This window comes from Scyliorhinus torazame, chromosome 8 (genome assembly GCF_047496885.1).
Source record: "Scyliorhinus torazame isolate Kashiwa2021f chromosome 8, sScyTor2.1, whole genome shotgun sequence".
NCBI classification, from domain to species: Eukaryota; Metazoa; Chordata; class Chondrichthyes; order Carcharhiniformes; family Scyliorhinidae; genus Scyliorhinus; species Scyliorhinus torazame.
This window is the reverse complement of record NC_092714.1, coordinates 168,196,173-168,268,090: the sequence shown is the minus strand read 5'-3', so window position 1 is coordinate 168,268,090 and position 71,918 is coordinate 168,196,173. Positions and strand designations below refer to the sequence as shown.

The 71,918-nt window shown below is 48.6% G+C and overlaps 1 protein-coding gene across 1 annotated transcript; it reads right to left on the bottom strand.

Moving 5' to 3' along the window:
- Positions 1-36,241: 36,241 nt before the first annotated feature.
- LOC140428794 (E3 ubiquitin-protein ligase RNF182) lies at positions 36,242-69,772 on the bottom strand. Its single transcript, XM_072515482.1, has 2 exons — positions 69,633-69,772; positions 36,242-38,029 (listed from the first exon to the last, which is right to left on the bottom strand). The coding sequence occupies exon 2, from the start codon at positions 37,905-37,907 to the stop codon at positions 37,176-37,178; it is 732 nt and encodes a 243-aa protein (XP_072371583.1). The 5' UTR covers positions 37,908-38,029; positions 69,633-69,772; the 3' UTR covers positions 36,242-37,175.
- Positions 69,773-71,918: the final 2,146 nt, after the last annotated feature.

The following is a 71,918-nucleotide window of genomic DNA, read 5'->3' as shown; positions in this document are numbered from 1 at the left end:
ACCGTTGAAATGTGGCTGGAGCGTTTTTCATGCCAAATGGCATAACTTTGAATTGGTACATACCATCTGGGGTCACAAAAGCTGAAATCTCCTTCGCCCTTTCGGATAAAGGTACCTGCCAATAACCTTTAAGTAAATCCAGTTTGGAAATAAAAGCTGATTGTCCCACTTTCTCAATGCAATCCTCCAAACGTGGGATAGGATAAGAGTCCGTTCTTGTAACTGCATTAACTTTTCTATAGTCCACACACAACCGTTCGGTACCGTCTGGTTTAGGTACCATCACTATGAGTGAGCTCCATTTGCTGCAACCCACTTCAATTATGCCATTTTTAAGCATATTCTCAATCTCTTTGTTAACCTGTGCCAATTTTAAAGGGTTAAGTCGATATGGGTGTTGTTTGATTGGAACAGCATTTCCCACATCTACATCATGTATAGCCATTTTAGTACTTCCCAATTTATCTCTACAAACTTGCCCATGTGATATCAATAACTCTTTCAGGTCAGTCCGTTTTTCCTCTGGAAGGTAATCCAACAATTTATCCCAATTTTTAAAAACATCCTCATTTTCCAATTTAATTTGAGGTATGTCAAATTCAAAGTTATCTGGATTTGGTTCATCACTTTGAGTTAGAAGCATTAAAACCTCCTGCTATTGCTCTCTTTCCCTTTCAAAGTACCTTTTAAGCATATTCACATGACACACTCGGTGAGTCTTCCTTCTATCTGGTGTTTTTGCCACATAATTCACGTCACTTAATTTCCTTTCAATCTGATAAGGTCCACAAAACCTTGCCTTTAAACGCTCACCTACCACTGGTAACAACACTAAAACTCTCTCTCCACTGGCAAAAGTACAAACTTTGGATTTGTTATCCGCTACCCGTTTTATCACATTTTGTGCAACTTTTAAATGCTGTCCAGCCAATTAACCTGCTCTATTTAATCGTTCCCTAAAATTTGACATATAATCCAATAATGTAATTTCTGATTTCTCACTCACCAATTTTTCCTTAATCAATTTAAGTGGTCCTTTTACCTCATGACCAAAAATTAGTTCAAAAGGACTGAATTTGGTTGACTCATTAGATGCATCCCTAATTGTAAACAGTATTCATGGAATTCCTTTATCCCAATCCTCTGGATAATCTTGTCAATAAGCCATCAACATTGTCTTCAATGTCTGATGCCACCTTACTAACACTTCCTGCGATTCTGGATGGTACGCAGTTGATTTAAATTGTTTTATTCCTGAGCTATCCATAACTTCTTTGAATAACCTCGAGGTAAAATTTGTTCCTTGATCCAATTGTATTTCTGTGGGTAGTCCATATCTAGGAAAGAATTGAAGTAACTCCTCCACAATCTTTTTAGCTGTAATATTACGTACTGGAATGGCCTCTGGAAACCTAGTAGACATACCCCTGAGGTGCCAGACGCGCCATGATCTGTCAGAGATGACGCACTGTCCCACTGCTCAGCCAAGTCTTCGACGGCATGCCCGGTCTGGCAGGTCCTTGAATGAAAGCCTCTGCCAGTACACACAGGCCTCATGCGTCTCCTCATTTCCACATCCTCCTCCTCGGCCAGTTGGGCAGCCGACTACCCATCTTCTTCAGCTGCCTCCTGTTCCTCTGGGGAAGGCTCCACTGCTGCAAACTCGTCCCCAGGCAGTTCCTGCGAGTACAGCCTCAGTGCATCCCCCAGGGATGCAACAACTAGGATGAAGACCACCATTCCTGGTTGTTCTCCGGAGTCCATTGCTTACAGAGGTAAAATGCAGACATGTTAACACGGTGGGTGTACCCTGTGCCTGACAAGGTCCAATGGGCTACAAGGTGGCCCCAGTCTGCACTGCAGACCTTGCCCCTAAATGTCCAACCTGGGCCATTCCCCCTGGCACTATGCCCTCCAGACACCTAGCCCTGTTGGTGCCTGGCACCTTGGGGGTCTTTGGCGCTGGTGCCCATCTCTGCTGTCAGGTGTTCCGGTGGCTGGCCCTACTGATGCCAACAGTATGTTTCGCAGACCCCGTCCGGCGCCCTCTTGTCGGGGCCACTGTGGCTGCTGCCCTTGGATGGGCCGCTTGCTGCCCTGCCGGCGGGTGGCGGCAGGTTGCAGCAGGGTATTTGTGGGTTGGTGGGTGGGGGGGTGGAATGCGAGGGTGGAGGTGTAGCCATCTGGGATGGCCACATCCAACTAAGTACAGACAAACTCGCAAAAACTGATGGGTAAAATGGACAAGCCAAGAGTCAGGCAGGCTCGGAGCCTGAAATGCATATTTGTCAGCAAAGTCCAGACGGCAACGAAACTCTGTCCCGTGAGCATGTTAATCAAGCCGATTAGCAGGTGATGGCCCATCTCCCCCAACACAAAGGACTGGTACTCCAGCAACCGGGACAGTCCCAGACATTTCTGCGCCACTCCCTGTCCAAGGGAAATGCAAACAACGGGGTCAATGACCGCTTGGGACACGCCCAGCCATCCAGATCCCCGCCCACTTATTGGCTAAGGAATCGAACGGAGTGATCAGGGATCACCCAATTAGTAAGGCCCAAATCGAAGGACCACCCAAAAGAGCGCGAAAGCCCCCCGAGTATAAAGGAAGAGTTTGCCATATGTTCGCTCTCTTTTGGCCTTGGTACCCCGGTCATGGCCGTTGCCAATTGCAGCAACACCAGAAGCAAGTTCGGGTTCAACGCCCACTACCAGAGGGACGAGCCCAGCTGAGCAGCAGTTACCACTTCGAACCCAAAAGATCCTGAAATGAACAGCGGCCACTGTTTCCTGACCTAAACCGGGTGCCCGAGGTTAAGTACAGGTTGTCTTAGTCGATAGGTGTAGTTAAGTGTAGTGTTTCTGTTGCATGACTGATTGTATGTAAATAAAGTACCCTTGACCTTGAACTAACTAACTGGTGTTTGTCTCTTTGATCGATAGCCGGTTGAAACTTGTGGTGGTATCATTCGATACCTGGCTACTCTAAGCATTCGGACATGGACAATATAGAAAGAAGGCAAATTCACTGATTGCCCTAATTGGAACAGAGCCACTGAAAGGACCAAGTAGTAGCGATAAATCGACAACAGAGGGTGGGGGTTGGTGTGCGGGGTGGTGGGGTGGAGGATGAGGGATGGGGTAGAGATGGTAGAGTGGGTGCACCCATACTGCCGGTGTCACTCTGCACAATCACGGGCCACGGTGGGCTGCCTGTGGGGTGGGCAGCAAGATGGCTGCCTTGCAGGCTGTGGCAATGGTGGTCTGTGGCTGGACACTTCGGTCCCGTGAAGGGGTCGCCCCGATCCCACAGCCTAACCCCTGTCCACCCCACGTCATCCCCATTGCCCCCCGGGCCTGGCAAACATCCCCCCCTCCCAGCCAGCCTTGCCAGTGGCAGGACCGGCAGCCCACGGAGGTGCCTCTGTGCGCCCTAACTCCTTTATTTCCCTCGTAGGCTCGATTTTTGAAACCACAAGTGAAACATGCCATCGATAATTCCATCCAGCAGTGGTGGAACATCGAGGACGCCACGGAGAAGACCAGGTCAGGCCTACTAATGAAATGCTTGCAGAGTGAAACGCATCGACATCATTGTTGAGGCATGGCACCCGGCCCCGGCCACGACTTTAGCTTCATGTCCGATTCGCCGCCAAATTGCCTTTCCCGATTTTGACATTGGCCGACAGATAATCCCGCCCATTGTGTTTGTATAACTCCATTCGCAAGAGGTATGAAATGCATGAGAATGAATGAAGCTGCAAAAACCTAGCAGGTCAGCCAGTGTCTGTGGTGGGAGATAGATTTGATGTTTCAGGTCAATGACCATCAATGGTGGAGTGATTAAATCAGGGATACTCAGGGAGGCAGAATTAGACGAGTATAGATTTCTGGGGCTGCAGAGACAGAGATGCGGAGGCAAGTGAGGCCATGGAGAAATTTACAAACAAGGATAAGAATTTTAAAGTCAATGTTTGCCAGCTGGATAATCAATCCTCTTTCCCCAGTCGCAAAGAACAGCAGTGATCCGAATTCTGACATTCTGAATGAGTGTTTACTCGATACAGGCAGTGTTTCGAGAAGTGTATACTCCCCTGCTGCCTAATCTGATTGGCAGACTAATCCTGGGCTGTTTGCCAAGCTTCTTCCTCTCAGAATGATCCCAAAGGCACTGGCTGGTATTTACAGAACGATTGCAATATCCAGCAATTCAATAAAGTGGACTGTGGAGAATACTGAGCTCCGGACTCAGGCCCAGAGGCAGCACAGGCTAGAACGAGCAATCAGGAGACTATCACTGTGTCACAGGAGCAACAGCATTTTCCATTTATAATGTAGAATGTGCAAAATAAATACAAGAAAAATAAATATCGCGACAACGTTTGAAAGATTGATTGCAGCTTAGACAGGCTATTCTGACCATTCTGGAGAGGTCTGAGAAGCCCCGTTGCAGAACGTTATTAGATTTTGAGCCACTGCTCTGTCTGTCAGTTTGCCCGATTCACTGGCACTGGGCTAGATTTTCAACTACCCCACCACTCATTATGGAAATTGCTCCATTTTCCATTCTGTTACTTTTTCGCAATGTCAGTTTTACTGATGGACAGCACAAAAAAAAACTGCCCCTCTGCGTGAAAAGGAATTTGCTGATATCAGCCCAAAGTTACCACTGACAGTATTCATAGAATCAAAGTTCCAATGGCACAGAAGGAGACCATTTGGCCCATCAAGTCCTTTACGCTCCCTCCTCCTCAGTCTCAATCCTCTGCTCCCAAGCTCTATCCCCATAGCCCTGGAAATTAATTTCATAAGAACATGTTGTGATGCCTGCGTGCTGTTGCCATGTAAAGGTGCTGAGGAGAGTTAGCGTGGGGCTAGAAAATAGCACAGCTGATGGTATGATGTATACAATTACACGGTAAGAGACTCTGCAGGGGCAGTCTAGAGAAAACATTCTGTAAGAAGCCAGACTCCATGATGGTAACCTGGGGATGTGTAAATAGATAAAGGATACCAACAAAGGGTTCACGTTTAAACATACAAATCTCAAAATCTCACAGAGACATCCAAAGAACCCAGATTGTGACATGGCTGGCAGCAGTGGCCCACATACAATCTCCCTCACCCACCAATCTCTCCAAACTACCAATCTCCCCACTCACCATATCCCCACTCACCATATCCCCACTCACCAATCTCCCCACTCACCATCTCCCCACTCACCATATCCCCACTCACCAATCTCCCCACTCACCATATCCCCACTCACCAATCTCCCCACTCACAATATCCCCACTCACCAATCTCCTCACTCACCATCTCCCACTCACCATCTCCCCACTCACCAATCTCCCCACTCACCATCTCCCCACTCACCATCTCCCCACACAATCTCCCTCACCCACCAATCTCTCCAAACTACCAATCTCCCCACTCACCATATCCCCACTCACCATCTCCCCACTCACCAATCTCCCCACTCACCATATCCCCACTCACCAATCTCCTCACTCACCATCTCCCCACTCACCATCTCCCTCACCCACCAATCTCTCCAAGCTACCAATCTCTTCACTCACCATCTCCCCACACACAATCTCCCTCACCCACCAATCTCTCCAAACTACCAATCTCCCCACTCACCATCTCCCCACTCACCGTATCCCCACTCACCAATCTCCCCACTCACCAATCTCCCCACTCACCATATCCCCACTCACCATCTCCCCACTCACCAATCTCCCCACTCACCATATCCCCACTCACCAATCTCCTCACTCACCATCTCCCCACTCACCATCTCCCTCACCCACCAATCTCTCCAAGCTACCAATCTCTTCACTCACCATCTCCCCACACACAATCTCCCTCACCCACCAATCTCTCCAAACTACCAATCTCCCCACTCACCATCTCCCCACTCACCATATCCCCACTCACCAATCTCCCCACTCACCATCTCCCCACTGTAATTGATAATATGGAAAAATGTGTCATTTGAAACATGGAAGTCTGGCAATATCTGGTCTGAGAGAAACATGATAGGATACAGGGAAAGATCCCACAAAGGGTTAACAGCAGCTGCCAGGGAAGGATTGTAAAATGCAGATATCCTTGGTCAAGCTGGCTCAGCAAACAAGACAAACAGGATTTTGAATGAAGCCAAAAACAATGGCTCACACCTTCATTGAAAGTAACTAACTTAGTAATGATTTGGAAAAGAATGGAAGACGTTCAGTTGAATTTTGTGATAATTCTAAGTGTGAAAAGTTGCTAATACCAGGTTTATCAGTCTACGAGAAACATAATTCACAGCCAAAATCAAAGTCAAAATTGAGCTGAGGACACAATTGGAAAATAAAACTATAGAAATGACAGGAAATAAAAGTAACACCTCTTGAAACCAAAGCATTTTGAACATCACAAAGGACACAATGTAATCAGATCTATGAGATGAAATCATGTCAAAATGAATACTTAGTTGGATTAGACTGTTTTAGATCAAAAGGTACTTTTTACAATCAAAGAAAATAAGAGTTACTTTACAATAACATCAAAAAACTTAATTGTTAGAAAGCAAATATAAACCTCAAGACCAGGGCAGGAACTATCAGATTCAGATCCATATCCGGAACCAGAGCTCAGAGGGAGAGAGAGAGAAGCAGAGAAGGAACAAGCAGCTAGACTCAGATTACAATCAGCTCGGCCATGGGAAATGGACAGGGCAGAGCAGCTGAGCTAAAATAGCTGATACATCTAAAGAAGACCAGACTTTAAAGAACATTGATTGATTGACTGTCAAGTTGGGCCTGAAGGTCCCTTCAACCAACCAGAAGGATCCAGAAGCAAGATCTTTTTACCTTCCTGTAAAGACAGTGATTGCATCTTTTAAAAAGAGAAAAAAAATATATATATAATAATAAAATAACTTAAAAGTTTTAACCTGAAATAGTGGTTATTCCAAAGTCTACTTTACTTACTTAGCAATGCGGGACCCAGGATCGATGCTACTAAGTGGTAAGTAGATGAAATCTTCGGTGAAGGTATGGGTTATACCGGGGGATAACTTGAAAATATAGTTTGACCTGAATAGCACCCACTGAAGCTTGTATCGGAGTCGGGGAGTGAGAATCCCTGATCACCATTTAGAATGTCGGCCCTTTTTGGTATAGGGGGACTTCTAAGAATAGTGGTGAGTTTTCAAAAACATGGCGCCCGAACAGGAACCTAGAATATTAGACTTTTCTAGGTAACGCGAGGCTAGAATATTAGAAGTTTCTAGTTGAGCAGAATGGGGGCTAGAATATTAGAAGTTTCTAGTTCCCAAGAAACGGTTGGAATATGAGAAGCTTCTATCCGGCACAAAGGCTAGAATATTAGAAGTTTCTGGCCTATGTGTGAGTCAGACTTTACCTGCCGAGTTTAGTCTGGAAAGTCATGTGTGATTGACTTTTGTAAGGATATTCTGTGGATCGAGGGGACTGAAGCTCAGGTTGGGTGTGTAAAATCAGCAGACTAGAAGATGCTGACCCTGAGATAAAGTCTGCAAGACATCTTGGTGACAGCACTAAAGATCTTGCATCCATTACTGGTAAAATTAGGCCAAAAAATAAATCATCCTTTGAGTAAGGCAGATTGTGAGGTTAAAGCCTAGAGAAATGGGGACGCCTAGCATCTTTAGAGACCAATAACCAATCGACCCTTAACTAAAACAGGAAGATAGTGCCTTAGTCAGCCTTGGATAGCCCAGAAAGGGTACTTATCCTTAATTTCAGATTGCAACTGAAAGGGATAACCAGGAACAGAACTTAGAATTCTGAAAAATGCCAATTAGAATACTCCTCTTGCTCTGAAACACGGTCAAGAGAGTTGAAGAAATGAAACAAGAGTGGAAGAAATTAACAGAGGCAAAAAACTCCTGCATAAGTGAAACTTTATCAGCACGGAGGGGTCTCAATTTTTGTTAAAGTAACTGAAACCCCACTGAATAGAGGTCCAAGATCTCAGTGGATAAATGAGTGTGTGTTTAATAAGGATTTGTGAAATCCTACAAAGTAGAGATCCAAGATCTGAGTGGATGGATGTATGTCTAATAAGGAATTGTGAATTTCCTTTGGTGTTTGTATTTTAAAAAAATGTTGTATTTTGCAAAACAGCGCGGGAGCTGAGTGAGCCGGGACAGTGAAAACAGCGCGAGAGCTGAGAGAGCCGGGACAGTGAAAACAGCGCGGGAGCTGAGTGAGCCGGGACAGTGAAAACAGCGCGGGAGCTGAGTGAGCCGGGACAGTGAAAACAGAGCGGGAGATTTAAAAAGCGCGGGAGCTGCGAGTCGGAGCGGAGATTTTAAAAGATCGCGGCCTAGTTTCGGGAGCCGTTCGGAGGAGGAGGAGCAGTCTCTGTCAGGGAGAGAACCTGAGAACATCTAAGACACTCAGAGGGTAAGAAGGTAAGTAAGTGATTTTTACTCATTTTTACTTTTATACCTTTTTCAAATTGTGTGTGTCGGGTGGAAACTGAAGTGACATCACAGAAAAGCTGTGGCCTGAGTGGCTGGTTGGGAATCTACACTAAATTAAAAAAATTAAGCATTGGTAACTAATTAAACATAATTACTTAATTATAATTTAGAGGGATATCTAAGCCAGAGATCGGAGAGTACTATATTTAGCTTTCGCATTTCTATTAGAAATCTAGTGCTAGGAAACAGATAGTTAACAGTAACTTTGAAATTAAAAAAAAAATATTAAAAAAAAATTTTAAATTTAAATTTAAATTAATTGACGCAATGTCAGTTAGAGGGGTGCAGTGCTCTGACTGTGAGATGTGGCAGGTCCGGGAGGCTTCCAGCGTCCCGGATGGCTTCATCTGCAGAAAGTGCACCCAACTGGAGCTCCTCACAGACCGCATGGTTCGGTTGGAGCAGCAATTGGATGCACTTAGGAGCATGCAGGTGGCGGAAAGCATCATAGATCGCAGTTATGTAAATGTGGTCACACCCAAGGTGCAGGCAGAGAAATGGGTGACGACCAGAAGGGGCAGGCAGTCAGTGCAGGAATCCCCTGTGGTTGTCCCCCTCTCGAACAGATATACCCCTTTGGATACTGTCGGGGGGGATAGCCTATCAGGGGAAAACAGCAGCAGCCAGAGCAGTGGCACCACGGCTGGCTCTGATGTTCAGAAGGGAGGGTCAAAGAACAGAAGAGTAATAGTAATAGGGGACTCTATAGTCAGGGGCACAGATAGGCGCTTCTGTGGATGTGAAAGAGACTCCAGGATGGTATGTTGCCTCCCTGGTGCCAGGGTCCAGGATGTCTCCGAACGGGTAGAGGGTATCCTGAAGGGGGAGGGCAAACAGGCAGAGGTCGTTGTACATATTGGTACTAGCGACAAAGGCAGGAAGGGGCATGAGGTCCTGCAGCAGGAGTTCAGGGAGCTAGGCAGAAAGTTAAAAGACAGGACCTCGAGGGTTGTAATCTCGGGATTACTCCCTGTGCCACGTGCCAGTGAGGCTAGAAATAGGAAGATAGAGCAGCTAAACACGTGGCTAAACAGCTGGTGTAGGAGGGAGGGTTTCCATTATCTGGACCACTGGGAGCTCTTCCGGGGCAGGTGTGACCTGTATAAGAAGGACGGGTTGCATCTAAACCGGAGAGGCATAAATATCCTGGCCGCGAGGTTTGCTAGTGTCACACGGGAGGGTTTAAACTAGTATGGCAGGGGGGTGGGCACGGGTGCAATAGGTCAGAAGGTGAGAGCATTGAGGGAGAACTAGGGAATAGGGACAGTGTGGCTCTGAGGCAGAGCAGACAGGGAGAAGTTGCTGAACACAGCGGGTCTGGTGGCCTGAAGTGCATATGTTTTAATGCAAGAAGTATTACAGGTAAGGCAGATGAACTTAGAACTTGGATTAGTACTTGGAACTATGATGTTGTTGCCATTACAGAGACCTGGTTGAGGGAAGGGCAGGATTGGCAGCTAAACGTTCCAGGATTTAGATGTTTCAGGCGGGATAGAGGGGGATGTAAAAGGGGAGGCGGAGTTGCGCTACTGTTTCGGGAGTATATCACAGCTGTACTGCGGGAGGACACCTCATAGGGCAGTGAGGCTATATGGGTAGAGATCAGGAATAAGAAGGGTGCAGTCACAATGTTGGGGGTTTACTACAGGCCTCCCAACAGCCAGCGGGAAATAAAGGAGCAGATAGGTAGACAGATTTTGGAAAAGAGTAAAAACAACAGGGTTGTGGTGATGGGAGACTTCAACTTCCCCAATATTGACTGGGACTCACTTAGTGCCAGGGGCTTAGACGGGGTGGAGTTTGTAAGGAGCATCCAGGAGGGCTTCTTAAAACAATATGTAGACAGTCCAACTAGGGAAGGGGCGGTACTGGACCTGGTATTGGGGAATGAGCCAGGCCAGGTGGTAGATGTTTCAGTAGGGGAGCATTTCGGTAATAGTGACCACAATTCAGTAAGGTTTAAAATACTGGTGGACAAGGATAAGAGTGGTCCTAGGATGAATGTGCTAAATTGGGGGAAGGCTAATTATAACAATATTAGGCGGGAACTGAAGAACATAGATTGAGGGCGGATGTTTGAGAACAAATCAACATCTGACATGTGGGAGGCTTTCAAGTGGCAGTTGAAAGGAATTCAGCTCCCGCGCTGTTTTCAAAGTCGTTTTCCTGTGAGGAAGAAGGATAAATACGGCAATTTTCGGGAACCTTGGATGACGAGAGATATTGTAGGCCTCGTCAAAAAGAAAAAGGAGGCATTTGTCAGGGCTAAAAGGCTGGGAACAGACGAAGCCTGCGTGGAATATAAGGAAAGTAGGAAGGAACTTAAGCAAGGAGTCAGGAGGGCTAGAAGGGGTCACGAAAAGTCATTGGCAAATAGGGTTAAAGAAAATCCCAAGGCTTTTTACACGTACATAAAAAGCAAGAGGGTAGCCAGGGAAAGGGTTGGCCCACTGAAGGATAGGCAAGGGAATCTATGTGTGGAGCCAGAGGAAATGGGCGAGGTACTAAATGAATACTTTGCATCAGTATTCACCAAAGAGAAGAAATTGGTAGCTGTTGAGTCTGGAGAAGGGTGTGTAGATAGCCTGGGTCACATTGAGATCCAAAAAGACGAGGTGTTGGGTGTCTTAAAAAATATTAAGGTCGATAAGTCCCCAGGGCCTGATGGGATCTACCCCAGAATACTGAAGGAGGCTGGAGAGGAAATTGCTGAGGCCTTGACAGAAATCTTTGGATCCTCGCTGTCTTCAGGGGATGTCCCGGAGGACTGGGGAATAGCCAATGTTGTTCCTCTGTTTAAGAAGGGTAGCAAGGATAATCCCGGGAACTACAGGCCGGTGAGCCTTACTTCAGTGGTAGGGAAATTACTGGAGAGAATTCTTCGAGACAGGATCTACTCCCATTTGGAAGCAAATGGATGTATTAATGAGAGGCAGCATGATTTTGTGAAGGGAAGGTCGTGTCTCACTAACTTGATAGAGTTTTTCGAGGAGGTCACTAAGATAATTGATGCAGGTAGGGCAGTGGATGTTGTCTATGTGGACTTCAGTAAGGCCTTTGACAAGGTCCCTCATGGTAGACTAGTACAAAATGTGAAGTCACACGGCATCAGGGGTGAGCTGGCAAGGTGGATACAGAACTGACTAGGCCATAGAAGGCAGAGAGTAGCAATGGAAGGATGCTTTTCTAATTGGAGGGCTGTGACCAGTGGTGTTCCACAGGGATCAGTGCTGGGACCTTTGCTCTTTGTAGTATATATAAATGATTTGGAGGAAAATGTAACTGGTCTGATTAGTAAGTTTGCAGATGACACAAAGGTTGGTGGAATTGCGGATAGCGATGAGGGCTGTCGGGGGATACAGCAGGATTTAGATTGTTTGGAGACTTGGGCAGAGAGATGGCAGATGGAGTTTAATCTGGCCAAATGTGAGGTAATGCATTTTGGAAGGTTTAATGCAGGTAGGGAATATACAGTGAATGGTAGAACCCTCAAGAGTATTGAAAGTCAAAGAGATCTAGGAGTACAGGTCCACAGGTCATTGAAAGGGGCAACACAGGTGGAGAAGTTAGTCAAGAAGGCATACGGCATGCTTGCCTTCATTGGCCGGGGCATTGAGTATAAGAATTGGCAAGTCATGTTGCAGCTGTATAGAACCTTAGTTAGGCCACACTTGGAGTATAGTATTCAATCATGGTCGCCACGCTACCAGAAGGATGTGGAGACTTTAGAGAGGGTGCAGAAGAGATTTACCAGAATGTTGCCTGGTATGGAGGGCATTAGCTATGAGGAGCGGTTGAATAAACTCGGTTTGTTCTCACTGGAACAAAGGAGGTTGAGGGGAGACCTGATAGAGGTATACAAAATTATGAGGGGCATAGACAGAGTGGATAGTCAGAGGCTTTTCCCCAGGGTAGAGGGGTCAATTACTAGGGGGCATAGGTTTAAGGTGAGAGGGGCAAGGTTTAGAGTAGATGTACGAGGCAAGTTTTTTACACAGAGGGTAGTGTGTGCCTGGAACTCGCTACCGGAGGAGGTGGTGGAAGCAGGGACGATAGTGACATTTAAGGGGCATCTTGACAAATACATGAATAGGATGGGAATAGAGGGATACAGACCCAGGAAGTGTAGAAGATTGTAGTTTAGTCGGGCAGCATGGTCGGCACGGGCTTGGAGGGCCGAAGGGCCTGTTCCTGTGCTGTACATTTATTTGTTCTTTATTCTTTGAGTTTCACATCAATTGGAAGTTATAAATGGCAGGTAGAAATGTGATCAGTATTATGAGGTAGTAAATCGCATTTTCAGAACTTAATTAGTCTTCGAATGAACGGATAAAGAATTTGTACTGGCTAGCAGTCAGCTGCTAGCAGGCTTTGAAACTGAGCATTGAAATTGGCACTGTATAGCTCTGCAGGGTCCTAGAGCCCAAAAATCACAAGAATGTCACCAGCAAAAATAATGATGTTTAGAATGTTAAATATATTGAAGAAGGAGCTTTAGAGAATCAAGATATTGGATCAAAAGTTAGATTAAGAGAATTACTAGCAGTATAAGGAAAAGAGAATCTGATGGCAGGAAAATATTTGACAAAAATAGATGCAGGTAGTAAAATTAAGATATTAAAACCAATTGATAACACAGAGGAAATTTGGGTGAAGCTACCAACTAAAACTGCGGGGAAAAATAATCAGTGAAGCTGTAAAATGTAAAGACAAGGTTGTTCAGAATCTGGGTAATCATACAGTTGACTTAGAGAAGCATGGTGTCTGGAGCAAAATAAATTGTATCACAATTAAAACATATGACCAACTGGTGCGAAGACAGTAAATTAAAACCCGTTCGCAGCATTGATTGGACAGATGATAAAGTTACAATGTCATGTTTGGAACTTACCTTCATAAAAATCCGGTCTAAATCAAAATCAAGTAATTAAAGTAAATGCAGTAGCAATATCAGGAATGTATCAGGGTAAGGTTTCAATGATTGGATCACCGAGTGAGCAAAAGAGGAGGAGTTTGAGATTCTTCGAATCTCACTCAGGGGTGCACCCCTGACAGAAGGAGGAGGCTTAACAGGCTTTAATTGTATGATGTATATCAAGGATAAGGAAAATAAACCAGCTCAAAAAGAAAAAAGAAAGAAATGGTAGCAAAAGAAATCTGGAAGTCCTGGAGAGGGCATTTCTGGAGTGTTCAAACGAAGATAGAAAGTACAAATTGAAGAATAGGGCCCTCTCCACTCTTGACCTGTTCATTTGATTTTTCAGATGGAAAAAATAAATAACAGACAAGCCAGTTCACAAGAAGGAAGAGAACTGCACTCCAGAGAAGAATGTTTTAGACAGGATTGGGGGGAAACTAATGATACAATTGGCTACATATTTGAGGGAATTAAATGACAGAGCCCGGAGGAAAACTTTACAGGTTAGAAACAAATCAAAATATCAAATTATTACTGAGCAATGAAACATCCGGTCAGACATCTCTAATTGGACATCAGCTGATGGATGATCTGAGGTCTCCACGGGGTATGTACTACGTGATGGAGTTATTAAGGATCTCGGCAGACAGCAGCGACTGACGAGGAACCCCAATATGATAAATGATAAAAGTTTAAGAATTTTTGTAGCTTGATGCCACGGCAGGAAAATTATTACCAATGCAGCAAACAATATTGCATTGAAGAGCTGTTATAGTTATTAAAGAAGAAATGTCATGTAAATTGGTAGAGACTGTTATGTATGATAATGGGGATATGTGTGCCATTCAAGGACCTTGATCAGCATTTCTAAACTGTGTGAATGTTTTAATAGAGGGGGAATAGTGGTAGTTTAGTGTGTTTTCTTGATTTAACTACATAGAGCATCACAAATAATATTGATGTTGTTTACACGCCATATTTAGTATGTAATGACTATTGGTCCCAAAGCCACGAAGGGATGTGTTGATATTGTACTTTATTTTTAGTATTGAAATTGTGATAATAGTTGCAAATATGTAAAGTTGTAACACACGGTCTATTTATGTGGTTAGTAATGTGTTTAAGATAAGACTTAATTTTTTTTAACTGTGTATTTAACAATAGGGAGAATTTATTTGGAAAAAATGACAGTTCAATGTGGTTTTGTGAATACTGTCAGCATATTGTATTGCAAATGTTGTAAGGGAAATGATAATAGATGAAAGGGGTTTGAAGTTTGTCAGAAAGATATTCTCTCATGTACACCAGGGGTTGGCAGACATACATGGTTCAGGACAATGTTAGACATTAATGTGGGAGAAGTCAGGGATAGAAGCAGGGTCAATTGAACCTTTAAATTAATGAAGCAAGGGGTGATACATGATATCATAATTTACCATTCCAATGAGAAACGGAAAGCAATTTGGATGACAGAAAAATGGGACACTTAACAGCCAGTGATGGACAAAAGACCTTTTTGGTTACTGATGGACTGAGTTGTGTGCTGTTTCTAAGGGACATGAGGAAGCTTCTACGGTGCTGCTACCCCAAGGAAGTAAAATGCTTTGGAGGTAGTGAAACACGGATATAGCTATTGTGTTACCTTCCTGAACGGCTGCGGCTATGGTTCACGGTAATTGGACTTGAGGAAAGAACGAAAAAAGACACTGGATTGTGATATGGATACATTTACAAATTGATTTCGGTGCACAATTTAAAATCACAAAACATGTACATACAAATGAGAAAGATCGGGGATAAATGTTAGTCAATACAATTAGATGGGGGGATAATTGACCAAATGATATAGTTATGTTTCAAATGTCAAGATGGGGTGTAATTGATAATATGGAAAAATGTGTCATTTGAAACATGGAAGTCTGGCAATATCTGGTCTGAGAGAAACATGATAGGATACAGGGAAAGATCCCACAAAGGGTTTACAGCAGCTGCCAGGGAAGGATTGTAAAATGCAGATATCCTTGGTCAAGCTGGCTCAGCAAACAAGACAAATAGGATTTTGAATGAATCCAAAAACAATGGCTCACACCTTCATTGAAAGTAACTAACTTAGTAAGGATCTGGAAAAGAATGGAAGAGGTTCAGTTGAATTTTGTGATAATTCTAAGTGTGAAAAGTTGCTAATACCAGGTTTATCAGTCTACGAGAAACATAATTCAAAGCCAAAATCAAAGTCAAAATTGAGCTGAGGACACAATTGGAAAATAAAACTATAGAAATGACAGGAAATAAAAGTAACACCTCTTGAAACCAAAGCATGTTGAACACCACAAAGGACACAATGTAATCAGATCTATGAGATGAAGTCATGTCAAAATGAATACTTAGTTGGATTAGACTGTTTTAGATCAAAAGGTACTTTTTACAATCAAAGAAAATAAGAGTTACTTTACAATAACATCAAAAAACTTAATTGTTAGAAAGCAAATATAAGCCTCAAGACCAGGGCAGGAACTATCAGATTCAGAACCAGAAGCAGAGACAGTTTCTAGTCAGCTCGGCCATGGGAAATGGACAGGGCAGAGCAGCCGAGCTAAAATAGCTGATACATCTAAAGAAGACCAGACTTTAAAGAACATTGATTGCCAAGTTGGGCCTGAAGGTCCCTTCAACCAACCAGAAGGATCCAGAAGCAACACCTTTTTACCTTCCTGTAAAGACAGTGATTGCATCTTTTAAAAAGAGAAAAAAAAAATATATATAATAATAAAATAACTTAAAAGTTTTAACCTGAAATAGTGGTTATTCCAAAGTCTACTTTACTTACTTAGCAATGCGGGACCCAGGATCGATGCTACTAAGTGGTAAGTAGATGAAATCTTCGGTGAAGGTATGGGTTATACCGGGGGATAACTTGAAAATATAGTTTGACCTGAATAGCACCCACTGAAGCTTGCATCGGAGTCGGGGAGTGAGAATCCCTGATCACCATTTAGAATGTCGGCCCTTTTTGGTATAGGGGGACTTCTAAGAATAGTGGTGAGTTTTCAAAAACACCACTCACCATATCCCCACTCACCAACCTCTCCACTCACATTCTCCCCACACACAATCTCCCTCACCCACCAATCTCTCCAAACTACCAATCTCACCACTCACCTATAACTTTAAATCCCCACTATAACTTTCAAGCAGTTATTGGATAGGCACATGGAGCACGCCAGAATGACAGGGAGTGGGATAGCTTGATCTTGGTTTCGGACAATGCTCGGCACAACATTGAGGGCCGAAGGGCCTGTTCTGTGCTGTACTGTTCTATGTTCTATGTTCTATGTTCTACGTTCTATGTTCACCATCTCCCCACTCACCATCTCCCCACTCACCAATCTCCCCACTCACCAATCTCCCCACTCACCAATCTCCCCACTCACCAATCCCCCCATTCACCATCTCCCCACTCACCAATCTCTCCACGCACCAATCTCCCCAATCACTAATCTCCCCACTCACCATCTCCCCACTCACCAATCTCCCCACTCACCATATCCCCACTCACCAATCTCTCCACTCACCATCTCCCCACTCACCAATCTCCCCAATCACCATATCCCCACTCACCAATCTCTCCAGTCACCATCTCCCCAATCACCAATCTCCCCACTCACCATCTCTCCAATCATCAATCTCCCCAATCACCAATCTCCCGAATCACCAAACGCCCCCAATCAACATTCTGACCCATTCAACCCACTAATCCTCTCCACCTAGCAATCTCACCCACCCATCAATCTACCCCATCACTACATGCCCCAATCAACATTCACCCCACTTATCAATCTCCCCACTCACCAATCTCTCACACTGACCAATCTCTCAGGCTCAGCAATCTCCCCAACCCACCAATCATAAGACATAGGAGCAGAGACAGCATGGTGGCGCAGTGGCTAGCACTGCTGCCTCAAAGCACTGAGATCCCAGGTTCGATCCTGGCTCTCAGTCACTGTCCATGTGGATCCATATTAACATAGAAGATAGGAGCAGGAGGAGGCCTTGTGGCCCTTTGAGCCTGCTCCACCATTCATCACAGTCATGGCTGATCATCCAACTCAATAGCCTAATCCTGATTTATCCCCATAGCCTTTGATCCCATTCTCCCCATGGAGTTTGCACATTCTCCCCGTGCCTGCATGGGTTTTGCCCCCACAACCCAAAGGTGTTCAGGGTAGGTGGATTGGCCATGCTAAATTGCCCCTTAATTGGGAAAAAAATAAATTGGGTACTCTAAATTTATTTAAGAAAAAAATAAGACATAGGATCAGAATTAGGCCACTCGGCCCATCGAGTCTGCTCCGCCATTCAGTCATGGCTGATACCTTTCACACCCCATTCTCCTGCCTTCTCCCCATAACCCCTGATCCACTTATTAATCAAAAACCTATCTATCTCTGTCTTAAAGACACTCAGTGATTTGGCCTCCACAGCCTCTGCGGCAAAGAGTTCCATAGATTCACCACCCTCTGGCTGAAGAAATTCCTCCTCACCTCTGTTTTGAAGTATTGTCACTTTAGTCTGAGATTGTATCCCCTGCTTCTAGTTTTTCCTACAAGGTGAAACATCCTCTCCACGTCCACTCTATCCAGGCCTCGCAGTATCCTGTAAGTTTCAAGAAGATCTCCTCTCATTCTTCTAAACCCCAACGAGTACAGACCCAGAGTCCTCAACTGTTCCTCATACGACAAGTTCTTCATTCCAGGGATCATTCTTGTGAACCTCCTCTGGACCCTGTCCAAGGCCAACATCCTTCCTTAGATGCGGGGCAGTTTTTGCTCACAATACTCCAAATGATGTCTGACCAAAGCCTTATACAGCCTCAGCAGTACATCCCTGATCTTGCATTCAACATGAATGCGAACATTGCATTTGCCTTCCCAACTGCCGACTGAACCTGCACGTTAACCTTAAGGGAATCGTGAACAAGGACTCCCAAGGCCCTTTGTGTCTCTGATTTCCTAAGCATTTCCCCATTCAGAAAATAGTCTATGCCTCCATTCCTCCTTCCAAAGTGCATAACCTCACACTTTTCCACATTGTATTCCATCTGCCACTTCATTGCCCACTCTCTTAGCCTGTCCAAATCCTTCTGCAGCCCTCGGCTTCTTCAATAGTACCTGACCCTCTACAGATCTTTGTATCATCTGCAAACTTAGCAACAGTGCCTTCAGTACCTTCTTCCAGCTCCGACCCCTGAGGCACACCACTAGTCACCGGCTGCCATCCTGAAAAAGACCCCTTTATCCCCACTCTCTGACTTCTGCCAGTCAGCCAATCCTCTATCCATGCCAGAATCTTACCCTTAACATCATGGACTCTTAACTTATTTAGCAGTCTCCTATGCGGCAACTTGTCAAAGGCCACTGGTTCTCCTTTGTTCAACTTCCTTGTTACCCCCTCAAAGAACTCTAACAGATTTGTCAGACACAACCTCCCTTTGACAATGCCGTGCTGACTCAGTCCTATTTTACCATGCACTTCCAAGTACTTCGCGATCTCATCTTTAATAAAGGACTCTAAAATATTACCAATGACAGATGTCAGGCTAACCGGCCTATAATTTCCTGTCTTTTGCCTCCCTCCCTTCTTAAACAGCGGTGTTACATTCACCACTTTCCAGTCCTCTGCAACCCTCCCTGCCTCCAGTGATTCCTGAAAGATCATCACCAATGCCTTCACAATCTCCTCAGCTATCTCTTTTAGGACCCTGGGTGTAGTCCATCTGGTCCAGGTGACTTATCCACCTTCAGACCTTTCAGTTTCCCCAGAACCTTCTCCTTAGTGATGGCCACTACACTCACTTGTGCCCCTGAATCTCCTGGAGCCCTGGTATCCCACAGGTGTCTTCCACAGTGAAGACTGATGCAAAGTAGCTGATCAGACAATTTGTCTTGCTGGAATCCAAATTGCTTTTTCAGAATTTGCTGTGGTGGCACCCTCAACCTGCCCATCTGAGGAACAGAACCACTGCTCTGACTCCCAGCCCGGTAAACTTCAGATGTCACAGAACTACTGCCCAGGCTCCAAGCCTGGTACACTACATACGTTACAGAACCACTGCCCAAACTCCAAACCTGGTACACTACAGATATTACAGAACCACTGCCCAGACTCCAAACCTGGTAAACTACAGATGTTACAGAACCACTGCCCAGACTCCAAACCCGGTACACTACAGATGTTACAGAACCACTGCCCAGACTCCAAACCCGGTACACTACAAATGTTACAGAACCACTGCCCAGACTCCAAACCCGGTACACTACAGATGTTACAGAACCACTGCCCAGACTCCAAACCCGGTACACTACAGATGTTACAGAACCACTGCCTGGACTCTGAGACTGGTACACTACACATGTTACAAGAGATGGATTTGTGTGAGAGAGAGAAGCAGCAGCTGGTTAATATGGGCGATGACACAATGAAAACTGTTCCATTGGCAGAGAAATCTTTTCATTTGCCCTGAAACCTTCTTTAATAATTCCCTAGATGTACCCATCTTCTTCCTTTTATCCTGTGAACCATCCAGAGAATGTTCTTCCTCACATCAGCTCTCTGTTGCTGTTATCAAAGTGAGGGCCCTAGTGCTTGTGAGTTTAGTGTTGCCAACTTTAGTTTAATTAATTTCTTGACCCGTCACAATACAGAATGGTCTTTTATCAAAGTCATCCCAATTTCTGCTGTGTGTGTGTGCCCTAACCCATGGCAAATCCCATTCATCAACTTTGCGTTTACTGGCCTTACATTCGCTTCCAGTCCAGCAAAGCTAACATTTTAAAATCCTCTTGCTTATTTTCAAACCTTTCCAGGGTCTTGATCTTCCCATTTTTGGAATCTCCTCCAACCTTCCAATGCTCTAAGATAAAAGCATTCCTCTCATCCTGCCATTAGAGAATCCTTGATTTTAATCACTGCACTGACACTCCATTGACACAATACCATCATCTGCCTGGGCCCCAAACAGTGGAATTCCATCCCTAAAACCTCTTCTCCTCGCACACCTGGCTGGGGCTGGTTTAGCACAGGGCTAAATCACTGGCTTTGAAAGCAGACCAAGGCAGGCCAGCAGCACGGTTCAATTCCCTTATCAGCCTCCCCGAACAGGTGCTGAAATGTGGCGACTAGGGGCTTTTCACAGAACTTAATTTGAAGCCTACTTGTGACAATTAGTGATTTTCATTTCATTTCGCCTCCTTTACAAAGCGTCTTAATAATAATAATCTTTATTGTCACAAGTAGGTTTACATTAACACTGCAACGAAGTTTCTGTGAAAAGCCCCGAGTGGCCACACTCCGACACCTGTTCGGGTACACAGACGGAGAATTCAGAATGTCCAAATGACCTAATATCACGTCTTTTGGGACTTGTGGGAGGAAACCGGAGCACCCGGAGGAAACCCACGCAGGCTCGGGGAGAACATGCAGACTCCGCACAGACAATGACGCAAGCCGGGAATCGAACCTGGGACCCTGGAGCTGTGAAGCTATAGTGCTAACCACTGTGTTGCCATGCTGCCCACCTTCTTCACCAGCATTATGGTTAAAATGTGAAGTGGGGGCAGCACAGTGGCGCAGTGGGTTAGCACTGCAGCCTCACGGCGCCGAGGTCCCAGGTTCGATCCTGGCTCTGGGTCACTGTCTGTGTGGAGTTTGCACATTCTCCCCGTGTTTGTGTGGGTTTCGCCCCCACAACCCAAAGATGTGCAGGCTAGGTGGATTGGCCACACTAAATTGCCCCTTAATAGGAAAAAATGAATTGGGTACTCTAAGTTTATTTAAAAAAAAATAAATATGTGAAGTGGTTTGGTTTTGATTTGATAACACTCTTGGTAGCGCCTTGGGACATTTTGCTAAAACAAGGTGCTGTAAAAATGCAGCTGTTGTTATTGTGCTTTCTGCAATATGAGACATGACCCATGAGATTCCACAAGATGCAACCTGCAATATATGTCTGGCTTTGATGAGCGAACATTGTGTAATTTCCTCTCACAAATTTCAGCAGATTCCCATGTCCAGACTCAAAACAACATCAGAGTCAGATTGGGAGCACATGGTTCCAATTTTGAATGGTCATTTTGAAGTAAGGAAAACTCAAGCAAAAATACAAAAATATTTTTATTGCCCTCTCCTACATAAGGATGTAGTGAAATTTTTCAGTACGTGTCAGGTAATAGGGACACCTCAAGCAGTAATCAAACCAGCATCTTTGATACCCAGTGCAGCATTTTCCTAGGGTCCTAATTGATCGTGTGGGACCCCTGCCTGAAACAAAAAGTTGGAATCAGTATTTGTGGAGCATAATGGATGTGCTTACAAGATTCCTGGAGGTCATTCCATTGAGAAATATTACAATTAAGGGAGTTGTAAAGGAGTTAACCAATTTTTTTAAAACGGATACAAACTGCCAAATAAATCTAAATCAGTTCAGGGATCCAATGTTGAAGTTATTCAGGGAAGTTATGGATAGCTCAGAAATACATCAATTTAACTCAACCGCATATCATCCAGAACCACAAGGAGCGTTAGAAAGGTCGCATCAAATTTTAAAGACCATGTTGAGGGCCTATAGTCAGGATTATCCAGAGGATTGGGATAAAAGAATTCCATTTCTACTGTTTGCAATTTGGGATGAATCTGATGAATCAACTAAATTCAGTCCATTTGAATTGATTTTTGGTCATGAGGTAAGAGGACCACTTAAATTGATCAGAGAGAAATTGGTGAGTCAATGGGCAGAGATTACATTGTTGGACTATGTGTGAAACTTTCGGGAGAGTTTAACTAGGGCTAGTGAGTTGGCTATAAGACATTTAAAATTGTCATGAGAAAGAGACGGATAAGAAATCAAAAATTTGTAGTTTTGCTCGTGGGGAGAAAGTATTAATATTGTTACCAATGGTAGGTGAACTATTAAAAACAAGATTTTGTGAGCCTTATCAAATTGAAAGGAAACTGAGTGAGGTGAGTTATTTTGATAAGAACGCTATATAGAAGGAAAACTTACAGAGTGTGTCATGTCAAGATCCTCAAAATGTATGTTGATAGAGAAGGAAAGAAGGAGGAGGTGTTGGTCATTATAACTCAGGGAGAAGTGATAAATACAGATGATTCTAAATTTGAAATTCCTAAAATTAGATTGGACAATGGGGAAGTGATAAGAAATTGGGATAAATTACTGAGTTACTTTCTGGAGGAAAATCAAAGTTACCTAAAAGAGTTATTACAGTCACAGAGTGCTGTACGTGGGACCACATTGGAAAGTACAAAAGTAATTACACATGATGTAAATGTAGGAAATGCTACTCCAATTAAACAACATCCATACAGGCTCAATATCCTAAAGTTAGTATAACTATAAAAGGAGATTGGAAGCATGCTTAAGAATGATATCATCAAAGTGAGTTGCAGAAATTGCAGCTCACCTATTGTGATGGTACCAAAACCAGATGGAAAACAATGATTGTGTGTGGACTATAGAAAAGTTAATGATGTTCAAAGTCTGAATCTTATTCCATTCCTCGTTTGGAAGACTGTTGAAAAAGTGGGACAAGCAAATTTATTACCAAACCTGACTTCCTCAAAGGATACTGGCAATTACTTTTATCAGGCAGGGCAATGGAAGTTTTGGCTTTTGTGACGCCAAGTAGTCTACATTAGGTTAAAGTTATGTCATTTGGAATGAAGAATGCGCCAGCAATATTCCAAAGACTAAGCTACAAGGTGATTTCTGGAATAAAGAACTGTGCAGTGTACATAGATGATCTGGTGGTGTTCAATGAAATGCGGAAGGAGCATTTGGAACATTTAAAGGAATTGTTTGATCAATAACAGGAGGCTGGATTGTTAGTAAACTTGGCTAAAAGTGAACTTGCTAAAGCTCAAGTCACATTCTTAGGCCATACAGTTGGACATGGTCAGATGGCCCCACGGAATGTGAAAACGAAAGCTGTTGGGGAGTTTCCAATACCATCAATGTGAGAGATGTTCTGAAATTTCCGGGCATGGTGGTTTCTACCTGAAATTCAGACAACATTTTAGCAGTCTGGGTGCTCCACTGACTGAATTTCTGAAAAAGCACAGTAAATTTCACTGAATGCCAGACTGTCAAGAGGCATTTAATAATCTGAAAGACTGTGTTAACCACTGCACCAGTGTTGGTGGCACCAAATTATGCCAAACAATTTAAGGCGGCAATTGATCGAATGATGTGGATGATGGTCCCATACTGTTGCAGGAATACAATGAAAGAATTGAAAGGCCTGTTGGTTATTTTTCTCGGAAACTAAATACTCATATTTGACCATCAGAAGGAGACATTGAGTTTGGTATTGGCATTACAACATTTTGATATTTATGTTGCTAACAATTGTATATGCAGACCATAATCCATTAAAGATTTTGGAAATGTTTAAGGATCGAAATGCAAGACTATTTAGAGTAAGTTTATTGTTACAACCATTTAATTTAAAAATTATACATGTAGCAGGAAGAGAAAACATGATTGCAGTTGCTTTGTCACAACTTTGAAATGGAGAAGACTGGAACTTTCAAAGGTGGAAAGAAAGACTACAGTCATGTTTAAATGTACATGTTTAAATGTTATATGATATGTATGTTGTAAGTTGTATTACTTGTGTTTAGTAATGAAAAATGCTTAGAGTTAAAAGCTTTGGAAAATGAAGCCATCTTTTTATAGTGCTTGTTCATTTTTATGAAGGGGAGGTGTGATGAATGTAGGGATCTCAGATATAATGTATTACATGTATTTGGTGCAGTAAGGGTTAAACGCCTGGGTTAGTGTTTGTGTGAGACTGCTGCAGTCATGTTTTTAAAAATCCAGGTTTTCAAGACAGCTAAAGCATTGTAAAAGTTTGGGTTCATGGATTTTTATTTGTATTTTATTTGTATTTTTATATCGTGAGGCATTGCGAGCCGGATAGATCCTGGGAGTGGGGTCTCCTGTCTGCCATTGGACATTCTGCGCCGTGGTGAGCTGCTTTTCGGGAGCAGCGTGGCCATTGGATCGTGCCCATTGTGCCACTGTATTGATTAATATTGTTTAAGGGGTAATTGCAAGCTAGTTTTTTGTATGATGTTAAAGATATTTTAATACTGTGTTGGTAATAAACTTTATTTTAATATACCATATCCCTATTTTTTCATATAATCAGTCCTGGAGCGAGGTATCCTTTCATCACAGTCTTATAAAATTAAAATTAAATATTGGGGTTTCAGTCCAGTACCTAGAAAGTGTTGGGGCCTGGTCTGGGATTGTAATAGTGGTCTGATGGTATGTTATTGTCTGGCTTTGTTTTTAAGTGTTCTTGGCTAGGTCCAAGTTATTGCCTGTCTCTGTGTTGATGGTGTGTTGTCTGGATTTGTGTTGATGGTACATTATTGCCTGGGTCTGTGGTGTGATGGTAGGTTATTTTCTGAGTGTATGTTGTGATAGTGCGATATTGCCAGGGTCTGAATTTTGATGGCGTATTATTGCCTGGATCTATGTTGCTGGTGCATTATTGTCTGTGTTGATGGTCCGTTATGATGCTGCGTTACTGTTTGGGTCTGTGTTGTGATTGTGTGATATTGTTTGTGTCTGTGTTGATCGCGTGTTATTGTCTGGGTCTATGTTGATGGTGTGTTATTGTCCGGGTCTGTGTTGATGCTGTGTTATTGTCTGGGTCTGTGTTGTGATGGTGCGTTATTGGTTGGGTCTGCGTTGTGAAGGTGTGATATTGTTTGTGTTTGCATAGATGTTGTGCTATAGTCTGGATCTGTGTTGATGGTGTGTTATTGCCTGGGTCTGTGGTGTGATGGTGTGTTCTTATGTTGATCTGTGCTGTGACAGGGTGTTATTATTGGGTATGTGCTGATGGCGCATTATTGTTTGGGTCTGTGTTGTGATCATGTGTTATTGTCTGATTCTGTGTTAATGGTGTTTTATTGTTTGGGTCTGTGTTGTGATGGTGTGATATTGTTTGTGCCTATGTTGATTGTGTGATATTGACTGTGACTGTGTTGATGCTGAGTTACTGTCTGGGTCTGTGTGGTGATTGTGCATTATTGTCTGCATCTGTGTTGACGGTGTGTTCTTGTGTGGTTCTGCATTGATAGTGTGTTATTATCGGGGTCTGTGTTAATGGCATGGTTTTGTCTGGGTTTGTGTTGTGATGCTGTGTTATTGTTTGTGCCTGTGTTGATCATGTGTTATTGACTGCATCTATGTTGATGCTGAGTTATTGCCTGGGTCTCTGTTGATGGTGTGTTATTGTCTGGATCTGTGTGATGCTGTATTATAGCCTGGGTCTGTGTTGTGACGGTGCATTATGGGTCTGTGTTGTGAAGATGTGGTATTATTTGTGTCTGCGTAGGTGCTGTGCTATAGTCTGGACCTGTGTTGATGGTGTGTTATTGTCTGGGTCTGTGTTGCAATGGTGTGTTATTATGTTGATCTGTGCTGTGGCAGGATGTTGTTTTGGGGTATGTGCTGATGGAGCATTATTGTTTGGGTCGGTGCTGTGATCATGTGTTATTGTCTGATTCTGTGTTAATGGTGTGTGATTGTCTGTGTTGTGATGCTGTGTTATTGTTTGGGTCACGTTGAGATGGTGTGATATTGTTTGTGCCTGTGTTGATCGTATGTTATTGCCTGGGACGGGGTTGTGATACTGTGTTTATGTCGGTGTCTGTGTTGATGTTGTATTATTGTCTGGGGCTGTGCTGTGATGGTGTGCTATTGTCTGGGTCGGGTTTGTGATATTGTGTTTATGTCTGTGTCTGTGTTGATGTTTTGTTATTGTCTCGGTCTGTGCTGTGATGGTGTGTTATTGTCTAGGTTGGTGTTGTGATTGTGTGTTACCGTCTGGGTCTGTGTTGATGTTGTGCTATTTTAAAAAAAATGCGTTTTATTACCAACATGTATCAAAACAGGTTACAACACATAAACACCCTGGGAAACATACTTCCCAGCAATCAACTGTGCAGTCTGTGTTGATGGGGTGTTATTGTCTGGGTCTGTGTTGATGGTGTGTTATTGTCTGGGTCTGTGTTGATGGTGTGTTATTGTTTGCGTCTGTGTTGATGGTGTGTTATTATCTGCGTCTGTGTTGATGGTGTGTTATTGTTTGCGTCTGTGTTGATGGTGTGTTATTATCTGTGTCTGTGTTGATGGTGTATTATTGTCTGGGTCTGTGTTGATGGTGTGTTATTGTCTGGGTCTGTGTTGATGGTGTGTTATTGTTTGCATCTGTGTTGATGGTGTATTATTGTCTGGGTCTGTGTTGATGGTGTATTATTGTCTGGGTCTGTGTTGATGGTGTGTTATTGTCTGCGTCTGTGTTGATGGTGTATTATTGTCTGGGTCTGTGTTGATGGTGTGTTATTGTTTGTGTCTGTGTTGATGGTGTATTATTGTCTGGGTCTGTGTTGATGGTGTATTATTGTCTGGGTCTGTGTTGATGGTGTGCTATTGTCTGCGTCTGTGTTGATGGTGTGTTATTGTCTGCGTCTGTGTTGATGGTGTGTTATTGTTTGCGTCTGTGTTGATGGTGTATTATTGTTTGCGTCTGTGTTGATGGTGTGTTATTGTCTGGGTCTGTGTTGATGGTGTATTATTGTCTGGGTCTGTGTTGATGGTGTGTTATTGTCTGCGTCTGTGTTGATGGTATATTATTGTCTGGGTCTGTGTTGATGGTGTGTTATTGTTTGCGTCTGTGTTGATGGTGTATTATTGTCTGGGTCTGTGTTGATGGTGTATTATTGTCTGGGTCTGTGTTGATGGTGTGTTATTGTCTGGGTCTGTGTTGATGGTGTATTATTGCCTGGGTCTGTGTTGATGGTGTATTATTGTCTGGGTCTGTGTTGATGGTGTATTATTGTCTGGGCCTGTGTTGATGGTGTGTTATTGTTTGCGTCTGTGTTGATGGTGTATTATTGTCTGGGTCTGTGTTGATGGTGTATTATTGTCTGGGTCTGTGTTGATGGTGTGTTATTGTCTGGGTCTGTGTTGATGGTGTGTTATTGTCTGCGTCTGTGTTGATGGTGTATTATTGTTTGCGTCTGTGTTGATGGTGTGTTATTGTCTGGGTCTGTGTTGATGGTGTGTTATTGTCTGCGTCTGTGTTGATGGTGTATTATTGTCTGGGTCTGTGTTGATGGTGTGTTATTGTCTGCGTCTGTGTTGATGGTGTATTATTGTCTGGCTCTGTGTTGATGGTGTGTTATTGTTTGCGTCTGTGTTGATGGTGTATTATTGTCTGGGTCTGTGATGATGGTGTATTATTGTCTGGGTCTGTGTTGATGGTGTGTTATTGTCTGGGTCTGTGTTGATGGTGTGTTATTGTCTGGGTCTGTGTTGATGGTGTGTTATTATTTGCGTCTGTGTTGATGGTGTGTTATTGTCTGGGTCTGTGTTGATGGTGTATTATTGTCTGGGTCTGTGTTGATGGTGTGTTATTGATTGCGTCTGTGTTGATGGTGTATTATTGTCTGGGTTTGTGTTGATGGTGTATTATTGTCTGGGTCTGTGTTGATGGTGTGTTATTGTCTGCGTCTGTGTTGGTGGTGTATTATTGTCTGGGCCTGTGTTGATGGTGTGTAATTGTTTGCGTCTGTGTTGATGGTGTATTATTGTCTGGGTCTGTGTTGATGGTGTATTATTGTCTGGGTCTGTGTTGATGGTGTATTATTGTCTGGGTCTGTGTTGATGGTGTATTATTGTCTGGGTCTGTGTTGATGGTGTGTTATTGTCTGCGTCTGTGTTGATGGTGTATTATTGTCTGGGTCTGTGTTGATGGTGTATTATTGTCTGGGTCTGTGTTGATGGTGTGTTATTGTCTGGGCCTGTGTTGATGGTGTGTTATTGTTTGCGTCTGTGTTGATGGTGTATTATTGTCTGGGTCTGTGTTGTGATTATGTGTTATTTCCTGGGTCTGTGTTGATGGTGTGTTATTATCTGTGTTGATTGTGTGTTATTGTTTGGATCTGTGTTGTGATGGTTTTATTGTTTGGGTCTGCATTGTGATGCTGTGTTATTATCTGAATCTGAGTTAATGGTGTGTTATTGTCTGGGTCTGTGTTGTGATTATGTGTTATTTCCTGGGCCTGTGTTGCTCATGTGTTATTGTGTTGGTATGGGTCTGGGTTAGGTGGACTGACTATGATTTTCACAGTAACTTCATTGCAGTGTTAATGTAAGTCTACTTGTGACACTAATAAAGTTTATTATTATTAGATAAATTGACATCTTTTGTCCAAAGTGTTCGGTAGGGTTACAGGGATAGATTTTGGCGGTTGGCCGGGTTAGACTGCTCTTTCTGAGGATTGGTGCAAACTCAATTGATCAAATGGCCTCTGTCTGCACAGGAGGGTTTCTATGATTCTATATCTAGGGTGGGATTCTCCGACTCCCCGCCGGGTCGGAGAATAGCCGGGGGGGGGGGGGGTGGCATGAATCCCTCCCCCGCCGGCTGCCGAATTCTCCGGCGCCGGGGATTCGGTGGTGGCGGGAATTGCGCCGCGCCGCTCGGGGACCGCTGGCAGTGGCCCCCCTGGCGATTCTCCGGCCCGTGATGAGTCGGGTGGCCGCCCGTTTTCTGCCGGTCCCGCCGGCGTATGCTACGACAGGTACTTACTGGCGGGACCTGGTTCCGCGTGCGGCATCTGGGGTCCTCGGGGGGGTGCGGGGGGAATCTGGCCCCGGGGAGTGCCCCCATGGTGGTCTGACCTGCCATCGGAGCCCACCAATCCATGGGCGGGCCTGTGCCGTGGGGGCACTCTATTCCTCCGCGTCGGCCGCTGTAACAGTCCGCGATGGCCAACGCGGAGATGAACTCCCTGTGCATGCGCTGGGATGATGCCAGCACACGCTGGCACTCCCACGCATGTGCCAACTCGCGTCGGCCGGCGGAGGCCCTTCGGCGCCGGTTGGCGTGGCACCAAGTCCATTCCGCCCCGGCTGGCGCGGCGCAAACCACTCCGCCGCCAGCCTAGCCCCTGAAGGTGCGGAGGATTCCGCACCTTCGGGGCCTCCCGACGCCGGAGTGGTTCACACCACTCCTTCGCGCTGGAGTTGCCCGTCCCGCCGGTTTTCGAAGAATCCCGCCCCTATTTTTTAAAATATTTTTTTATTTTCCTTTTTCACATTTACACCCAACAATAAACAATAATCATTCACGAATGTAATGTCAATCCCCATATCAATAACAACTATCCCATCATCCCAGCAAACCCCAAGCATTAGCCAGCATGTTAACATAAACAAATGACAAAAAGGAATCAGGAATCACCCACAGTCACCATTAACACACACAGCCCCCCTCCCCCCACCCTCCCAGCCCCCACCCCCCCTAATGTTCAATGTGATCCAATTCTCGAAAGTGCACAATGAATAACACCCATGAATTGTCGAACCCCTCCATCCTTCCCCTCAGTTCAAATTTGACCTTTTCAAGCGTCAAGAATTCCAGCAGGTTCGCCCGCCATGCCAGGGCACAGGTTGGAGAGGTTGATCTCCACCCTAACAGGATTCGCCTTTGGGCGATCAACGAGGCGAAGGCTACAACATCTGTCTCCGTGCCTGTTTCCAACCCCGGCTGGTCCAGCACCCCGAATATGGCTCCCAAGGGCCCGGGTCCAGTTTCACGTGCACCACTTTAGTGATTACCCTGAACACCTCCTCCCAGTAATCCTCCAGCTTTGGAAATGATGATTCTATGTCTTGATGGTATGTTATTGTCTGGGTCAATGTGGATGTTATATTATTTTCTGGGTCTGTATTTTTTAATTAAAGGGAAATCCAGCGTGGCCAATTCACCTACCCTGCACATCTTTGGGTTATGGGGGTGAGACCCACGTAGACACGGGGAGAATGTGCAAACTCCACACGGACAGTGATCCAGGGCCGGGATCGATCCTGGGTCCTCGGTGCGGTGAGGAACCAGGGCTAATCACTGTGCCACCGCGCCCCCCCTGTCTGGTCTGTTTTGATAGTATGTTTTAGACTGGGCTTGTGTTGTGATGGTGTGTTATTGTCTGGGTCTGTATTCTGATTGGGTGTTATTGTCTGGGTCTGTATTCTGATTGGGTGTTATATCCTGGGTCTGTGTTGATAGCGTGTTATTATCTTGGTATGGGTCTGATTTAGGTGGATTGGCTATGATAAATTGACCTCTTGTGTCCAAAGTGTTCGGTAGGGTTACAGGGATAGGTTGTGGTGGTGGGCCGGGTTAGACTGCTCTTTCTAAGAGTTGGTGCAGACTCTATTGGCCAAATGGCCTCTGTCTGCACAGGAGGGTTTTCTAAGATTCTATGTCTTGATGGTATGTTATTTTCTGGATCAATGTGGATGTTGTGTTATTGTCTGGGTCAGTGTGGATGTTATGTTATTGTCTGGGTCAGTGTTGCAATGGTGCATTAATTTTTGATTCTATGTTGATTGTATGTTATTGTCTGGGTCTGGTTTGCAGTGGTGCGTTAATGCCTGGGTCAGTCTTGTGGTGGTGTGTTATTATCTGGGTTTGTGTTGTGATGGTGCGTTATTGTCTGGGTGTGTCTTGTGATGGTGCGTTAATGCCTGGGTCAGTCTTGTGATGGTGTGTTATTGTCTGGGTTTGTGTTGTGATGGTGCGTTATTGTCTGGGTTTGTGTTGTGATGGTGCGTTAATGCCTGGGTCAGTCTTGTGATGGTGCGTTATTGTCTGAGTTTGTGTTGTGATAGTGCGTTAATGCCTGGGTCAGTCTTGTGATGGTGCGTTATTGTCTGGGTTTGTGTAGTGATGGTGTGTTATTATCTGGGTTTGTGTTGTGATGGTGTGTTATTATCTGGGTTTGTGTTGTGATGGTGTGTTATTGTCTGGGTTTGTGTTGTGATGGTGTGTTATTGTCTGGGTTTGTGTTGTGATGGTGTGTTATTGTCTGAGTTTGTGTAGTGATGGTGTGTTATTGTCTGAGTTTGTGTTGTGATGGTGTGTTATTGTCTGGGTTTGTGTTGTGATGGTGTGTTATTGTCTGAGTTTGTGTAGTGATGGTGTGTTATTGTCTGAGTTTGTGTTGTGATGGTGCGTTATTGTCTGGGTTTGTCTTGTGATGGTGCGTTATTGTCTGGGTTTGTGTTGTGATGGTGTGTTATTGTCTGGATTTGTGTTGTGATGGTGTGTTATTGTCTGGGTTTGTGTTGTGATGGTGTGTTACTGTCTGAGTTTGTGTAGTGATGGTGTGTTATTGTCTGGGTTTGTGTTGTGATGGTGTGTTATTATCTGGGTTTGTGTTGTGATGGTGTGTTATTGTCTAGGCTTGTGTTGTGATGGTGTGTTATTGTCTGGGTTTGTGTTGTGATGGTGTGTTATTGTCTGGGTTTGTGTTGTGATGGTGTGTTATTATCTGGGTTTGTGTTGTGATGGTGTGTTATTGTCTGGGTTTGTGTAGTGATGGTGTGTTATTGTCTGGGTTTGTGTTGTGATGGTGTGTTATTGTCTGAGTTTGTGTTGTGATGGTGTGTTATTGTCTGGGTTTGTGTTGTGATGGTGTGTTATTATCTGGGTTTGTGTTGTGATGGTGTGTTATTGTCTGGGTTTGTGTAGTGATGGTGTGTTATTATCTGGGTTTGTGTAGTGATGGTGTGTTATTGTCTGAGTTTGTGTTGTGATGGTGTGTTATTGTCTGGGTTTGTGTAGTGATGGTGTGTTATTGTCTGGGTTCGTGTTGTGATGGTGTGTTATTGTCTGGGTTTGTGTTGTGATGGTGTGTTATTGTCTGGGTTTGTGTAGTGATGGTGTGTTATTGTCTGGGTTTGTGTTGTGATGGTGTGTTATTATCTGGGTTTGTGTTGTGATGGTGTGTTATTGTCTGGGTTTGTGTTGTGATGGTGTGTTATTATCTGGGTTTGTGTTGTGATGGTGTGTTATTGTCTGGGTTTGTGTTGTGATGGTGTGTTATTATCTGGGTTTGTGTTGTGATGGTGTGTTATTGCCTGGGTTTGTGTTGTGATGGTGTGTTATTATCTGGGTTTGTGTTGTGATGGTGTGTTATTGTCTAGGCTTGTGTTGTGATGGTGTGTTATTGTCTGGGTTTGTGTAGTGATGGTGCGTTATTATCTGGGTTTGTGTTGTGATGGTGTGTTATTGTCTGGGTTTGTGTTGTGATGGTGTGTTATTATCTGGGTTTGTGTTGTGATGGTGTGTTATTGTCTGAGTTTGTGTTATGATGGTGTGTTATTGTCTGGGTTTGTGTTGTGATGGTGTGTTATTGTCTGAGTTTGTGTCGTGATGGTGTGTTATTGTCTGGGTTTGTGTTGTGATGGTGTGTTATTATCTGGGTTTGTGTTGTGATGGTGTGTTATTGTCTGGGTTTGTGTTGTGATGGTGTGTTATTATCTGGGTTTGTGTTGTGATGGTGTGTTATTGTCTGGGTTTGTGTTGTGATGGTGTGTTCTTATCTGGGTTTGTGTTGTGATGGTGTGTTATTATCTGGGTTTGTGTAGTGATGGTGTGTTATTGTCTGGGTTTGTGTTGTGATGGTGTGTTATTATCTGGGTTTGTGTTGTGATGGTGTGTTATTGTCTGGGTTTGTGTTGTGATGGTGTGTTATTGTCTGGGTTTCTGTTGTGATGGTGTGTTATTGTCTGAGTTTGTGTTGTGATGGTGTGTTATTATCTGGGTTTGTGTAGTGATGGTGTGTTATTGTCTGGGTTTGTGTAGTGATGGTGTGTTATTGTCTGGGTTTGTGTAGTGATGGTGTGTTATTGTCTCGGTTTGTGTTGTGATGGTGTGTTATTGTCTGGGTTTGTGTTGTGATGGTGTGTTATTATCTGGGTTTGTGTTGTGATGGTGTGTTATTGTCTGGGTTTGTGTTGTGATGGTGTGTTATTGTCTGAGTTTGTGTCGTGATGGTGTGTTATTGTCTGAGTTTGTGTAGTGATGGTGTGTTATTATCTGGGTTTGTGTTGTGATGGTGTGTTATTGTCCGAGTTTGTGTAGTGATGGTGTGTTATTATCTGGGTTTGTGTTGTGATGGTGCGTTATTGTCTGCGTTTGTGTTGTGATGGTGTGTTATTGTCTGAGTTTGTGTTGTGATGGTGTGTTATTATCTGGGTTTGTGTTGTGATGGTGTGTTATTGTCTGAGTTTGTGTTGTGATGGTGTGTTATTGTCTGGGTTTGTGTTGTGATGGTGTGTTATTGTCTAGGCTTGTGTTGTGATGGTGTGTTATTGTCTGAGTTTGTGTCGTGATGGTGTCTGGGTTTGTGTTGTGATGGTGTGTTATTGTCTGGGTTTGTGTCGTGATGGTGTGTTATTATCTGGGTTTGTGTTGTGATGGTGTGTTATTGTCTGGGTTTGTGTTGTGATGGTGTGTTATTATCTGGGTTTGTGTTGTGATGGTGTGTTATTGTCTGGGTTTGTGTTGTGATGGTGTGTTCTTATCTGGGTTTGTGTTGTGATGGTGTGTTATTATCTGGGTTTGTGTAGTGATGGTGTGTTATTGTCTGGGTTTGTGTTGTGATGGTGTGTTATTATCTGGGTTTGTGTTGTGATGGTGTGTTATTGTCTGGGTTTGTGTTGTGATGGTGTGTTATTGTCTGGGTTTCTGTTGTGATGGTGTGTTATTGTCTGAGTTTGTGTTGTGATGGTGTGTTATTATCTGGGTTTGTGTAGTGATGGTGTGTTATTGTCTGGGTTTGTGTAGTGATGGTGTGTTATTGTCTGGGTTTGTGTAGTGATGGTGTGTTATTGTCTCGGTTTGTGTTGTGATGGTGTGTTATTGTCTGGGTTTGTGTTGTGATGGTGTGTTATTATCTGGGTTTGTGTTGTGATGGTGTGTTATTGTCTGGGTTTGTGTTGTGATGGTGTGTTATTGTCTGAGTTTGTGTCGTGATGGTGTGTTATTGTCTGAGTTTGTGTAGTGATGGTGTGTTATTATCTGGGTTTGTGTTGTGATGGTGTGTTATTGTCCGAGTTTGTGTAGTGATGGTGTGTTATTATCTGGGTTTGTGTTGTGATGGTGCGTTATTGTCTGCGTTTGTGTTGTGATGGTGTGTTATTGTCTGAGTTTGTGTTGTGATGGTGTGTTATTATCTGGGTTTGTGTTGTGATGGTGTGTTATTGTCTGAGTTTGTGTTGTGATGGTGTGTTATTGTCTGGGTTTGTGTTGTGATGGTGTGTTATTGTCTAGGCTTGTGTTGTGATGGTGTGTTATTGTCTGAGTTTGTGTCGTGATGGTGTCTGGGTTTGTGTTGTGATGGTGTGTTATTGTCTGGGTTTGTGTCGTGATGGTGTGTTATTGTCTGGGTCGCTTTTGTTGGTGAGTTATGTAAGGATCCTTATGTTTAAATCTTACTTTCCTGTGTAATCCCCTTTTTGCTCTGTTCTGTTGGCTGCTACAATACTGCAGACCCATGGATTTAACTTTTGAATCTGGACGATTACTGTAACACCCCCAATCTAATGTGCTATTTGGACTGGTCTGAGGACTCACCTCAGTGCAGTGTGCTATGTGGCATAGTCCAGTGATATCACATTTTGATGGACTTGGCTAGCAGTCAATCGACTCCTCTGAAATCCCAGTGCTTGTTGGTTTTTGATTCTAATTGGTTGAAGGAGTTCCAGGACATTCTGGAAAAGAAGGCAGACTCCAATTTTGAATTCAGTTCTATTTTGACTCAGGAGAGTGGGGAACACAGGTTTGGACTCTCTCAATAACCTTATGCTTGGTGATTAAAAGGCTGCAAACCGTCTCTCCAGCCAGTTTATGAAAGTTTAATTTCAGATTAAAAGGCTTCAATCAGTCTCGCTCTGAAGGCCACCTGTGAAAGCTTAACCCCTGTTTGAAAGGCTGAGAAAAGCCAAGTCTGATATCTCTCCAGAGATCTCTAGAGGTCTTGAGGGAAAAACTTTTTTCTCTCTCTCAACTGCAGTTAGTTCTAATATGCAGAAAGAGTAGGCCAATGGTCAAGAGGCAGAGTGGATGGAAACTACTCTTTTAAAATCTGAGGCAGAGAATTCTAATTTTATTTCAGTGAGACTGAAACCAATCTGGTGGTCGTCAGTCAAGTGAAAGTGACTCCCCAGAGGCAATTCGACAGTCTGCAGGTTCTAATTGAAGGCACAAACTAGAAAGTCCGACTCAATCGGTATATTTCAACACTTCGCAGCCCGGGAAGATTGCCAACCACAAGGACTACAACCTCAGCAGCGAAGATACTCATCTCTCACACCGTTTTAATTCCCATTGTTTGGGTCTGCATTGTGACACTGTGTTATTATCTGCATCTGTGTTAATGGCATGTTATTGTTTGGGAATTGTTGTAGTGGTGTGTTATTGTTTGGGTCTTCGTTGTGACAATGTGTTATTTTCTGTGTCTGTGTTGATAGTGTTTCATAGTCTGGATTTGCATTGTCATAGTGTATTATTGTCAGGATCTGTGTTGTGGTAGTGTGTTATTTTTTGGGTTTGCATTGTGACGACGTACTTTTGTCTGGGTCTGTGTTGATGGTATGTTAGGTGTTTTATTGTTTAGGTCTATGTTGTGGTGGTGTTATTGTTTAGGTCTGCGTTTTGATGGTGTGATACACTGGGTCTGTGTTTTTTAGCACTCTGTTCCAAATGCTATGTTGAGAACCGACAAAACAAACACCCGACCGAGAGCAGCAACAGCTGCTGAAAACCCCTGGATCTAAATTCTGAACCCACTTTGCAGTCACAATTCGTGCTCTGATCTGAATTAGCTGAATTAATACTTTTTAATATTTTTAACTACAGGATTTTTAATGTATTTGCACTTTATAAAAGCAAATGTTAACATTGATTTGTTATTGATCCAGTTCCGCCTCCCGGGATTTTTATCGAAAATATTGTATTTTGATCAAATCAGTTGTTTGATTCCAGAAATGAAAGAGCTCCAGGAACCCATATGGTTTGTCGCCTTGCGCTTCTTGTGTCTTGTTCTTACCAGTTTGAAGCCATTCTGCTACCAGAGAAACTCGGGACACTTCAACAAATATTGCGGATAGATGCTGCCATTTGCAGAAACACTGGCACGGCGGTACAGTGGTTAGCACTGCTGCATGACAGTATTAGGGATCCGGGTTCAATTTTGGCCTCGGGTGACTGTCTGTGTGGAGTTTCCATGTTCTCCCCGTGTCTGCGTGGGTTTCCTCCGGGTGCTCCAGTTTTCTCCCACAGTCCAAAGATGTTCAGGTTAGGTGGATTGGGCATGATAAATTGCCCCTTAGTGTCCAAAGGTTAGGTTGGGTTACGGGGATTGGGCGAGAGAGTGGGCCTAGGTTAGGCTGGGTGCAGACGGGCCGAATGGCCTCTTTCTGCACTGTAGGGATTCTATGATTTTCTGTGTTATCTGGAGCTGATCCAAGGTGTGAATTATGATGCTATTAGTATCCCAACCATTTATACCCTGTCTTACTTAACTCCTATCAAAAATAACATTAGAACAAAGACTATAGCCCAGTCTGGCCCCATTTTTAGGCTACCCTCATGGTAAATTGCCCTTTTTCTCTGAGCTACCTTCCCAGCTGGAGACATGAATGTTAATGACATTAGACCTAATGACAATACATGCAATCAATTCAACAGCAAGGTCGCAATGCGATGTACACATTTAAACATAATTCCAAACTGCTGTAGAATTGGGAGATTACATTTCATTTCTGTACCAAATGCTGCCCAGTATTTGTTGTTATCTGGTCAAACAGTGCAAGGTTTCATGGACGACACATTGACAGAACCCGTAAACTACACATAGGACGAGACTTGAAGGGACAAGGCTGATGAAGATGATCCCAAGCGTGACATTCTGAATCACCAGCAGATAGATGCCAAGGGGAATCGAGCTGAAATACAATAGTCCCAAAGTCCAAGTGAGGAAGTGCGGAAATCCCTTCCAGAGACAGGGCCGGCACCTGTCTGTCACCTGCTGGCAAGATACGGATGTCAGGGAGTCCAAGCTGGAGGGCTTGTAGCTGATGATCGGTAATATGTTGCCGTTGTCTGTTTCAGATGATTCTCTCTGGGGGTCCGTTAAGGCAATAATCAGGTAGTTTGAGGAGTTGCTGAGGTTTGCGAGATTGGCCGGTGTCAACATCAGCTCAGACGATGACCAATTCTTGGCCTTGTCTGGCTGGCTGAGCACTGCCATAATGTGGGGGTCATCCTGCAGGCGGCAGACCCTCTCTTTCGCCAAACTTGTCTCCTGTCTGCAGAATGGACAGCTGATGGTGTGGGCCGAGGAAGATTTCAGGTTGGCAACCTTCTGAAGACACTTTGTACAAACGCGGTGTTGACAGTTTAGCACCTTGGGCTTTCTGGTGTGTACATCATAACAATTGTAGCAGATCCTGCACTCCAACTCACTCAACGTCTCGAGGTGAGGGTGGTTGCTTTCTGTCCCACATATCTGCTGCTGGCTCATAGTCACCAGCTCGACCACACTAACTGCAAATTGTCAGCATGTCTCCTCACACTGGGGGTTACTCAAACCTCAGGACATGGGGTCTCAGGGTCATTACAGGACAGTCACCATTCAGCCCCTCCCTGTAAAAGAGAAGAGAAACTGGGTAATGTCATAGTTTCCATGGTTACAACCCTATTCTCAATGACACCAGGCTACGTATTGGCCAGGTCAGGCTTGGATAGTTCTGGTTAATAAATGGGTACAGGATAAAATCGACCTTTCCACACCAAACCCCATCCATCTTCTAATCATCGTCAAGCCGTTAAAATCCATCAGCAATTCAAGATATGCCAAACGTTAAGCGTTAATGAAGGTGATTGAGTTCATCCTTCCAAAAACATTTATGAATTCCTATCACCGAAAGTGCTGAATGAGTGACACCAGACCATATCTGTATTATAGAGGGGGCTTTTCTTTGTATCTAACCCCATGATGTACCTGTCCTGGGAATGTTAGTTGCGGACAGTGAAGAGGGAGCTTTACTCTGCATCTAACTCCGTGCTTTACCTGCCCTTGGAGTATTTGATGGGGACAGCATAGAGGGAGCCATAAACTGTATCTAGCCCCGTGGTGTACCTGACCTGGGAGTGTTTGATTGGGTCAGTGTAGAGGGAGTTTCCACCGCTCCCTGACCCAGCCGCCACCTCTGGGAGGGGGACCGAGAACCATCCCAGCGTGCGTTCAGGCTCGGGGATGGGGGGGGGTCAGGGGTTGCTTAGTCCGGGTCTCAGATTTCCAATGAGCGGAGCTCCCCAGTGTACAATACGGGGCTGTGTGTTCCTCGGCTGTGCGTTCCCCGTTGAGTCTCCTTATACAACGCGAATTGCACAGCCATGTGTTCATCGCCGTTGTGAGCGCCGGGAAACATGCAACTAAACGTGCTCGCTTTTGGACTTTGTTCCCTACATCTACTGTTTCCCCTTTACCCACCCTGTTTGTTATATCCTCAGAAAACTTCCCCAGAAAAATCTTGCGCCGAAGCGCGCAAACCGGCCGGACTGACCCCCCCCCCTGTACGGCAGGAGAAAGCGGGGCAAGAAGAGCGGCGGCCCGGACTAAAGTCGGGACTGAGCAGAGAGGAGCCAGCCCCCCTTCCCCCGCTCGGCGGTGACCGCGAGGCGGGCGGAGGAACAAAGGAGGACTCCCGGCCTGACCGGAGGCCTCGCTCTCTCTCGACCCACCTGACCTGGTGTGTGGGTGAGTGAGGGGGAAAAAAAAGAAATTCCCCCCCTTTTTTTTAATGTTAAAAAAAAGTGTTAAAGGGGAGAAGAGGGGAAAGGAAAAGGGGAAAAAAGGGGAAAAAAAAGCCAGAAGGGAGCCAAAGCAGAGGAAGGAAGGGCACCAGAAGCAGAAGGGGCCATGGGCGAGCCCGTTCAGATGAGCTAACCGGCGTACAAAGTGGCGGAACGGAAGGTTTGCCGCAACAAAAAGAACTGGGCAGACAGGAGCAATTTCCCCCTGCGTCAGGGGGGAACTGGAACTGGAAGGCAGCCTTTGCCGAGGCGCTGAGGGAACATCAGCAGGAAAACAAGGCAGAGGCTAGGGCAGACATGGAGGCCGCGGTGAAGGCAGCAGTGGCCAAGGCCCTGGCAGAGGTGCAGCTCACCCTGGGCAGAGCAGACAGGCAACAGGAAGCCCAAGGGGTGACCATTAAGGAGCTGGAAAAGGCCGTGACCGACAAGAGCGACCGGATCATGGCACTGGAGAAGGAGGTGGCGAGACTGGTCACAACGCAGGGGAGCCTGAAGGCAGAGTGGACGATCAGGAAAACCACTCGAGAAGGCAAATGTAAGGATAGTGGGCCTACCAGAGGGGATCGAGGGTAGAAACCCCACGGCATACGTGGCTGAGATGCTGGTTAACTTAGTGGGGAGGAAAACTTTCCCCAACCCACCAGAAATGGACAGAGCACACCGGTCGCTGCGCCCAAAGCCCAAGGCAGGGGAGCATCCGAGGGCAGTTATAGCCAAACTGCACCGGTACCAAGACAGGGAAACAATCCTCTGCTGGGCCAGGAAAAACAGAGCCTGCAAATGGGAAGGACACTTCATTAGAGTCTACGAGGACATTGGGGCAGACCTAGCCAGGAGACGGGCTGAATTCAATCGAGCGAAAGCAGCTCTTCACAAGGGCAACGTGCGTTTTGGTATGCAGTACCCAGCAAAACTCTGGGTCACATACCAAGAAAGAGAATACTTCTTCACAGCCCCCGCCGAAGCAAACACGTTTGTCGAGGAACACAGGCTGGAAAACCGACAGCAAGGGTAGAAATAAGGGACCCCTGGCAATGGGGCAACAGCACGCTGATGGGGGGGAGGGGTGAGGTAACACCAGGCCCCCCCCCCCCCGTTCCTACCCCCCCCCCCCCCATGGCAAGCGCACCCTAAACAAAAAGCAAACCACTACCCAAGAGACTGCTTCAGGTGGGAGACCAGGGCCCAGCACGAGGGAACGAGAGTAGCGGAGAAGAGAGATCAAGCGAGAGAAGTGCAGGGTAGAACAGGGGAAGAGCGGGCAGAAAACCGCAGAGGTCAGGTGAGGGAGAAGCGAGACAGTAACTTCCGAGAGGGGGGCCACCGCACTGGCAGGAAAGCTAGCGCCGGGGGCATGAAACAAAGCAGGGCCGCAGCGTGCCCCCAACAGGGGGGACGGCGCCAGGCAGGGTGGGGGGGAGAGGGGAACCACACAACAGGGGTAGGGGAGCAAACAGAGATAGGAATGGGGGAAAGAGGGACAAAAGAGGGATAAATGGGAGAGGGGGTAAAAAGGGGGGATAGGGGGGAAAGGGAGGTGAAGGAAATCAACTATTTTCTGATAGGTCAAAGACTATTTTTATGTAAATATTAAAGCCTAGTTTTTAATTCCCATTTTAAAATAAGGATTTCAGTATTCATAACCTTAGGTCATGGCAAAACACATAACTTAAACAGAGGTACAAAGCCTGACACATCCACAAACTAATTGGAGATTAAAACAACATTTTTACTGACAATATGAACGAACTATTGTTCTAATAAACAGATTTCAAAGTTAGTTTCATATTAAGAAATGAACGGTACCAGTAATCAAGATCAAGGTCGAAATAAGCACCATAGCAATATTGAAGACACCATTGTTCAGAATATGGATAAAGTAAAGTCAGCAGAAAACCAGTAAAAACTTGTCTTGATTACAGCACAAAATCGCATTCCATAGCATACACAAATATTCAAACATGAAACATTTAAAACTTATCTTGCACATTGAGGACTGACAGTTAACCATTGAATCAAATGTATTTGAAACTCACCCAAACCAATTCAGACGACATAGAGGTATAGACAGATGGCATCAGAGTGATAACATTCTCCTTAAACATAAGGGTTGCCACAGCCATTTTCTATCCAGGATTACTCTATACTTTGATCTAACTATTTGCGAGCCTTATTTTCGTATTTTTACTTTTCCAGTCTAACTCTTGAAGTTCATGCAAACTGTAAGCAAGAAACCATTTCTGTTTTATTTTGAAAGGTAAATTGTTTTATAAATTACTTCTCTTTAAGTCGTTTGCCAGCAGGGCTTTATTGAGAATAGATTTAAGTTTCTCTCAATTGTAATCAAGTAAAGGCAATAAAAGATTCTTATTTGCATCCGAGAAGTTCAACTCATATTTCTACTGAGTGTTAGTGTTGCGAAATTTCACTTGAACCGCATGGTAGATCTCCACAGGAAGGACCGGGGGTGGGGGTGGGGGGTGGGGGGGGGGGGGGGGGGGGGGGCGGGGGGGGCAGGGAATTAGAGACAAACAAGGCTAGAAAGAGAACAACAATAAGGCTACAAAGTCCCACAACCAAGGGATCGGAACAAGGAATCACTGCAAGCAGCCACCCAGCACAGTCTCTGGGCGAAGGGAGACCCCAGAGTGCAGGGGACTACTGATATACGATCAATTACTGCAAATGCGAGGTTAAAGCATAACTGAAGGCTTTAATAGACTAGAACTGTTCCCCAGCAGCTCAGGTACAGAATGAGGGCTGCTGCGACAGCACCAACTCTTATATCCCGTCTATCTGGGCGGAGCTACATACTATATAGCCAATGGTAAACCCCCAGGTTTGACCAATGGAACTTCAGCCTCTCGGGTGCTGCAATAACTAATAATACCACCTTCACCCCCTGTTAGAAAAGAGTCCGGCGGGGGTGATGGCCAGCGGCTACAGCTGTATTCACATGGTATGATCAGATATGGAGGTACCGTGATACCTCCTTACAGGGTTTAGAGGATATTTACAAACATGGCAGATATATACAGTCAGTGTTTATTATTTACAGATCAGTTAAGATGAAGCAATCAGTTGGTCGGGTGCCCTGGTCATCCTCTGGGATCGTCTGGGCCTCCGGTGGTGATTCCGGTGGGGGTCCAGGCGTCTGCGACCCTGGGAGCATGGCTTCGGCCTCCATGGCAGCTTCGTCACCCCTAGACGGCGCTGGTGGGGAGAGCGGTTGATCTGAGAGGGGGGGCGAGCCCAGGCAGGAGCGGCGGGAAGACTGACCCTCCTGTGAGATGCTGCGGAGGGGGTGGGGGGGTGGTGGTTGGGGTGCGCGTGGGGTTCCGGCAGGCGCCAGGTCCCGAAGGGAGACCGTATCTTGTCGGCCGTCAGGGAACGCCACGTAGGCGTACTGGGGGTTAGCGTGCAGCAGATGGACCCTCTCGCCCAACGGTTCCGACTTGTGCGCCCGCACGTGTTTTCGGAGCAGGATGGGTCCGGGTGTCGCTAGCCAGGTCGGGAGCGCGGTCCCGGAGGAGGACTTCCTGGGGAAGACAAGGAGACGTTCATGAGGTGTCTGATTGGTGGTCGTACAGAGCAATGACCGGATGGAGTGGAGGGCCTCCTGGAGGACATCTTGCCAGCGGGAGACTGGGTGGCTCCTGGACCGTAGGGCCAGTAGGACAGTCTTCCAGACCGTTCCGTTCTCCCTCTCTACCTGTCCGTTTCCCCGGGGGTTGTAACTGGTCGTCCTGCTTGAGGCGATGCCCTTGTTGAGCAGGAATTGACGCAGTTCGTCGCTCACATAGGAGGACTCCCTATCACTGCGTATGTAAGCGGGGAAACCAAACAGTGCAAAGATACCATGAGGGCCTTGATGACAGTGGAGGCGGTCATGACGGGGCAGGGGATGGTGAAGGGGAACCGGGAGTACTCGTCAATCACGTTCAGGAAATACGTGTTGCGGTCGGTGGAGGGGAGGGGCCTTTGAAGTCCATGCTGAGGCGTTCAAAGGGACAGGAAGCCTTTATCAGGTGCGCTCTCTCTGGCCGGTAGAAGTGCGGTTTGCATGGCGTCAGGAGGCTCGTTTAGCTTCCCGGGACGGTACAAATTCTCGTAGTTGTAGGTGGAGAGTTCTATCCTCCACCGCAAGACCTTGTCGTTTTTTATCTTGCCCCGCTGTGCATTATCGAACATGAACGCCACCGACCGTTGGTCAGTGAGGAGAGTGAATCTCCTGCCGGCCAGGTAATGCCTCCAGTGTCGCACAGCTTCTACTATGGCTTGGGCCTCCTTTTCGACTGAGGAGTGGCGGATCTCGGAAGCATGGAGGGTACGGGAGAAAAAGGCCACGGGTCTGCCTGCTTGGTTGAGGTTGGCCGCCAGAGCTACGTCGGACGCATCGCTCTTGACCTGGAAGGGGAGGGACTCGTCGATGGCGTGCATCGTGGCCTTTGCAATGTCTGCTTTGATGCGGCTGAAGGCCTGGCGGGCCTCCATCGACAGGGGAAATGTTGTAGACTGGATCAGGGGACTGGCTGTGTCTGCGTAGTTAGGGACCCACTGGGCGTAGTAACTAAAAAACCCGAGGCAGCGCTTCAGGGCCTTGGGGCAGTGAGGGAGGGGGAACTCCATGCGTTCAGGGTCGGGGCCGATAACTCCATTTTGCACAACGTAGCCGAGAATGGCTAGACGGTCGGTGCTAAATACGCATTTATCCTTATTGTACGTTAAGTTAAGGATTTTAGCGGTCTGGAGGAATTTCCGGAGGTTGGTGTCGTGGTCCTGCTGGGCATGGCCGCAGATGGTGACGTTATCAAGATACGGGAACGTTGCGTGCAAGCCGTACCGGTCAACCATTCGGTCCATCTCGCGTTGGAAGACCGAGACCCCGTTAGTGACACCGAAGGGAACCCTTAAAAAATGATAGAGCCGTCCATCTGCCTCGAAGGCAGTGTATTTGCGGTCGCTCATGCGGAGGGGTAGCTGGTGGTAGGCGGACCTGAGATCCACCGTGGAGAAGACCTTGTATTGCGTGATCCTGTTTACCAGGTCGGCTATATGGGGGAGAGGGTACGCGTCCAGCTGCGTAAACTGTTGATGGTCTGACTGCAGTCAATGACCATCCTATGTTTCTCCCCGGTCTTTACCACCACTACTTGGGCTCTCCAGGGACTGTTGCTGGCTTCAATGACCCCTTCCCTTAGTCGCCGTTGGACCTCCGACCTAATGAAGGTCCGGTCCTGGGCGCTGTACCGTCTGCTCCTGGTGGCGGCGGGTTTGCAATCCGGGGTGAGGTTCGCAAACAGGGAAGGCGGGTCGACCTTAAGGGTCGCGAGGCCGCAGACAGTAAGGGGGGTATAGGGCCGCCGAATTTGAAGGTCAGACTTTATAGGTTACATTGGAAGTTCTACCCCAGGAGTGTAGCCGCGCAGAGGTGCGGCAGGACATAAAGGCGGAAATTGTTGAATTTCCTTCCTTGGACTGTGAGGTTTGTTAGGCAGAACCCCTTTATCTCCACGGAGTGGGAACCGGAGGCCAGGGAGATTATTTGATTTACAGGGTGGGTAAAAAGTGAACAGCGCCTTACCTTGTCAGGGTGTATAAAGCTCTCCGTGCTCCCAGAGCCGATCAGGCAGGACGTCTCGTGGCCGTTGATGAAGACCGTCGTCGTTGCTGTTGAGAGTGTTCGATGTCAGGTTTGGTCCAGAGTCACCGAGGCCAGACGCAGTGAATTTTGACGCAGTATATAGTTGGCCGGGCTGGGGTCCTGGGGACCCATCCAAGATGGCGTCTCCCATGGGTCGCACATGGTGGTCGGAGATGGACAAAATGGCAGCGCCTATCCGTCCAGCGCGGTGTCCGGGGAACAAGATGGCGGCGCCCGTGGGCCGCAAGTGGCCCTAGGATACGGGGGTGGCGGTGACTGCTGGCCGCCTGGGGCCCGAGGGGAAGTTCGCTGTGGCAGCCCGGAGTCGCCGCTGGAAACCGCTCGTGCCTGGCAGTCCCCCACAAAATGGCCCTTCGTGCCGCACCCTTTGCAGGTGGATGTGCGGGCCGGGCAACGCTGGCGGGGGTGCTTTTCTTGCCCGCAGAAGAAACAGCGGGGCCCAACGGAGTTGGCAGGCCGCCTTACAGCGCAGGCCTGCGGGGACAGGGGGAAGGTCTATGGGGCTGCCGCTGCAGGATTCCACACTGCCCAGGGGGCCGCCACGCGGTCGGGCATGCGTTCCTGGGGGCAACGTCCATGGACCCTGCCAGGGCCTGTGCCTCCCTAAGTCCCAGGGTATCTTTCTCTAAAAGGCGCTGGCGGATCTCTGAGGTGCTCAGACCTGCTACGAAGGCATCCCGGATTAGGAGTTCCGTGGGTGTGGTAGTACCAGGTATTGCAGTACCTGAGAGGCTGATGACCATTGGTTCGACCCAGGAGTCTACCATTGGCTGTATTGCGTAGCTCCGCCCTGAAGGCGGGGTATAAGAGATGGTGCCGTCCCAGCAGCCTTCACTTTCTGTATCGAAGCTGCTGGGGAAAGGTTCTAGCAGATTAAAGCCTTCAGTTATGGAATCACTTCGTCTTGAGTGTAATTGATTGCGCATCAATTTAATCTGCTACAACTTAAGTTGGAAGGATGGATCTCCGAATCAAACCAGAGTGACTCCAGCTCAGCTCCCACGCGGATAACTCCGCTGCTATTTTTAAACACTGGCTGGCGTGCTTTAAGGGCTACCTCGACACGGCCGTAGGCACCCCCACGGAAGGACAGAAGATGCATCTCCTGCGCTCCCGGGTCAGCCCTAGGATCTACCCCCTTATCGAGGAGGCGGAGAACTATGCTGCCGCTATCGACTGCTAGAAGGACATTACATCCGCCCTGTAAACCAGGTCTACACTCGTCACTTGCTTGCAACTAGGCGGCAAAGCCCCGAGGAAACATTGGAAGATTTCTACCGGGCGCTACTGGTGTTGGGCCGAAACTGTGGCTGCCCGCAAGTTTCGGGGAGCGAGCACACGGAACTTTTAATCAGGGATGCTTTCGTTGCAGGTATGAGCTCCCACGATATCCGCCGAAGACTCCTAGAAAGGGATACTCTGGGACATACAGAGGCACGGGCCCTGGCAGGGTCCATGGACGTTGCCTACAAAAGCGTGCTGTCTTTTGTACACGATCGCGCGGCGGCCTCTTGGGCTGCGTGGCACCCCGCTGCGGCAGCCCCTCAGACCTTCCCCCTGACCCCGCAAGCCTGCGCGGCAAGACGGCCCGCTGATTCTTCTGCGGGCAGGCGAACCATCCCCGCCCGCGCTGTCCGGCCCGCACCACCGTCTGCAAAGGGTGTGGCAAGAAGGGCCACTTTGTGGGGATCTGCCAGGCCCGCGCAGTGACCGCGTCTCCAGCGACTATGGACCGCCGCGGCAACCCCCCCTTCAGGCCCCGACCACCCAGCGCTCACCGCCACCCCCCTATTCTAGCGCCACGTGCGACCCACGGGCGTGGCCATCTTGGCCCCGGACTCCACGCTGGACGGGTGGGCGCCGCCATTTTGTCCATCGCCGCTGCCATCTTCTTCATCCCCGGACATCATGTGCGACCCATGGGTGACGCCATCTTGGATGGGCCCCCAGGCCCCCAGCACGGCCGGCTACATGCTCCCCGACCAGAACTTGCAATTGCTTCATCTGGCTTCGGTGACACTGGACCAAAGTCGACCTCGGACACTCGCAATGGCTACAACGACGGTCCTCATCAACGGCCAGGAGACGTCGTGCCTGATTGACTCCGGGAGCACGGAAAGCTTTGTTCACCCCGACACGGTAAGGCGCTGTTCACTTGTAACCCACCCTGTAAATCAAAGGATCTCCCTGGCCTCCGGGTCACACTCGGTGGAGATACAGGGGTTCTGGCCAGCGAACCTCACTGTCCAAGGCAGGAAATTCAACAATTTCCGCCTGTACGTCCTGCCGCACCTCTGCGCGGCTACCCTCCTGGGGCTGGACTTCCAATGCCATTTGCAAAGCCTGACTTTTAAATTTGGCGGCCCTATACCTCCCCTTACTGTCTGCGGCCTCGCGACCCTTAAGGTCGACCCGCCTTCCCTGTTTGCGAACCTCACCCCGGATTGCAAACCCATCGCCACCAGGAGCAGACGGTACAGTGCCCTGGACCGGACCTTCATCAGGTCAGAGGTCCAAAGGCTGCTGGGGGAAGGGGTCATCGAAGCAAGCAACAGTCCCTGGAGAGCTCAAGTAGTGGTGGTAAAGACCGGGGAGAAGCATAGGATGGTCATAGACTACAGCCAGACCATCAACAGGTTTACGCAGCTGGACGCGTACCCTCTCCCCCGTACAGCCAACCTGGTAAACATGATCGCACAATACAAGGTCTTCTCCACGGTGGACCTCAAGTCCGCCGACCACCAGCTACTCCTCCGCACTAGTGACCGCATTTACACTGTCTTCGAAGCAGATGGGCGGCTCTATCAATATTTAAGAGTTCCTTTTGGTGTCACAAATGGGGTCTCGGTCTTCCAGCGAGCGATGGACCAAATGGTTGACCGGTACGGCTTACGTGCAACGTTCCCGTATCTGGATAATGTCACCATCTGCGGCCATGACCAGCAGGACCACGACACCAACCTCCGCAAATTCCTCCAGACCGCGAAAATCCTTAATCTGACATACAATAAGGGTAAATGCGTGTTTAGCACCGACCGTCTGGCCATTCTAGGCTATGTAGTGCCCCGACCCTGAGCGCATGCGCCCCCTTATGGAGTTCCCTCTCCCTCACTGCCCCAAGGCACTGAAGCGCTGCCTCGGGTTCTTCAGCTATTATGCTCAGTGGGTCCCCAATTATGCAGACAAAGCCCGACCCCTAATCCAGTCCACAACCTTCCCCCTGTCGACGGAGGCCTGCCAGGCCTTCAGCCGCATCAAAGCAGACATTGCAAAGGCCACGATGCGCGCTATCGACGAGTCCCTCCCCTTCCAGGTCGAGAGCGATGCGTCCGACGTAGCTCTGGCTGCCACCTTCAACCAAGCGGGCAGGCCCGTGGCCTTCTTTTCCCGTACCCTCCATGCTTCAGAAATTCGCCACTCCTCGGTCGAAAAAGAAGCACAAGCCATAGTTGAAGCTGTGAGACATTGGAGGCATTACCTGGCCGGCAGGAGATTCACTCTCCTCACGGACCAACGGTCGGTTGCTTTCATGTTCGATAATGCGCAGCGGGGCAAGATTAAAAACGACAAGATCCTGCGGTGGAGGATAGAACTCTCCACCTTCAACTACGAGATCTTGTACCTTCCGGGAAAACTGAACGAGCCTCCTGATGCCCTGTCCCGCGGCACTTGTGCCACTGCACAAGTGGACCCCCTCTGAGCCCTCCACGAGGACCTCTGCCACCCAGGGGTCACTCGTTTTTTCCATTTCGTCAAGACCCTCAACCTGCCCTACTCCATCGAGGAGGTCAGGACAGTCACCAGGGACTGCCAAATCTGCAAACCGCACTTCTTCCGGCCAGAGAGGGCGCACCTGATAAAGGCTTCCCGTCCCTTTGAACGCCTCAGCATGGATTTGGTCCCCTCCACCGATCGCAGCAGGTATTTCCAGAACGTGATTGATGAGCACTCCCGATTCCCATTCGCCATCCCCTGCCGAGACATGACCACAACCACCGTCATCAAGGCCCTCCAGGGTATCTTTACACTGTTCGGGCAGGTAGAGAGGAAAATGGAACGGTCTGGAAGACCGTTCTACTGGCCCTACGGTCCAGGAATCTCCCGGTCTCCCGCTGGCAAGAGGTGCTCCCGATGGCCCTCCACGCCATCCGGTCACTGCTCTGTACAACCACAAATCAGACGCCTCATGAACGTCTCCTTGTTTTCCCCAAGAAGTCCACCTCCGGGACCTCGCTCCCAACCTGGCTAGCGACACCCGGACCCATCCTGCTTCGGAAGCACGTGCGGGCGCACAAGTCGGACCCGTTGGTCGAGAGGGTCCACCTGCTGCATGCTAACCCCCAGTACGCCTACGTGGCGTTCCCTGACGGCCGGCAAGATAGTCTCTCTTCGGGACCTGGTGTCCGCCGGAACCCCACGCGCACCCAAACCATTGCCCCCACCCCCACCTCCCCCACAGCACCTCACTGGAGGGTCAGTACTCCCGCCGCTCCTGCCTAGGCACGACCACCCACCGACGCCCCCTACAGGCGCCCTACCTCCCTGTCAATCATTTGCCCCTACAGCGCCGCCTAGGGGTGACGAAGCTGCCAGGGAGGACGACACCACGCTCCCGGAGTCGCAACCGCCGGGACCCTCGTCAGAATCACCGCCGAAGCCCAGACGCTCCAGAAGGACGACCAGGCCGCCCGATCGACTGATTGCTGCACCATGAACACTTTGTACATAACTTCGACATCACGGTACCTCCATACCTGGTCATACCATGCTAAAAGCGACTATTAACGCTGGCCATCCTGAAGGCGGGGTATAAGAGATGGTGCCGTCCCAGCAGCCTTCACTTTCTGTATCGAAGCTGCTGGGGAAAAGGTTCTAGCAGATTAAAGCCTTCAGTTATGGAATCACTTTGTCTTAAGTGTAATTGATTGCGCATCAGTGTGGTCACTCGCCGAAACTTGCGGGCAGCCACAGCTTCTGCCCAGCACCAGTAGCGCGCGGTAGAACTCCTCCAACGATTCCCCGGGGCTTTGTCGTCTCGTTGCAGGCAGGCGACGTGCGTAGACCTGATTTACTGGGCGGATATAATGTCCTTTTAAAGTTCGATTGCTGCATCAAAGTCTTCCGCCTCCTCGATGAGGGTGTAGATCCCAGGGCTTACCCTTGAGTGCAGGAGATGCAGTTTCTGCTCCCCCGAGGGTTTGCCTCCAGCTGTCTCGAGGTAGCCTTTGAAACACGCCAGCCAGTGCTTGAAAATCGCCGCTGAGTTCGCCGCGTGGGGACTGAGTTGCAGACACTCCGGCTTGATTCGGAGATCCATCTTCTCTGCTTAAGTGTAGTCTATTAAATTGATACACGATCAATTCCTGCAAAGACGAGGTTAAAGCATAACTGGAGGCTTTAATTGACTAGAACTGTTCCCCAGCAGCTCAGGTACAGAATGAGGGCTGCTGGGACGGCACTGACTCTTATATCCTGCCTATCTGGGTGGAGCTACATACTATACAGCCAATGGTAAACCCCCAGGTTTGACCAATGGAACTTCAGCCTCTCGGGTGCTGCAATACCTGATAATACCACAACTACCCACGTGGTGGACGTACTGTGGGCGGCCATGATGGGTGCCCCTGGGACAAAGGGAGACCCCGGAATGCAGGGGCAGACCCACGTGGCGGATGCAACATTGGGGCGGCCAGGTTGGGTGCCCCCTGGACAAAGGGAAACCCCGGAGCGCAGGGACCCGACTGTAAGGAGAGAGCAATGACAGCGGCCATCTTGGACGGACCGCTAACAAAGGGAAACCGAATCCGGTTGTGGCTATGCCTAGGTCGGTCGCACATACGGCAACTCCCATCAGGAATGGACTTTTGGGCTCTTCAGAGGGGCCCCAACGGCAATTGTTCAACGGCTCCCAGTGTGGGAAGGTGACAGCACAGTTCCCCCGACATTATATGGATTGGACCAGGAGTGGAGCGGTCAAAAAAGTGATCCTGGTGCAGCAGAAAGTGCAAGGGAGGAAAAGCAAGATGGCGGCGGTTGGAGTCCAAGCAGCATGGGCGCAGTGGTCGCAGGAGTTTCTTAAACGCTGCTTTGCGGAGCTGAAGACAGAAATGCTGGCGCCAATGAAGGCGGCGATTGAGAAGCTAATGGAGACCCAGAGGGCCCAAGGGGCGGCGATCCAGGAGGTGTGGCAAAAAGCTTCGGAGAACGAGGACGAGATCTTGGGCCTGGTGGTGAAGGTGGAGGCGCACGAGGCGCTGCACAAGAGGTGGGCGGAAAGATTTGAGGACCTGGAGAATAGGTCGAGGAGGAAGAATCTTCGGATTCTGGGTCTCCCTGAAGGAGTGGAGGGGCCCGATGCCGGGGCATATATGAGCACGATGCTTAATTCGCTGATATGCGCGGGAGCTTTCCCGAGGCCCCTGGAGCTAGATGGGGCTCATCGGGTCCTGGCAAGGAGACCCAAAGCCAACGAGCCACCAAGGGCTGTAGTGGTGAGGTTCCACCACTTTATGGACAGAGAGTGTGTCCTGAGAATGACCAAAAAAGAGCGGAGCAGCAGGTGGGAGAACACGGAGATCCGTATTTACCAGGATGTGGAGTGCGGAGGTGGCTAAGAAGAGAGCTGGTTTTAACCGGGCTAAGGCGGTTCTCCAAAGGAAGGGGGTGAAGTTCGGGATGCTGCAGCCAGCGCGATTGTGGGTCACGTTCCAAGATCGGCACCACTATTTTGAAACGCCTGATGGGGCATGGAACTTTATCCAGGCTGAAAAGTTGGACTCAAACTCGTGGGGGCATGTTCACTGTGTTTACTGCGTTTGGGGAATGTTCTTTTGTTTCGGTGCTGGGTGGGGGTGGGTGAATGGATTTGATGTGGGGTCTGTGGGAGAGTGTGGACGTCGGTGTTGGAGGGCAGGGCCCAGCGGAGGAAGAGGGGGGGAGGAGGCCCGGGGATGGGGAGTTGGGGTAAGGCCGCGAAAAGGAACTGCGCCAGAGGGGGCGGGGCCGGCTCAGGAAAGCACGGGCTTTTTCGCGCTAGAGAAATATGGGGGCGGGGCCGGGGGGGGAAGGGCAGTGCTGGAGAGGAGCACACACTGACGGCCAAGGGGTGGGGGGCTCTCACACTGGGGGGTCGATGGAATGGCGGGAGAGGCCGGGGTCAGCAGGAGTCAGCTGACTTACGGGAGTGTCATGGGGTAGCAAAATGGCTAGATGAGGATCCAGCGGGGGGAGGGTGGGGCGGGGGAGGGGGGGAACTGGGTTGCTGCTGCATTGGCCAAAGGGGTGCTGGAAGTAGGAGAGGTGGTCGGGGCGGGAGACCGCCGCCTGGGGTACTGGAGGGTGCGGGAGGCGCGGGCACGTGGCTGGCCTAGCAAAGGAGATGGCTAGCCGGCATGGGGGGTGTGGGGGGAGTGTGTGTGTGTGGGGGGGGAGGGGGGGGGGCGGGGGGGGGGAGTAGCCCCTCGATCCGGCTGATAACTTGGAATGTGAGGGGCCTGAACGGGCCGGTCAAGAGGGCCCGGGTGTTTGTGCACTTAAAGGGACTGAAGGCAGACGTGGTTATGCTCCAGGAGACACATCTGAAGGTGGCAGATCAGGTTAGGCTGAGAAAGGGATGGGAAGAGCAGGTCTTTCATTCAGGGTTGCATGCGAAGAACAGAGGGGTTGCAATACTGGTGGGGAAGCGGGTGTCGTTCGAGGCACTGAATATTGTAGCGGATAATGGAGGTCGCTATGTGATGGTGACCTCCATTATCCGCTACAATATTCAGTGCCTCGAACGACACCCGCTTCCCCACCAGTATTGCAAGCCCTCTGTTCTTCGCATCCAGCCCTGAATGAAAGACCTGCCCTACCCATCCCTTTCTCAGCCTAATGCAGGTTGCAGGGGATGCGGGTGGACTGGTGAACGTATATGCCCTGAATTGGGATGATGCCTGAAAGATACTTGGAGGCCAATGACAACGGGGAGGTGCAGGTGGGGGTAGTCTGGGAAGCGCTGAAGGCGGTGGTCAGAGGAGAGCTAATCTCCATGAGGGCCCACAGGGAGAAGAGAGAGAGGAGGGAGAGGGAGAGGTTGGTGGGGGAGATTTTAAGGGTGGACAGGAGTTATGCAGAGGCCCCTGAGGAGGGGCTACTTAGGGAACAACGGAACCTCCAGATGGAATTCGACCTGATGACTACGGGGAAAGCAGAGGCACAGTGGAGGAAAGCGCAGGGGGCGGTTTATGAGTATGGGGAGAAGGTGAGTCGGATTCTGGCACACCAGCTCCGTAAGAGGGAGGCAGCGAGGGAGATTGGTGGAGTTAGGGATAGAGGGGGGAATACGGTGCGGAGTGCGGTGAGAAGAAACAAGGTATTTAGGGACTTCTATGGGGATCTGTACAGGTCTGAGCCCCTAGCTGGGAGGAGGGGATGCGACAATTCCTAGATCAGCTGAGGTTCCCGAGGGTGGAGGAGGAGCAGGTGGCTGGTTTGGGGGTGCCAATTGGGCTGGAGGAGCTGGTTAAAGGATTGGGGAACATGCAGGCGGGGAAGACCCCGGGGCCAGATGGGTTCCCGGTTGAATTTTATAGGAAATACGTGGACCTGCTGGGCCCGTTGCTAGTGAGGACTTTTAATAAGGCGAGGCAGGAGGGGATCTTGCCCCCGACAATGTCCAGGGCGCTGATTTCTTTGATCTTGAAGTGGGGCAAGGATCCATTGCAATGTGGGTCGTATAGACCGATCTCGCTCCTCAATGTTGACGCGAAGTTGCTGGCGAAGGTGCTGGCTATGAGAATTGAGGACTGTGTCCCAGGGGTGATTCAGGAGGACAAGACGGGATTCGTGAAGGGTAGGCAGCTAAACACAAATGTGCGGAGGCTCCTCAATGTGATTATGATGCCCTTGGTGGAGGGGGAAGCGGAGGTAGTGGCAGCTATGGACGCGGAGAAGGCCTTTGATTGGGTGGAGTGGGAGTATATTTGGGAAGTGTTGCGGAGGTTTGGGTTCGGGGAGGGGTTCATCAGTTAGGTCAGACTGCTATATAGAGCCCCGGTGGCGAGTGTGGCTACGAACCAGCGGAGGTCGGAGTACTTTCGGCTGTACCGGGGGAACTTATCCCCCTTGTTGTTTGCACTGGCAATTGAGCCGCTGGCCATGGCACTGAGGGAGTCTAGGAAATGGAGGGGACTGTCCGGGGGGGAGAAGAACACCGGGTGTCGTTGTATGCCGATGACCTGTTGTTGTATGTGGCGGATCCAGTGGAGGGGATGGCGGAGGTTATGCGGATCCTTAGGGAGTCTGGGGACTTTTCGGGGTATAAACTCAACGTAGGGAAGAGTGAGCTCTTTGTGGTGCACTTAGGGGACCAGGGAAGGGGGATAGACGAGTTACCGCTGAAGAGGGAGGAAAGGAGCTTTCGGTACCTGGGGATCCAAGTAGCTAGGAGTTGGGGGGCCCTGCACAAGCTTAATTTGACGCGGTTGGTGGAGCAGATGGAGGAGGATTTTAAAAGGTGGGATATGCTGCCACTCTCACTGGCGGGTACGGTGCAGTCGGTAAAAATGACGGTCCTTCTGAGGTTTCTCTTTGTGTCCCAGTGCCTTCCCATTTTGATCCCCAAGGCCTTTTTCAAACAGGTAAGCAGGAGCATCATGGGATTTGTGTGGGCGAATAAGACCCTGAGGGTGAAGAGAGTGTTTCTGGAGCGTAGCAGGGACAGGGGGGGGGGGGGCTGGCACTGCCGAATCTGTGTGGCTATTATTGGGCAGCCAATGTGGCGATATTCCATAAGTGGGTAATGGAGGGAGAGGGGGCGGCGTGGAAGAGGTTAGAGATGGCGACCTGTGTGGGCACGAGCCTGAGGGCGCTGGTGACGGCACCGCTGCCGCTCTTGCCAACAAGGTACACCACGAGTCCGGTGGTGGCGGCGACGCTGAAGATCTGGGGGCAGTGGAGGCGACACAGGGGCGAGGTGGGAGCTTCGAGTTGGTCCCCGATTCGGGAGAATCATCGGTTCGTCTCGGGAAGGATGGATGGGGGGTTTCGGAGCTCGCATCTGGCAGGGATTAGAAGAATGGGGGACCTGTTCATCGATGGGACGTTTGCGAGCCTAGGGGCGTTGGAGGAGAAGTTTGGATTACCCCCAGGAAACTCTTTTAGGTACATGCAAGTGAGGGCGTTTGTGAGGCGGCAGGTGAGGGAATTCCCGCTCCTCCAGCATGTGGGATTCAGGACAGGGTGATTTCGGGTGTATGGGTTGGAGAAGGCAAGGTTTTGGCGATTTATCAGGAGCTGCAGGAAGAGGAGGAGGCCTCTTGAAGGAGTTAAAGGGCAAGTGGGAGGAGGAGCTTGGGGAGGAGATAGATGAGGGTCTGTGGGCTGATGCCCTGAGTCGGGTCTATTCTTCCTCCTCTTGCGCCAGGTTCAGCCTAATAAGGTTACTCACAGAGCGCAAATGACAGGGGCGAGGTTGAGTAGGTTCTTTGGGGTGGAGGACAGATGTGGGAAGTGCTCGGGGAGCCCGGCAAATCACGACCACATGTTCTGGTCGTGCCCAGCACTGGATGGGTTTTGCGAGGACTATGTCCAAGGTGGTGAATGCCCGGGTCAAGTCGAGCTGGGAATTAGCATTATTTGGGGTATCGGACGAGCCAGGAGTGCAGGAGGCGAAAGAGGCCGGTATTCTGGCCTTTGCGTCCCTGGTAGCTCGGCAGAGGATTTTGCTACTATGGAAAGATGCAAAGCCCCCTAGTGTGGAAGCTTGGATCAATGACATGGCAGGGTTCATCAAGCTGGAGAGGATAAAGTTTGCCTTACGAGGGTCTGTGCAGGGGTTCCTCAGGCGGTAGCAACCGTTCCGAGACTATCTCGCGGAGCGTCAGGAGGAGGTCAGCAGCAGCCCAGGGGTGTGGGGGGGGGGGTTATCTTGGGGTGGTGTTTCGGTTAAGGTGTTTTTTTTCCCCCTATTTGTGCTTTTTACTGTTATATGGGGGGTTACTGTATATGGGGGAAATCCAATGTATAATTTCTACTTGTGTTCTTGTTGCTTTCTTTTTGTTGGGGGGGTTGGTTTTGTTGAAAATTTGTTGAAAAACTTGAATAAATATATTTTAAAAAACCAAACAAAAAACCAAAGGGAAACCCCAGAGTGCAGGGGCGCATACAAAAGGTAAGTATGGTTAATCCCACTGGAGCAGGGGGACAGAAGCCCCCCACCAGATTGTCACCTGCAACGTAAGGGGACTCAACATCCCAGTGAAAAGATCCAGTGTCCCCACCCACCTAAGAAACATGAAAGCCGATATAGTCTTCCTCCAAGAGACACACCTGAGAGAACAGGACCGACTGCAGGTAAGAAAGGGCTGGGTGGGACAGACCTACCAATCCTGCTATGGAACAAGGGCCAGGGGGGTGGCAATACTGATCGGCAAGAGGACGATGTTTAGGGCGACAAAGGCGGTTGCCGACCCAGGGGGACGGTACGTCATGGTTAGTGGGACCCTGGATGGGGCACCGGTAGTACTAGTTAATGTGTACGTGCCCAACTGGGATGACCCGAGCTTCATCAAAAAGATCATGGCAAAAATCCCTGACATAGCGACGCACCAGCTAATCATGGGGGGGGGGGACTTCAACTGTGTACAGGACCCAACGACTGACAGATCGAACCCCAAGACGGGGAAAACCTCAAGCATGGCAAAGGAACTCGGTCACTTTATGGAACAGGTGGGAGCGGTGGACCCCTGGAGGTTCATCCACCCAGGGGAGAAGGAGTTCTCCTTCTTCTCCCCAGTAACAACGTATACACCAGAATTGACTTATTTGTGGTGGGGAAAACGGTGCTTCCGGGGCTAGGCAAAGTGGAATACTTCACAATTGTGATATCCGACCACACTCCACACTACATGGACGTGAGGCTGGAGGTGGGCAGGGCCCAACGTCCCACATGGCGGTTGGACATTGCCCTACTAGCAGACAAGGCCTTCAACGAAAAGATATCGCAAGCCATAGCAGAATACACGGAGAACAACCAAAACGGGGAGGTCTCACCCTCCACGTACTGGGAAGCGCTAAAGGCCGTACTAAGAGGGGAAATCATCGCTTTCAAAGCACGAAGAGATAGGGAGGAAACAGCGGCTAGGCAGCAGCTGGTCGACTCCAAACTGGAGGTAGACCGTAAATACTCCAAGGCCCCGACCGTAGAGCTTCTGGCGGAGAGGAAAGAGCTACAAAGGAACTTAGATCTGCTCTCCATCAGGAAAGCAGTGCACCAACTCCGCCAGGCACGTGGGACCCTATACGAACACGGAGACAAAGCCAGCCGCCTGTTGGCACACCAGCTGAGAAAGCAGGCAGCAACCAGAGAAATTGCACAAATCAGGGATACCAGACGCACATTAGAAACAGAAGCCGAAAAGATTAACAAAACCTTCAAGGCCTTCTACCAAGGGCTGTTCACCTCAGAGCCCCCAACGGGGGAGTCTGGGGTGAAACGGTTCCTTGATGGACTGGGCATACCAGTTGTGGGGGAGGGCAGAAAACGGGGCCTGGAAGTACCACTAGCACTGGGAGAGATCATGGACAGCATTAGCTCCATGCAGGCGGGGAAGGCACTGGGACCAGACGGGTTCCCGGCGGACTTCTGCAAAAAATTTGCGATAGCACTGGCCCCGCACCTGCGAGAGATGTTCACAGACTCGCTCGCTAGGGGCACATTGCCACCCACGCTAGCACAGGCCTCAATCTCGCTGATACCTATGAAAGATAAAGGCCCAAAGGAATGTGGGTGATACAGACCCATCTCACTGCTGAACGCAGATGCTAAAATACTGGCCAAAATCCTAGCCAAAAGGCTAGAGGACTGCGTCCAAGAGGTGGTCGCAAAGGACCAGACGGGCTTTGTCAAAGGTAGACAGCTAACCTCGAACATCAGGCGCCTGCTAAACGTGATAATGACCCCATCCGGGGAGAGAATACCAGAGGTGATCGTCTCCCTGGACACAGAAAAGGCCTTTGACAGGGTTGAATGGAAGTACCTCGTAGAGGTACTGGAGCGGTTTGGGCTTGGAACAGGATTCACCTCATGGGTAAAGCTCCTATACAACGCTCCCATGGCGAGCGTGCGGATCAACAACACCAACTCCCGATACTTCCAGCTGCACAGGGGCACCAGACAAGGATGCCCACTGACCCCGCAGCTGTTCGCTCTAGCGATCAAACCATTAGCAATTGCTCTCGGAGCAGCAAAAAGCTGGAGGGGGATTCAAAGGGGCGGCAGAGAGCAGAGTCCCACTCTATGCAGATGACCTGCTCCTTTACATCTCGAACCCACAAAGCAGCATGGATGGAATCATCGCACTCCTGAAAGAGTTTGGCGCCTTCTCTGGCTACAAACTCAACATGAGCAAAAGCGAGATCTTCCCGGTACACCCACAAGTAGAGGGGGCAGCACTAACGGGACTGCCGTTTAAACAAGCCCGACACAAATTCCGCTTCCTGGGGATCCAAATAGCCCATGACTGGAAAGAGATCCACAAATGGAACCTCACCAGTCTGACAGAGGAAGTAAAAAAGGACCTGCAAAGATGGAGCACACTCCCACTCTCCCTCGCGGGGAGGTCCAGACTGATGTGTTAAGTAAGTTGGTTCAACGTTGACTGCACCTGGATGCAGTGAAACTAGAAACAGGCTTCTGACACAGGAGATGGTCCAACACTGTTTTATTGAACCTACTGATTGCTGTACATAGTCTGCTGTGAGTTGACACTCTATCAATCTAACTGATAACCTCCTACTGGCTTGACCAGACTAACTCTCTACCTCATGGTGATAGTGCTCACTGGCTTGTGCACTCTTACTATCTCAGTAGCTGTGTCCTGTCGAGAGAGGGAGAGTCTTAATGCCTTGTGTGCTTTATAGTGGTGGTGTCCTGTCTGGTGATTGGTTGTTATGTGTCGTGTGTGTTCATTGGTTATCCTGTGTGTCAATCATTGCCGGTCTGCATCTCATTCTATACATGAGTGGATATTATGACACAGACGATCAAAATGAACGTGTTGCTAGGCACCTCTTCCTACTTAGATCAATCCTGATCTATATCCCCAAGACCTTTTTCAAAGCACTAGACAAACTAATCATGGCGTTCGTATGGGGGCGGGGGGGAAGAATGCTAGGATCCCAAAGAAGGTCCGACAAAAAACAAAATCCAGGGGGGTCTAGCCCTCCCAAACCTACAATTCTACCACTGGGCGGCGACAGCCGAGCGATCAAGGAGCCAGAGGCCGAGTGGGTGCGTGCGGAGGAGGCCTCCTGTAAGGGGACCTCCCTCCGGGCCCTCGCCACGGTGGCACTCCCATCCCCACCCAAAAAACACTCCAGCAGCCCGGTGGTGATAGCCACCCTCCAGTCCTGGAACCAGCTACGGCAGCAATTTGGCCTGACCAAAATGTCGAAAAAAGCTCCCATCTGCTACAACCATAGGTTCACACCAGCGCTGACTGACGCCACCTTTAAAAAGTGGGGACAAGACGGAGGGACACTGACAGTTAGGGACCTATATACGGACGGCAGGATCGCAACAATGGACGAACTGACAGAGAAATTCAAGCTAGCCAGGGGGAACGAGCTCAGGTACCTGCAACTCAAAAACTTCCTATGAAAGGAGATAAGGACGTACCCACAACTGCCATGACAGACATTACTGGAAGAGTTACTGGACGCTAGCATCCTAGATAAAGGGAACTGTTGCGACATGTATGACCGACTGGTAGAAAGTGTCGACACCGTACTGGACGCAACAAGAAAGAAATGGAAGGAAGACCTGCGGATTGAAATATGGTGGGTACTCTGGAGTGAAGCACTGCACAGGGTCAACTCCACCTCCACGTACGCAAGGCTCAACCTGACGCAACTAAAAGTGGTACATAGAGCCCACTTAACAAGAACCCGAATGAGTAGGTTCTTCCCGGAGGTGGAGGATAGATGTGAGCGGTGCCAACGAAGTTCGGCCAACCACGCCCACATGTTCTGGTCTTGCCCCAGACTTGCGGGGTACTGGACAGCCTTCTTTGAGGCAATGTCTAAAGTGGTGGGGATGGGGGTGGATCCATACCCGAAAGTGGCGGTCTTCGGGGTATCCGATCAGCCAGATCTATTCCTTTTTAAAAAAACGTATTTTATTCAAACTTGTATCAAAGTAGTTACAGAAAATATACACCCCGAGAAACATTCTTCCCAACAATCAACCATACAGTTTGTACAGATTTTCCTCCTTTTTCACCCCCCGTCCCCATCATCCCTCCCCCCATCCCAGTCCTCCCCGCGACGAACAGCTCCTCAAACATGGTTACAAACATCCCCCACCTTTTCTCAAACTCCCCTGCTGAGCCCCTTAACTCATACTTTACCTTCTCTAACCGCAGGAAGTCGTAAAGGTCACCCAACCATGCTGCTACCCCCGGTGGCGATGCCGACCGCCACTCCGGCAAAATTCGCCGCTGTGCAATCAGAGAGGCGAAGGCCACGACATCGGCCTTCCTCCTCTCCATGAGCTCCGGCTTCTCTGAAACCCCAAATATCGCCACCAAAGGGTCCGGGTCCACTCCCTCCTCCACTATCCTGGCTAAGACCGAGAACATTCCCGCCCCAGAATCTTCCCAATTTTTCACAACCCCAAAACATGTGCGCATGATTCGCTGGCCCCCGTCCACACCTCTCACACTCATCTGCTACCCCCTGAAAGAACCCACTCATTCTCGCCCGAGTCATATGCACCTTAAACTATATCAGGCTCATCCTTACACAAGCGGAGGTCCCGTTTAACCTTTGCAGTGCCTCACTCCATACTCCCCAATTGATCTCCATTCCCAACTCCGCTTCCCATTTCTCCTTGATCTTCACCACCCGCTCGCCTCCCTGCTCCCCCAGCCACTTATATATATCCCCAATTCTTCCCTCCCCTTCCACATCCAGAAGCAGCAGTCGCTCCAGCAGGGTGTATCCCGGCAATCTAGGGAACCCCTTCCAGACCTTTCGTGCAAAGCCCCTAACTTGTGGAAAGCTGAACTCACCACCCGTCGGCAGCTCTACCCTCCCCCTTAGCTCCTCCAGACTGGCGAACCCTTCCTCCAAATACAAATCCCTCACCTTGACCAGCCCCACTTCCCTCCCCAGATCTATTCCTGGGGAGGAGGGCGGACGCCCTTGCCTTTGCCTCCCTGATCGCCCGCCGGAGAATCCTGTTCGGCTGGCAGTCAGCAGCACCACCCAAAGCTGCAGACTGGCTGTCCAACCTCTCAAAATCTCTCCAAATGGTGAAAATCAAATTCTCCATCCGAGGGTCGGACAACGGCTTCCACAGAACATGGGAGCCATTCACCCAATTGTTCCGGGACCTGTTTGTGGCCAACGAACAAGCAGAAGAATAGCCAGGTTGCCAAGAATCAGGAGAAAGTAGCCAAGGCGTGTGTGGGAGGGATAGACCGGGGTGGGGGGGAAACAGCTAAACCTAAGAGAAAAGAAAGGTGAACCAAAGGAGAAGGGGAGGGGGAAGGGAGGCAGAAGGGGCGAGGGGGGGGGGGAGAGGGAAGAAGGAGAAGGCAGGAAACAATAGAGGGGAACCAGAGAGGGGGAGGGGGAGGCAAGGGAATGATAGCCGGAAGGAGAGCACAGGAAACGACAACAAACTCGGCAAGTACATTAACAGAGAGCAAGGAAAATACGGGCGAAAGACGGGACGAATGGCCGAAGCGGAGGGGAACGCGCGACGACAACGGTAGCGAAAACCGTCCAGGAGAAGCAAGTAACAACACCCACACCAGATCCATTCTCATATTGCCCTCTCTGTATTGGACATAACTAATGTAAGGGTTTCTCCGGCACCCAAATGTATATGTACCTCCCCAGGTCCCCCCCCCTCCGCCCCCCCACCAAACAGGTGCCTATTTATTTGTTAAAAATAATATTGCTAACTGTACAGAGTTGCTGTTGTTGAGCTAGTGCACAATATCCTACCAGGTTTTTTTTCTCTCTTCTCTTCTATATATATGTTTAATTCTGTGTACATAACTGTAAATATACTTTGTTCAAAAACCCAATAAAAAACATTTATTAATAAAAAAGGTATGTCTTCTCCTTTCAGTTCCCATGTCAGTTCATGCTCAGTTCTCTTTCTGTAGGTACACTCCTCCTCTCACTGCCGGCATCGCCCCCTTCTCAAAAACACACCTTGGACTTCTCTGTTTTCGCAATCTCCGAACTCCCCTCAAACTCCCTTTCCTCCTCAAAGTTCCACTTCCCAAATTCATTCCCGTCTTTCCTGGGACTCCATGTTTGCATCACTGCAATCATCTCCTCCCACTAGAATGGCTGTTATTAAATTCCCAAATGAGACCTTGTGTCACTGATATAAAGATAAACCTTCCGTCCTTTTGATTTGATTTGATTTGATTACCGCAGGAAGTAGTTGATGCTAAAACTTTGAATATATTCAAGAGGCGGCTGGATATAGCACTTGGGGATAATGGGATCAAAGGCTATGGGGAGAAAGCAGGATTAAGCTATTGAGTTGGATGATCAGCCATGATCGTGATGAATGGCTGAGCAGGCTCGAAGGGCCAAAAGGCCTCCTTCTGTTCCTATCTTCTATGTATCTATGTATCTATGATTTATTATTGTCATATGTATTAGTATACAGTGAAAATATTGTTTCTTGCATGCTATGCAGACAACGCATACCGTACATAGGGAAAGAAGGAGTGAATACAGAATGTAATGTTACAGTCATAGCTAGGGTGTAGAGAAAAGATCAACTTAATACGAGGTAGGTCCATTCAAAAGTCTGATGGCAGTAGGGAAGAAGCTGTTCTTGAGTCGGTTGGTACGTGACCTCAAACTTTTGTATCTTTTTCCTGATGGAAGAAGGTGGAAGAGAGTATGTCCAGGGTGCGTGGGGTCCTTAATTAGCGTGGGGTCCTTAATTATGCTGGTTGCCTTTCCGAGGTAGCGGGAATTGTTGACAGAGTCAATGGATGGGAGGCGGATTTGCGTGGTGGTCTGGGCTACATTCACGATCTTTTGTAGTTTCCTGCGATCTTGGGCAGAGCAGGAACCATACCATACAACCAGAAAGAATGCTTTCTATGGTGCATCTGTAAAAGTTAGTGAGAGTCGTAGCTGACGAGCCAAATTTCCTTTGTCTTCTGAGAAAGTAGAGTCATTAGTGGGCTTTCTTAACTATAGTGTTGGCATGGGGGGACAGGACAGGTTGTTGATAATCTGGACACCTAAAAACTTGAAGCTCTCGACCCTTTCTACTTCGTTCCCATTGATGTAGACAGGGGCATGTTCTCCTCTATGCTTCCTGAAGTTAATGACAATCTCCTTCGTTTTGCTGACATTGAGGGAGAGATTATTGTCATCGCACCAGTTCACCAGATTCTTTATCTCATTCCTGTACTCTGTCTCGTCATTGTTTGAAATCTGACCCACTACGGTGGTGTCATCAGCAAATTTGAAAATCGAGTTGGAGGGGAATTTAGCCACACAGTCATAGGTGTATAAGGAGTCTAGTAGGGGGCTAAGGCCACAGCCTTGTGGGGCACCGTGATGAGGACGATCCTTGCGCTTCACAATCTGTCCACACGGTGACAACAGCATCGTTTTCTAACATCTCTTCACCGTTATTCAGTTGGGTGGGACTCCTCTGACCATGTCCCATTCTAATCAGGCTTATCTCAGCCAGAGAATCTCTGGCAAGGGTTTCTCTTCCTGCTCTTGCCCCGTTACCTATGGAGTCCCCACAGGAATCTAGCCTTGTTTTCCTCCTATTTCTCATCTACACGTTGCCCCTGGGTGACATGATTCTAAAACACAGCGTTAGTCTCCAGGTGTATACTGACAGCCTCCAGCTCTACCTCACCATTACATCTCTCCACTCCTCTGTTGCTAAATTATCAGAACATTTATCCGACACCTAGTAATGGATGAGCAGAAATTTCCTCCAATTAAATATTGGGAAGACCGAGGTTGTTGCTTTGGTCCCCACTCCAAACTCTGCTTCCCCACCATTGGCGTCATCCCTCTGAGCTTCAACCAGACAAACCGGGAGTCATCATAGAAACCCTACAGTGCAGAAAGAGGCCATTCAGCCCATTGAGTCTGCGCCAACCCTCCGAATGAGCACCTTGCCAAGGCCCACTCCTCTGTCCTGTCCCCATAACCCCACCTAATCTGCACATTTGTAGACTGTGGGAGGAAACCAGAGCACCCGGAGGAAACCCATGATGCACGATCAATTACACAAATACGAGAGTAGATTGTAATCAAGACTTTATTACACTGAGATGTGTGGCCTCCTACAGCAGCTGACGAAATGGCTGCTGTACTGGGAGCACACATATTTATACTCCGCCTCTTGGGCGGAGCCAGAAGACAGGGATCTACCCCCGTACCTGTAGTGCAGGGGCCTTACTGTAAAGCTCCTATATCAACATCTTATATATACAATATATACATCAGTGGTGACTACCGCATTCACCCCCTGTTAAATAAATGAGTCCGGCGGGGGTGGTGGAGAACTATATACAGAAAGTTGTGTTTTAAAAGTACAGATAAGTTTACAAATTCAGGCGGTCCGGTGCCTTGATCTGTCGGTGAGAGCGCCGCAGTGCTGGTGGCGACTCCGGTGGCGGCTTGGTCCTCGGTGACTCCGGGAGCATGTCGAAATCCTCTTCATCCCCGGGTGTGAGCAAGGGGAGGACGGATTGTCCTGGAGCGGGGGTTGCGGTGGGTGCGCCGGGGGGGGGGGGGGGGGGGGGGGGGGCGCCAGGTCGGAGGGGCAGGGGGGGTGGAACAAGCTGGTGCCAAGTCCCTGAGGGAGACTGTGTCTTGGCGGCCGTCGAGGTACGCTACATAGGCATACTGCGGGTTGGCATGAAGTAGCTGTACCCTCTCAACCAACGGGTCTGCCTTGTGGAGTTGAGCGTGTCTACGGAAAACGGGTCCTGGAGCTGCCAGTCATGTCGGGAGCGAAACCCCGGAGGTGGACTTCCTAGTGAAGGCAAAGAGACGTTCATGGGGGGTTTCATTAGTCGTGGTTCACAGGAGCGACCGAATGGAGTGAGGTGCGTCGGGGAGGACCTCCTGCCAGCGGGAGGCCGGGAGATTTCTGGACCGTAGGGCCAGTTGGATGGCCCTCAAGACCGTCCCATTCTCCCGCTCCACCTGCCCGTTTCCCCTGGTGTTGTAGCTGGTCATCCTGCTCGAGGAAATGCCCCTGTTGAGCAGGTATTGGCGCAGATCATCGCTCATAAATGAGGATCCCCGGTCGCTGTGGACGTAGGCGGGGAAGCCGAACAGAGCGAAGGTCGTGTTGAGGGCTTTGATGACGGTGGCAGACGTCATGTCGGGGCATGGGACGGCAAAGGGGAATCGGGAATACTCATCAACCACACTGAGAAAGTACGTGTTGCAGTTGGTGGAGGGGAGGGGCCCTTTGAAGTCCACACTGAGGCGTTCAAAGGGGCGGGAGGTCTTCACCAGGCGCGCACGGTCTGGCTGGTAGAAATGCGGTTTACACTCCGCGCAGACCTGGCAGTCTCTGGTGACAGCCCTGACTTCCTCGATGGAGTAGGGCAGATTGCGGGCCTTGATGAAATGGTAAAAACGTGTGACCCCTGGGTGACAGAGGTTGTCGTCCGGGGTCCGGAGTCGGTCCACTTGTGCGCTGGCACATGTACCTCGGGATAGGGCATCGGGGGGCTCGTTGAGCTTACTGGGGTGATACAAAATCTCGTAGCTGTAGGTGGAGAGCTCGATCCTTCACCTCAAGATTTTATCGTTTTTGATCTTGCCCCACTGTGCGTTATTAAACATGAAGGCAACCGACCGTTGGTCAGTGAGGAGAGTGAATGTCCTGCCGGCCAGGTAATGCCTCTAATGTCACACAGCCTCAACGATGGCTTGGGCCTCTTTCTCGACGGATGAGTGCCGAATTTCGGAGGCATGGAGGGTGCGGGAAAAGAAAAAAAAATGAAATGAATGAAAACAGACCTGCCTGCCTGGTTGAGGGTGGCGGCCAGAGCAACGTCTGATGCATCGCTCTCGACTTGGAAGGGGAGCGTCTCGTCGACCGCGTGCATCGTGGTCTTGGCGATGTCGGCCTTGATACGGTTAAAGGCCTGGTGAGCCTCGGCCGTCAGAGGAAAAACAGTGGATTGAATGAGTGGGCGGGCCTTGTCCGCATAGTTTGGGACCCACTGGGCGTAATACGAAAAGAACCCCAGGCAACGTTTGAGGGACTTGGGGCAGTGGGGGAGGGAGAGTTCCATGAGGGGGTGCATGCAATCGGGGTCAGGCCCCAGAACTCCGTTCTGGACCACATAGCCGAGGATGGCTAAGCGGTTTGTGCTGAACACGCACTACTTGCTATACGTGAGGTTAAGGAGAGTGGCGGTGTGGAGAAATGTGGCAAGGTTGGCGTCATGGTCCTGCTGATCATCGCTGCAGATGGTGACATGGTCCAGGTACGGGAAAGTGGCCCGCAGTCCGTACTGGTCAACCATTCGGTCCATCTCCCGTTGGAAGACTGAGACCCCATTGGTGACACCGAAGGGAACCCTAATAAATTGGTAAAGGCAGCCGTCTGCCTCAAACGTAGTGTATGGATGGTCCGCCTTACGGATGGGGAGTTGGTGGTAGGCAGATTTCAGATCTACTGTCAAGAAGACCCGGGACTGTGCAATCTGATTGACCATATCAGATATGCGTGGGAGGGGGTACGCGTCGAGCTTCGTGTACCGATTGATGGTCTGACTGTAGTCAACGACCTTCCTGTTTTTCTCCCCAGTTTTGACCACTACCACTTGGACTCTCCAGGGCCTGTTGCTGGCCTCGATGATGCCTTCCCGAAGCAGCCACTGGACTTCAGACCTGATGAAGATCCTGTTCTGGGCGCTGTACCGTCTGCTCCTGGTGGCGACGGGTTTGGAATCCGAGGTTAAGTTTGCAAATAGGGAAGGTGGGTCGACCTTTAGGGTTGCGAGGCCGCGCACAGTAAGGGGTGGTAGGGGCCCGCCGAATTTCAGGATTAGGCTCTGGAGGTTGCACTGGAAGTCCAGGCCGAGTAGCAAGGCAGCGCAGAGGTTGGAGAGGACGTAGAGGCGGAAGCCGCTGAACTCCACGCCCTGGACAGTGAGAGTGGCGATGCAGAACCCCCGAATCGCCACGGAGTGGGACCCGGAGGCCAGGGAGATTCTCTGGTTAGCGGGGTGTACCGCGAGGGAGCAGCGCCTTACCGTATCGGGGTGGATGAAGCTCTCAGTGCTCCCGGAGTCCAGCAGGCAGGAGATCTCGTGTCCATTGACCTTCACTTTAGTTGAAGCAGTCGCGAGGTTGTGTGGTCGAGACTGGTCAATCGTGACCGAGGCGAGACGCGGCTGGTTGTTGGCGGTTGCAGGCGATGAGCGGCTGGATGAGGTGTCCGACGGCATGGGTCCTGAGTCGGGTAAGATGGCAGCGTCCACTGGCTGCACGTGGTCCTAGGAGGGGAAGATGGCGGCACCCACTGGCTGCACGTGGGGGGTGCCGGGACAATAGCGGCGATTGAACGGGCCTGGCACACTGAAGCGAAATGTCCCTTCTTGCCACAGGCCTTGCAGAGGGCGCTCCGCGCAGGGCAGCGCTGTTGGGGGTGTTTTGACTGCCCACAGAAGTAGCATTTGGGCCCCCCGGGGTTGGTTGGATGCCGCGTGGCACAGGCGTGGGATTGGCTGAGGGCGGTCGCTGATGGGGTCCACGATGGGGCGGCCGTCTGTGGAGTCCACGATGCACAGTGGGGGGGGGGGGGGGGGGCGCGGTCGGGGGCATAGGCCTGAAGGTTGCGTGATGCAACCGTAAGTGAAAGCGCTAGTTTCTTGCTCGCCGCGAGGCCGAGCGTGGCCTCCTCTTTGAGGCGCTGGCGGATGTAGTCAGACCCTATGCCCGCAACAAATGCGTCTCTCATGAGCAAATTCGGGTGTTCCGTGGCCGAATCAGCCTGACAGTCACAGTCTCTAACTAGGGGGAGCAGGGCACGCCAGAAACCTTCCACTGACTCACCGGGAAGTTGACGCCGTTTGGAGAGAAGGTGCCTGGCGTAGAGTGTGTTAGTCCGCTGAGCGTAGTTTTCCTTCAGTAGCGCCATGGCCTCTGCGTAGGGCGGCGCGTCCTGGATAAGTGGAAAGACGTTGGAGCTCAGGCGCGTGTAAAGGATCTGGAGTTTCTGAGCTTCTGGAATTGGGTCTGGCGCAAACCCGATGTATGCTTCAAAACAGGCTAGCCAATGTTCAAAGTCCTTTTTGGCGTTGTCTGCTTGCGGATGCAACTGCAGACTTGATGAGGAGGACCATCTTCTGAAAAACTCAGTGTAATAAATTGATGCACGATCAATTACACAAAGACGAGAGTAGGATGTAATCGAGGCTTTATTACACTGAGATGTGTGGCCTCCTACAGCAGCTGACGAAATGGCTGCTGTACTGGGAGCACACATATTTATACTCTGCCTACTGGGCGGAGCCAGCAGGCAGGAATCTACCCCCGTACTGTAGTACAGGGGCCTTACCGTAAAGCACCTAGATCAACATCCTCTTTGTACAATTTATACATCAGTGGTGACTACCACAACCCACACAGCCAGTCACCCAAGATCGGATTGAACCTGGGTCACTGGCGCTGTGAGGCAGCAGTGTTAATCACTGTGCCACCATGCCATCTTGACTCTAAGCAAAGCTTCCAACCAACATTTTGTCTATTTTATTCAGACTGCATTTTTCCACCTCAGCAACATTGTCGCTCTCCACTGCTGTATCATCTCCTGCAGAAACCCATATCCATTGGCTTTGTTTCCTTCAGCCTTGGTGAGTCCAGCACACTCCGGGCTGCTTTTCCTCATTCTACCCTCTGGAAACTTGAGGTCATCCAAAACTCTCTACCCATGTGTTAACTTGCAGCAAGTCCCGTTCCCCTGCCTCTCTGTGCTCTTTGACCTACACTGCCTCCTGGTCAAACAATGCCTTGATTTTAAAATTCACATCCTAGTTTTCCAAGCCCTCCATTGTCTTGCCCCCTCCCTGTCTCTGTAATCTTCTCCAGTCCCACTGATCACCCAGATATCTGCATTCCTCTTAAAACCTACCTCTTTAACCAAGAGGTTGGTCATCTGATATATACCTCCTTTTAAGGAATGTGAGTCAATGTCAATTGTATTTGATAAATTACTCTTGTGGCGTGCCTATTGAAATTTTACAGGCATTTTATAAAATGAACTTATTATATCCCTGTCCATTTCTTGTCCCAATTCATTCATTCTCTCTCTGCCTTGCTCATTCACTCCATGTCTCGCAGCCTCTCTCTCTATCTATTTCTCCTTCTTTCTCTCTGTCTCTTCCTTATTTCTCCATGATTCTCTCTACCTCCCCCCCTCTCTGTATTCCTGTGTCTGTCTGCATCTCTTTCTCTGTTTGACACTCACTATCTCTCTTTGTCTTCTTCTTTATCGCTCTTTCTCTCTTCCCTCCTCTCTCTCTCCCCCTATCTAATTTGGTGCTGTGCTTTCAATCAGTCACTGCTGCTGTCTGTGAGCATGAACAGCAGCAATGTCGCAGGTGTCACTGAACTGCTCACATGTTCACATTATTCATGGCTCGCTGCTGCTCACCTGCTTTGAAATCCTCACTCGGAGTTACAGAGACAGTGAAAACATGGAGATAAGATCAGAAACAAGCTCAATGTCACCATGTTTACCTGATCGTGGTTGAGGGAGTTCCAAGAGGAAGAGACTTTGCTGCCTGGTGTATCTCTCTGGGTCGGACTGTGTTCAAGAAGGAACAGAAAGACGGAGTTTCATATGATTGCTGACCTCCCAACGTCTGATTCCAGATTGAATCCTCCTGACAGTGACTCACTGCAGCATCTCCAGTCAATCTGAATGTTAAACAGCGTCGAGAGGCTGAATCTCACACAGGTCTGGGAGTGAAGCCAGAAAACACACACACTGCATGAAGCAAATACAGGGGAGAGGACAATAACTTCCTCAACACACACTGCAGAGAGAGAGAGAGAGATACTGAGTGAGAGAGAGAGAGAGAGAGAGAAAGAAATACTGAGTGAGAGAGATACTGAGTGAGAGAGAGAGAGAGAAATACTGAGTAAGAGAGATACTGAGAGAGAGATTTACTGAGTGAGAGAGATACTGAGTGAGAGAAAGGGAGAGATACTGAGTGAGAGAGATACTGAGTGAGAGAGAGAGAGAAATACTGAGTAAGAGAGATACTGAGAGAGAGATTTACTGAGTGAGAGAGATACTGAGTGAGAGAAAGGGAGAGATACTGAGTGAGAGAGATACTGAGTGAGAGAGAGAGAGAAATACTGAGTGAGTGATGCACTATCAATTACGACGAGACGAGAGTAGAATGTAATCGAGGCTTTATTACACAGAGATGTGTGGCCTCCTACAGCAGCTGACGAAATGGCTGCTGTACGGAGAGCACACATATTTATACTCCGCCTACTGGGCGGAGCCAGCAGGCAGGGATCTACCCCCGTACCTGTAGTACAGGAGCCTTACCGTAAAACCCATATGTATATACAGTATAATACATCAGTGGTGACTACCACAGTGAGAGAGGTACTGAGTGAGAGAGAGAAATACAGAGAGAGAGAGAGAGATACTGAGTGAGAGGGATACTGAGTGAGTGATGCACTATCAATTACGACGAGACGAGAGTAGAATGTAATCGAGGCTTTATTACACAGAGATGTGTGGCCTCCTACAGCTGCTGCCGAAATGGCTGTTGTACGGAGAGCACACATATTTATACTCCGCCTAGGGGAGGCTGCCCGAGGGGGCAGCACGGTAGCCTTGTGGATAGCACAATTGCTTCACAGCTCCAGGGTCCCAGGTTCGATTCCAGCTTGGGTCAATGTCTGTGCGGAGTCTGCACATCCTCCCCGTGTGTGTGTGGGTTTCCTCCGGGTGCTCCGGTTTCCTCCCACAGTCCAAAGATGTGCGGGTTAGGTGGATTGGCCATGATAAATTGCCCTTAGTGTCCAAAATTGCCCTTAGTGTTGGGTGGGATTGCTGGGTTATGGGGATAGGGTGGGGGGGTGAGCTTGGGTAGGGTGCTCTTTCCAAGAGCTGGTGCAGACTCGATGGGCCGAATGGCCTCCTTCTGCACTGTAAATTCTATGATAATCTATGAGTGAGAGAGAGATAAATACTGAGAGAATGAGAGATACTGAGTGAGAGAGCTACTGAGAGAGAAATACTGAGAGAGAGAGCTACTGAGAGAGAAATACTGAGAGAGAGAGATATACTGAGTGAGAGAGAGAGAGAGAGATACTGAGTGCGAGAGATACAGAGTGAGAGAGAGAGAAATACTGAGAGAGAGAGAGAGAGATACTGAGTGAGGGACACTGAGAGAGAGAGAAATACTGAGAGAGAGAGAGATACTGAGTGAGAGCGAGAGAGATACCGAGTGAGATACTGAGTGAGAGAGAGAGAGAGAGAGATAGAAATACTGAGAGAGAGGGATACTGAGTGAGAGAGTGATGCTCGATCAATAACTCCAGAAGCGAGATTGGATGACAATTGAAGGCTTTATTGGACCAGATGTTTCCCCAGCAGCGCAGGTACAGAATGCAGCTGCTAGGGAGACACAGGCTCTTATACTCCGCCTTACTGGGCGGAACCAGCAGGCAGGCTTCACCAATGATCTTCCTGTCTCAGGTACCTCCCACACCAATGATCTTACAGCCTCAACCTAGGTACCGTAATACCCCTAATACAGACTACCACATTCACCCCCTGTTAAAAAAAGAGTCCGGTGGGGGTGGTGGTCTCGCGTCATACAGTGGTAGAGGTTATGGTGGTATCCGTCGGTGGTACAGTGTTTTGCCTTATTACATGTCACAACTATTTACAGTATTCATTTTACATGTACATATCAGAATGAAACAATTAGTCGATCGGGGGCCCTGGTCGTCCCCTGTGATTGTCGCAGTTTTGGCGGTGATGCAGGTGCCGGCCCG

Coding starts and splice junctions, on each gene's coding strand:
- LOC140428794 (XM_072515482.1), bottom strand. CDS start 37,907: ATGAGCCAGCAGCAGATATGTGGGACAGAAAGCAACCACCCTCACCTC.